The 72089-nt window shown below is 42.0% G+C and overlaps 2 protein-coding genes and 1 long non-coding RNA gene across 10 annotated transcripts; 2 read left to right on the forward strand and 1 right to left on the reverse strand.

Annotated features, from left to right (window-relative positions):
- Positions 1-11713: 11713 nt before the first annotated feature.
- On the reverse strand, positions 11714-28989 carry acvr2aa (activin A receptor type 2Aa). 5 transcript variants are annotated; one of them, XR_011687142.1, is made up of 13 exons: positions 27906-28984; positions 24229-24454; positions 21833-21948; positions 21180-21334; positions 20733-20756; positions 19859-20002; positions 17048-17191; positions 16449-16594; positions 16161-16275; positions 15909-16047; positions 15035-15165; positions 12510-14890; positions 11714-12454 (listed from the first exon to the last, which is right to left on the reverse strand). XR_011687142.1 is itself a non-coding variant. In XM_071472418.1 (13 exons), the coding sequence occupies exons 2-13, from the start codon at positions 27958-27960 to the stop codon at positions 14696-14698; spliced, it is 1590 nt and encodes a 529-aa protein (XP_071328519.1). In that variant the 5' UTR covers positions 27961-27995; positions 28878-28929; the 3' UTR covers positions 11714-14695. The 5 variants fall into 5 exon arrangements, 3 of the variants coding, with proteins under 3 accessions (XP_071328519.1, XP_071328518.1, XP_071328520.1); XM_071472418.1 differs by having other exon boundaries at positions 11714-14890; positions 27906-27995; positions 28878-28929; XR_011687143.1 differs by lacking the exon at positions 20733-20756 and having other exon boundaries at positions 27906-28989.
- LOC139614812 (uncharacterized) lies at positions 28989-36795 on the forward strand. 4 transcript variants are annotated; one of them, XR_011687146.1, is made up of 4 exons: positions 28989-29242; positions 31090-32925; positions 34779-34891; positions 35370-36795. It is a non-coding gene; the product is annotated as an uncharacterized lncRNA (long non-coding RNA). The 4 variants fall into 4 exon arrangements; XR_011687145.1 differs by lacking the exon at positions 35370-36795 and having other exon boundaries at positions 31090-32758; positions 32845-32925; positions 34779-35338; XR_011687144.1 differs by lacking the exon at positions 35370-36795 and having other exon boundaries at positions 34779-35338.
- Positions 36796-52278: 15483 nt separating this feature from the next.
- On the forward strand, positions 52279-53574 carry LOC139615003 (putative uncharacterized protein DDB_G0286901). Its single transcript, XM_071472752.1, has one exon. The coding sequence runs from the start codon at positions 52279-52281 to the stop codon at positions 53572-53574; it is 1296 nt and encodes a 431-aa protein (XP_071328853.1).
- Positions 53575-72089: the final 18515 nt, after the last annotated feature.

Genomic DNA, 72089 nt, shown 5'->3' on the forward strand with positions numbered 1-72089 from the left:
TACAGTCCTTTACACTCTTGGTTATGTAAGGCTTATTGTTGGGGTGTTTTGTTTGTAACCACACTATCTACACAAAATTGTATGTAGTCTGTTAATGTTTCAGTGGCCACATCAATGTCCAGATTATGAAATATGTCCCAGTTCGTGCAAAGGGAAGATCCTTTAAGAGTCTCTGTGGCTCACTCAATTGGGATTTGCTGGACAGTTTCATGGTCAGAGTTTGATAGAGAGGGCTTTGATTTTGCAAAGTATTCATTTTTGATATTACCATAGCACTTATCTAAAACCTTGTTGTCCCGTGTACTGCAAATTAGTTCCAGTTTACAGTGGTTGAAAACCCCTAAAATTAAAATAGGGGCTCCTGATGAACGTTGCAGCTGCTGGTGAACACAATCCACTATTTGAGTCACAGCTCTTGCCGCATTTCCACTAGGGGGAACATACACAGCACAGATAATAATACTCCTGAACTCCCTCGGAAGATAGTAGGGTCTCAGAGACAGGCACAGTAGTTCAACTTCAGCTGTTCATACAGTCTCCTTCACGGTGTAGTGCCTACACCAGCTGTCACCCACAAACACACAGACTCCGCCCACTCTGCTCTTTCCTGACAGTTCAGTTCTGTCTGCCCGTATGAGAGAAAAACCCTCAAGCTCGATGAGAAAGTCAAGAATATCTTGATGGAGCCAGGTCTCTGTAAACACCATCATGTTTGATTCCCTGTACTCGTAGCATACTTCAGTGATGGTGCTCCTCAGTGACCATATGTTGCTGAGTATCATACGTGGTAGCGGGTGTCTGTTGCCTCTTCGTCAGAGACGCTGCCATATTCCTCCTTTTCTACTTCTTCTCCTTAGTCTGCATCTCACTGGTTTTACTTTTTCATCATGGGGATATCGACAGGTGGGAGGATTCCCTTTTGACGGAGGGACAGCGATGTGTCCCTGGTGTAACACAGCAGCTTCATTTCCATGCAAGGAATTGTCTGGCATGTCAAAAAAAGTTCCCAAATAATCAGTGCCAGCAGTAGTCCAAAATTCGCCATGGTGTTCCACCCCACCACACACTTATTACAGTCACACTGCACAAACCAGTAAAAAAGAAAAGCACAAACCACTAAAAAGCATAAAAGCATAAAAGCAGCAGCACGAGTCGGGGTCACCAGCAGGTCAGCGCCACCATTGGCATTGTTTACCATTGTTTACACATGGCTGCACAGCCCCTCACAGCTCTAATGCTCTGCTCAAGTTCGCAGACAACACAACCATCGTGGGTCTGGTCTCTGGCAATAATGAGCATCAATGGTGAGGAGGTGGAGAGGGTTACCAGCTGCAAATTTCTGGGAGTTCACATCACTGAAGATCTCACCTGGAGCCTGAATTTCACACATCTCATAAAAAAGGCCCAACAAAGACTCTTTCTTCTAAAGACCCTATGGCGCAGTGGGCTGCCCAAACAGCTGCTGATTAACTTTTACCGCTGCACCATAGAGACTATCTTGACATACTGCTGTACAGTGTGGTATTCCAGCTGCACTGCTACAGACAGGAAGAACCTGCAGCGAGTAATTAAAACAGCACAGTGGATCATCAGATCTCTTCTCCCCAAGTTAGAGGATATCCACTCAGCCTACATACAGAGACGCAGAAAAACTAACCCAGGACAGTCACTCTTCTCCATTCTCCCCTCAGGCAGACTGAGAACCATCCAAGCACGCACAAACAGACTGAGAAACAGTCTTTTCCCTCAGTTTTTTCCCTTGGTGGACTGCCTTCTTAAGCCCCAAAGCTCTCAGCAATGCAACAATACACTTCGAATTTTTATTATGACTACTTTAGGCTTAATGATGATATTATTAGGGGTCCAAGCTGGGGGAATGGTATGCAAGGCAATGCATCTCCCAGTATCAGCAGTGCTGGGAACCCTATTGTGATTGTCCAGATTTTTATTCTTGTTATCTATTATTTTTATTTTTTCACCACTAAAAAAGTTTGGACAACCTTATCCACTCAAGGTAGGGCGGTGATTTTCACAGGGTAGTTACAGGGGCTGACATGTAACCCAGACACAAAAAATGACACACCAGCCAGTCGGGGGCGTTATAATCAAGGTGAACATCTTTTGGCCCATAACTCCTCAACTCATAACTGTATGTCACACAATCAAAAACCTCATATCCACATCTTCCCTTATTTAAACTGAATCTCATCAGCTAGGCCACACCCATTTCTGCCCATACATTTTTTCACAAAATCTCAAAATATTCAAAACCTCCTTTTTCAAACTCCTCCTACAATTTTTGACCAATCTGCTTGAAACTTGGCACGTATACTCTTGAGATCTACCTGATTTAAAGTTATCAAAAGAATTTTGTACATTTAAAATTTGTGCATGTTATTGATGTACAAATTTTTATAGCTAGCTATCAAAATACAAATTGTTACACATCTTGCCCAAACAAAGTCCTATTAGCACCAAATTTTAAATGTGTCATTGGCTGGTGACTATGAAGATATGGACATAATTTCACAAACCTTGGCCACTAGATGGTGGTACAAATGTGGAAAGTTTATATTTCATAAATGGCTGCATTGATTTCTATGAAATTTCGTCGGTAGGTTCTAAGACCATTCCTGAGCCCATGCAACAAAGGTGGTTATGATTGGTTAAAGTGGGCGGGGCTTGTTACAGGATAAACAACTAACTATTTAATTCACCTGAAATATTAATCTGAGGGCCATGAAATTCATAGGGTACCTGTAGAGTGGTACAGACGTTGCATAACAAAAATTATGTATGTGTCCCACCAGTGGGTGCCATAATCAATTTAAACACATTTTGCCTTATAACTTACAGATTTTTGGTGGTATGTTAAAAAAATTAATATCGTTGCATCTCCTGAATGGGGCTGAATCATATGACATAGGCCACAACCACTTCCTCCACTATTAGTATGCAAAAGTTATGCAAAAGTTACTTTTTCCAGCTCCTCCTACAGTTTAAGACTGATCTGCATGAAAATTTACACATAACATCTCCACATGTGCCTGATTAAAAGTTATCAAAATAATTTTTACACTCTAAAAAACCTTTGAAAAAAGTTATGAGCAAACAAATCTTTTTATGTACCTAAAAAACACATATTGTTGCAAATTGTTGTCAAAGAATTGCTATCAACATGACACTTTATATGCTCCTTTGGAAGGTCATTCATAGTCTCTCTTCCAAATTTGGCACAAATCTGACAGTAGGGGGCTCCAAAAATCACAAAAGTTTATATGTCATAACAGTTGCTTGGATTGGTACAAAGTTTGGTATGCGTGACGTAGGGTGATTCCTGAGTGCAGGCATAAAGTTTGCTGATGATTGGTCAAAGTAGGGGGGGGGGGGGTTATTAGAGGATGCTGCTATATGGAGTGCTGCTGAACTAAGTTTCATTGTATTGTTTTATCAGTGCAATGACAATTAAGTATCTATCTATCTATCTATCTATAAAGATAAGTTAATCAGACTTAATATAGAGGTGTTGATTAAAGGGAAAACTTCTTTGAACACCCTTGTTGGAACGGGGTCTAGAAGACAAGTCGATGGTTTAGATGAAGAAACTGTTGAAGCCAGCTCAGAGAGATCTACAGGAGAGAAACAGTCTAAATATAAACCAGTTACAGTGGACTCTGAGGCTGCTGCCTGTTTTCAACACATTTTCAACTGTGTTAGTCTGGATGGAGATTATTTTTGTTTTAAAACAGCATATTGAAATAGATTAATATCTCCTGTTAAATTTATTTCATCTTTTCAGAGTCCAGATTTTAAAAGGGAATTGTTGGTGTCACAGCTGCTCATGGAAATACGGCTGAAATCATGATGATGTATTAAGTTATCAAGGATCCAGGAGCCCGTTACACTGGGTGAACACAAATTAACAGGCAACTGCTCAACTCAAAACCAAGTGATTTTATTCCCCCCCACTGAGTTAAGTTGTACTGAACTGAATGTAGTAATGGTTCTGAACCACAACACTGTCACAGTCAATGATGCTTTATGCAATGTTTGTGTAAAGAGGAAGAAGGCAATTACAAGACAAAATAATGTAATGAGTAAATCATTAAGCAGGGTACTGCTATTATCTACTGATATCACAGTCACAACCTTTCTGCAATCTGATGTTTTTTTTCTAATATTGTAGATGCCTGTACCACTCGGTAGATTTACAGTGTCTAGGGTTTTGTTTTCAGGACAACTTCTCTGCAGTGCCCTCCATGTGAGGATTTTATGACTGATACCAGATCAGCTGATTAGGAGCGTTAAAACAATGAGCAGTTTTCTGTATTGACAGGTATTCCTCAGGTGTGCATCCTCACCCACATCGATGATGCCTGTGATGAAACTGAAAGAGACCTGACGAACGTCTACAAGAGCAAATTCCTGAAGGAAAAGGTGAGTTTCTGTTTCTGCAGTTGTTAAAGCTTGTGTTTGAGCAGATGAGTAACTTCAGCTGGAACATGTTGTAGAGTCTCATCCACAGCTTCTATATCAATACTACTACCACACAGGTTCCTAATGACTCTTCTACTGCTTGTATGTACTGGTTAACAGTTACAGGTTGTCATTTGATTGGTTGCTTGTAATTAATAACCCTACTGTGTGTAAACCAGTCATAGAGCAGCGATATGAACTCATAAGACCAGCATGCTGCTGATAATATCAGTCTTTTAGTTGAAGTCAAATCAAAAGTTGCTCTGTGTTTTATCTGCAGCAGGTTGTTCTCAGTCATCTGGACTGTGTTGTCTCCATCTCTCTGGTGTCTGCCTTCTGACACTCATAACAACCAATCAATGAACCAACAGTGTCATATGACAATCTGTGACCATGACATTACACTGTAATATATAATATTGTTTGAATTTTACAGTGAAAACATGGATGGAGTCATTTTTCAACTGACATATTGTTTCTTTAAATCTTAGATGTCAGAGTTGAGCTCCATTGTGGGTTTTCCAATGAACTGCATCTTTCCTGTGAAGAACTACAGTGAAGAAATCGAACCAAATGATGACATTGATATACTGATCCTAAGTGCACTTAAACTCATAATTAATTTTGTAGATGACTACATTAACAAAACACACTATTGAGACACACTGCATACACAGCCTAATCATGCAGGATATGAAACATCCTTATTTCTAATAAATTAATCTTTATGTTGCTGTTTTTTTCTGGTTATTAGTTTTTCTTATTTTCTGTGTTTCATGGATTCAGTTTGAGAGATTTCACAACATGGTGCTGTATCACCAGACAATGATGGACCATTAACTTCAGTAGGTGTGGACATATTTGTGCTGACCTCTTATTAAAACCACCCATCCATCCACCATTCAGTTTCAGGAGATATCAATCAGATGTAATAAAACTCTGTTTGGCCTGAAGGTCTCGCTTTAGTTTAGCTTCAACAGTAAATTATTTGTTTACTTCCTGAAACGACTGACAGCAGACTCTCCTGAATCCTGACACCTCCCACATACTGGATCATTCCATCAGCTGTGGGTGTTTAATGTTTATAATAAAATTGATCTCAAATTAACATGTGTAAGAGGCATCACTAACATTTGATTTCTTTAATCTGGCTTCAGTCTAATACCTCACTGCAAAATGTTCATACATGGTCAGAGTTTCTGTACAGCTTGTGCACACTCTCTGATTATCACTCAAAGTTGATTTGAAGTTTTCCGTTGATTCATTTCTCAGTGATTCACTTCTGTAGTGATTAACTCACCTTTGGTTAATTAATTGGATTAATTAATTGATTGGTTGTTGCTGATTGATAGTTTTGGTCCACTCCACTGACTGTTCAGATCACAGGTGATGCATTATACAGTAATTTAAATCTTGTATTTACATTTGAATGGACATAAATCCTGTATTGGTGTTTTAATTGCATGTATTCTTACATTTTTGATATCAAGTAAAATCTTTGCTATTTGCCTAAGCTACTTTTTTTTGCCTGGTTCATTGTCTGTTTGTTAATTTCTTCATCCAAAACAGTCACAGTGGAAACTTATCTGATTAAATTATACACAATCCAGTTTTTCTATGACATGGACTTATTATTGTTTAATTCAGAATTACTTTAACTATAAATATATTGCATAGCTGCTTGAAAAGTTGTATTTTAACTTATATAATAATAATTTATGGTAACTGAAAATAACCAAATTTAAACATAATCTAATAACCTAATTTATTATGAATAACCAACTGGTAAATTAAACATAAGCGATCTTAGTTTTCACATCAACATCAAAATAAGGTATAACTTTCAGTTATGTTCAGTGTTAACTAGCTTACAGCTATGTCAACTAGCTTAGCATACTGTTTGTTGAGGATACACAATGTGAGGTTGAGTATTGGGAATAATTGTACAGTGAGTCTACAAACAGTTATTTACAGGTTAATAAAATTAATGATTTCTCTGCTGATGGCTGAAATAAGTGTCCAAACAATGTTGGAAATAAATGAAACACATTTCCTGAAAAAAAAAACCTACAGCTGAAAAATATGAAACAGGACTTGGCAGCTTCAGGGCATTAACTGAAGAAAATGAGCTGAAAGGAGCAGTGATAAGTTTTCATTTGTTTCCTGAAGTGAATGCATTACCTTCTGTAGTAGAATAATGGGATCTTTAAAAATGAATGTCTTTAATCAAACTGTTGCAGCACTATACTGTCCATCTCAATCTGGCAGACAGTGAATTTATGTGGTGTTGTACGAATGGAAAAAAAGATTGTTTCTGACTGGGAAGAAATCTGGTCAGAGAAAAACTGATGAGAGTTTTTGGCTCCTTAATCTTTAAGGTAAAAGAAAAGAGAGGTGAAGAAAGAAGTTCACAATTGGCAGCTGATTTGTTCTGCTGGTCAAACTTGTTGGTTAAGTTCATGTTACAGAACATTTTAAAGATAAAACACAGTCACATGTTTGAAAGCATTTCTATAACATAATTTTTTTTATCAACGCATAAAAACAAAACTTTAAAAAAATTTAATGACAGCACAAGAAATTTAAATCGATCTAATATTAATTTACAGTGTGATTGAATGTGCCTTGGAATATTGATCAAATTATAGACAGGAAAAAATATTATCATGACATGTCCTGTGATTGAAATACAATATTTCAACATCACTTTACTTTGTGGAACATCTCATATTAACGAGGTTACCTAATATGATTTCATTGAAATTATACAGTATACTTCTGGACAAAATTACATCTTAAATTCAATCCTGTTCAAACCAAAGACTTCAAGTGCCTCCTGAGTGCAGCCAGGTTGTGGGGGACCATAATATATGGTACTGGCCTGATGGGGGTTCTGGCGTTCCGATGAAAACACATATGAATTGTAATTTTAATAAATAAAATTATTTTCCATTGCATGTTAGGCAACTCTTCACAACACAATACTGAGAAACATTTATTTTTACTTAAAATTAATTGAACTTTCTATTATTATTCAAGTCATGTGCAAGTTATACAGGAGGCTTCCATCAGTTTAAAAGGTGACCACACAGGGCAGCCCAGTAGTCGAATGGTTAGGGCGCATACCATGCGGGCCCAAGACGGCAGTCACCGGTTTGACTCCTGACCGGTCCAACTCTTTCCTGCATGTCATTCACCTCTCTCAATATATAGAAATAAACTAAAATTCAATCACAGGCCCCTTTCAGATAATAAGCAGATTTAGTGTGAGTCATGATTGAAAATCTGATGTTTATTTCGAAACATAATGAGCACTTTTCAGTTAGGTTTCAGTGTCAGTCATCAGTGTAGATTAAATACTTCTTGCACCACTGAACTGTTGTTTCAATCTGATTTTGCCATCACCCAGGACAGCAACAGTCTATTTCTGCTTTCCTGCTGCAGACACAGGGAGATGGTATCATCGAATATAACCTTTCAACCTGTAATGACAAATCACGAAAAAAAAGAACACAGCAACTATGTTTGCACATGAAAAGAAAAATCTAAACTTAAGACCAATGTGCAGAACTAACTCTAAAAGTATCACCATCAAACCACTTTGAAACTTGAAACTCCACTGTATTAGTGAGTAGAACAGACTCTCTCACTTTCCACAGGACCATCAAGATGATTAACAGTAAGTGTTTTAATCATGTGTTTAAAAGATACAGCAACATCAGTGGGTTGTGGGTGACAGGAGAATGGTGGCGAAGCTATCATCCCTGTTGGAGAACACCTCCCACCCCATGCAGGACACTCTGACAGCACTGAGCAACTCCTTCAGTGACAGGCTGCTGCACCCACAGTGCGTGAAGGAGAGATAGCGCAAGTCTTTCCTTCCAGCTGCTGTCAGACTTTACAACAAACACTGTGCTCAGTAACCACACACACCAGGAGCTGACAGACTCACCATGTGCAATAAATAACACACACCATCTGTGCAATATCATACACTGTTATTCTGTAAATCTTTGTGCATATTGAATTGTACATATTCTATTATTATCTATTAATTATCTTTTTGTTACTGACATTTTGGTGTTTTGTGTTCTGTGACACTGTAAATTTCCTAGTGTGGGACTAATAAAGGATCTTATCTTGAAATGAGCCATGTGTCTGTATGGACTGGGGCAGGAAAACTGCTCCTCTACTGGCCAGATGGATGAGTGCCTGGTCTTCATCTTCTCTGGGTGAAATCAAATGTGCTAATCTAAGTTTCAGCATCAGAAATCTGCAGTCAGTTTTCAGCTTTTCCACCTTTTGTTTTCAGCAAACAAAAGGTTTGAATGTTTCTTTTTGCATATGTGCGATACATTTCCAAAACCTGATATCCTGTGTTGTGTCATTGAATGGTGTTTTATTATTTAACTTGTTGAGTCAACAGAACTTACAGGTCAGAGTTATTCCCGCCAGTCTCTAAATAAGTATGATACAGTGAGTGAGAATCATGCATTACCCTACACAGTTATTATTTTTGAGATGTGTCTTCACCATGTGACATATAGAGTTAGGGTTAAAGCTTCATCTCCTGCACAGGCTCCACCTATCAAATAGCAAGCTTGCCAAAATGTTTCCAGGAACCAGTGAAAACTGTCCTAGGTGTAAATGTGACCCTGGCACCCTTAGCCATATGTTTTGGGGCTGTCCAAGGCTGAAAGACCTTTGGGAGGGGATTTTTGACACAATCACTGCAGTGTGGGAAATAACAATTCAACCAAACCCTGTCACAGCCTTATTTGGCGTGGTGCCACTGGACTGTAGGATTTCAGCCGCCCATGCCACAGCAGTAGCCTTTGCCACACTTCTGGCACGACGGACTATTCTGCTTAAATGGAAAAAGTCGGTACCCCCTTCTCATAGGCAGTGGGTGATGGACATAGTGGCTCATCTCAAAGTGGAACAACTAAGATATATATAACTCGAGGCTCGGAAAGAAAATTCAAAAAGCTGTGGCAACCATTCTTACTATATGTGGAGAAGCTCCCTGTTGAATAACTGATGTCAATGGCCCTGTGAATTTTTTTTTTTTTTTGTGTAATGGATTTGCATTATTTGTGAAGCTATCGTTGCTTTCCTTTGTCAGAATGTCTGTTTATTTTTCTTATTGTCGTTAACGCTAATATTTTGGGTAATCTAATCGTGTTTATTTTCATTATTATGTTTTTTTAAATGGATTTTATGGTGTGTGTGCAAAGCATTTTAGTTTTTAGATGTTCTCGTGCTGTGTGTGCAGCTGTATATGTTATAAAATCCAATAAAAATATTCACAATAATAATAAAGCTTCATCTGACAGTTTAAGGTGGGTTTCCTACACGAGCCGATGGTGAAAGGGTTACACATTTTTACATATTTGTTAGGTGGAGAAAATAGATTTTTACTTTTTTATTGCTTTAAACAATAGGAGGGGATTTAGTCAAAATATATTTATGTCTATTGTATTTCGTTATGATGATGTTGTTTCTATAAATCTGGACAGATTAAAGAGAATACATCTATATTCATGGATATGAAGCTCAGACCAGGATTTACATCAGTTCTGGGTCCTGTCACAAACATAAAACAGCTGCTCTGATGTTTCTATATTTATTTGGGTCTGCCAGAGTTATGGCACATCCAAAACATCCACAGGTACGTCGCTTTAAATGTTGCAGCAGCAAGGGATTGTGGGCCCTATTCCTTTGCAGTATTTCCCTCCAATTTCTTCCTGCTCACCTTTAGTGTTTGTTTTAGTTCTCTTTGTACCTGTACAATAGTTTGATTGTAGAACATACAATATCATTGAGGTTATCTCATGTGATTGAAATTGACCTCTGACCTTTGGGTTATGTCATCACTTCATCATTTTATCCTGTTTGACAATTGTCATGATTACCTTATAAATTGTTGATTCTTCTCCCTACCTGATCTTTTGACTGACTGAGTCTGAGACATCCCAAAACCTACTAACAACAAGTCTAAAGGCAGCAGTCATGAAAGGTAAGATCTGAAAGTCATTGTCTTTATGTTGTATTCACATTCACGCTTACATGTAACATGTGAACAGGTCCAATAATGCACATAAATAGTCCAGTGATATTATCAGTTTGATTCTCCATCAGTTTGTCCAGGCTGATCTTTACACTGTGAAACCCTGACATCTCAGAGCTGGGTCACTGTTTTATACAGTATGTCGACATCTGCTGGTCAACATCTGCTACTGCATTTCAACAAAAGCTTAGATCTGACAGTTTAAGACAGACGAGTGCTCACTGTCGTTTTTTATATTTGAGCAATGAAGATTAAAATATTAAAACAGTTCAATCTAATAGGTTTAATTGTCAGGTGATTTTTGGTTTGTTGAGACAAAGTTGAGACCGAGACACTCTGAAAGGTTGATGGGTGATACTAAGACACACACACATATACATTCCCAGTCCTTGCAAGCCTCCAGTGAGGGTCTCCACTCTTAGACCCTCGCACTGCACAAACCTACCTTGAACATGAGTGAGACAAAGTTCAGCTCAGACCTCGTCCAGATTAACAAGGTCTGTGTCAGATGTTGAGAGACCAGGTCTAAACAGAGAGGCTGCTTCCAGGGTATGTGGGAGCCACCCACCTCCTGTATGAACAGCTGTACACCAGGAGTGAGTGACACATCAACCCACTGATCCACCACCAGGATCTACAGCCAGGATTTCAGAATGTCATTCAGACTGGGTGAGTGTGGAGAGAAGGGGGGGGGGTCAGGACTAAAGGGTGGAGTTATCTGAAGCCAGGACAAGTGTTATCACCTGGGTGATAAGGTCACAAACAAATAATTCAGGGGCTAAGAAGGGTGTTCAGATCAATGGTAGAAGGATAGATAGATACGTTATTGATCCCAAAAGAAAGTCAGGAGTGGAGGAATAAGACCCAAGTCCTGAACATAAGGTCCCAGGAGTCAGCTGATACCCAGATGGAACATTAAAGCGTCTGTTGTTAGGGCTCCACCCAAAGTCCAGCGCCCCGCAACTCTACTTGCATCAAAGGGCGGTGAGGATCAGGGAGGGTCAGAGCCACAATCCAGAAACGAGCTGTAAGAAGAGAGATCACTTTGCTTCAGTTTCAGTCGTTTTTAGCTTTAACAGGTCAAACACTGCTGATCCTGACACTGGATGCAGATGTGTTTGTGATGAGATAAAATGTGAAGCAGAGGAAACACATGAAGACAACAGAAACAGAAACTGTCACTTTATTTCTTCTGTACAATATTCAACAGTCACCTCTGACAGCAGCCTGTTTGGGGGGTGGGGGTGTCACTGAAATAAATAAAATATTTTCACATAGAATATAATCAGCAGGTGATGAAGAACACAGAGTCTTCCTCAGCACATGCTGCAGTTTCACCATCAGACTGGTCTGATTGATCACTGCTGTCATCACCATTAATAAAGACATTTCACTCATTACCAGCTCGTTTACTCAATAATCAATCAGTGATGGAACAACTGTTCTGTGTTCTCCACTGAGGAACCTCAGGTGATGTGATGCTGAGGCGTTCACCTGGAGCAGTTACAGGTGATGATGAGAAACAGCTGTCACCACACAACTGATCATTATGATCAGATGCATTGTTTTGTCTTTAGTTTCCCACGGCGACGGAGGATTTGATTTGACGATGTCACAAAACCTAAAAAACTTTAACACAAGGACCTGGAACCAATTAATCAAGAACCAATCAATTATGATCAATCCATTGATCGACTACAGCTGTTAATAACCCATGATCAATAGCTGTCTGTATAAAAACTATAGCTGCAACAATCAATTAATCGATTAGTCAACTATCAGAGAATTCGTCTGAAATTATCCTGATAACCAATCATCAAATATTAACTGCTTCGACTCAAGTGACTGGAGGAGAGACACAAAGACGTCTCCTCGTCCCCTTGTCTCATTAGATGTCTCCTGTCTCCTCTGACGTCTCCTCAGATGTATCTTGTCTCCTCTAACGTCTCCTGTCTCCTCTCACATCTCCTCTCCTGTCTCATCAGATGTCTCCTCTGACTGTGGAAAATTAGAGACATGCTCTGTCTTTTATAGGAGACGATCAATTGACCGATAATAATAAAATAATAAACGTGTCATCCAACTGAGATCTAGTCTCGTTTTTCTTCTTCTTTGGTGGATGTGATGAACCTCTCAACATTCAGTTCAATCTGATGATGTCATTTGTCTTTCACAATAAAAGCAGCAGTTTCACATTGAGTAGTTTTTGTTTCCAATAATTAACAAAACAAAAATAAAAAACCAAACAAAGGAGAAGCTACTCTGAGGAGGATGATGTCATGATGATGTCATGGTGAGAGTGGTGAGCGCAAGTGTGTGCACACACACACCTTCCTCCACAGGGAGTAAGTGTTCGGAGTTTGAACATAAATTAATAAAGCAGACTGTTTTTCATTTGTACATCATCATCACTGTCATAATTCATAATCATCACCATCATCGTCATATAAAACATGGATCAGTTTCTCATCAACATTATAAAGAAGTTTTTTTCTGTTTTATGATTTGTGTCCATAAAAAAACAAACTCATGCTGAACAACATTCATATTTACAAACTGTTACAAAGTGAGCAGATTTATTTCCATCTGATGGGGGGGGGGTGTGACAACACAGTCACACTACACTGAACAGCTGAGAGCTCAGAGTTCCTACAGGTCTCTGAACGTCTCCCTGGTGGTGGATTGTCTCAGCCGGCCTCTGGTCTCAGTCTCAGTCACTTCACTGCTCCGTCAACAGTGATGTCACCACTCTGTCTGAATGTGTAGTGAGAATTATTATACCCTATATAGTGGACTCATCGTATCCCACAGTGCACCACGCCTCACGTGTGCTGCACCTCAGCACCTGAAGCTTAATGTGTCCATCATGAGATAAACGGGATAAAAAGTTGGTGCAGGTTTGTTTGTTTGAGTCTGTTGGTGGAGTAAACACTGCTACAGGGACAGTGAAGAAGAAACCTGTGATGTCACAGAATCTGGATCAGACGTGAAGATGACGTGGATTTAAAAGGAGGATGATGATGATGATGGAGCCGCGTTCATTATCTCAGCAGAAACGAACGTGAGGAAATTGTCAAAATCGCTGAAAAGAAGAATTTACTGAAAACAGAAAAATCTTCTGAGACACCAAACACCTGGAGCCTCGAACCCAACAAAGAACGTCGTCAATAAATGACAGTTTTTTTTTCTATTGTTAGTTTTGTTGTTTTTCATCTCAGTGACACAGCTTCATTCTGACACTGAGCTCCTGTTTATTTCCTGATTAATGATGTCATAAGTCCAGGTCTCAGTACAGACCCTCCCACTCTGACATCAGGTTTCAAAGAATCTGAATGAACCACAACAGGAAGAGGAGACGACCCAGAGATGTAAAAAAAAAAGTGAAACACAGACAAATAAAGGCATGCTGTCGATATTCACTACAAACTGAACAGGAAGTGATGTTCATATTGTCAGGAGTCTTCTTCTCTCTTTAAATCTGAGGGCTCATAAAACGTGTCATTGATCAGCTAATCAGTTATCAGTGTGATTAATCAGCAGCTCGACAGGTTCTGATGAGGAGGAACTGACGACGCCACACTGAGACTGAAGCAACTTTAAATTCAAATCACGTTTGGATTGTCTTCGACACTCACAACAGATTATTGATTAGACGATTGATTAGTGTGAACAGATGATCAACAGACTGAAGGTGATCAGTTCAGTGACAGTTTTAATCAAACCAAACGTCAACGCTCTCCTCTGATGTTACAGAACCAGACTTCCTGTTATGTTTGATGTGACTTCCTGTGTGATCAATAACCTGATCAGACTATTCTCTGAAAATATAAGTATAGATAATAATCAGTGATACAGACATTCAGCTTCTTATTGACATCAGAGAAACAAACAGCATGAGAAGAAAAACTGAAGTTGCCCTTTTATTCTGAAATCATCCTCACATTATGGTAGAAAAAGTCTTTTATTTTGTAGTAAAAAACAGGAGCTGGCTAGAGAGAGACAGACTCTCCGCCATGTTGTCCTCCAGTTTCAAGAGCCGCTCATCAGTCCGAGACTCACCTGCAGCCGCAGGTCACCTGACCAGCTCGACCTGCGATCAGAGACAGTGAGAGAGTCCTCCTGCTCCATCCTGATTGGTCCTGAGCCTCGTCATAGACTTGACTCTTTAGGTGGGTAGTCCACGTTGGTTACCATGGTGACAACTGTGACAATCTCCTCGGGTGCTGTGACGCTCGCCTGTCGCTGCATCTGCACGACTCGCTCCTCCACGCAGCCAGCCGACAGCCGAGCCTCGGCCTCGTGGTCCCAGCACTCCTCAATGGTCTCACAGAGCAACACCAGACCCTGAAGGGGGACCAGCAAATCCAGAACACTCATCAGTAACACACAGACACACAAGTATTATGGTGATGTAGTTCACGTGATGTCAGTGTAAACAGTGTATTAACGAGCAGACTGGTGCATCATGGGTAGTGTAGTCAGACTCACAGTGTGTTTCTGCCAGCACTCTCTGAGCAGCGGTCTCTGCTTCTTGTGGACCACCACCTCCTGCATGTCCTCCAGAGACGGATGCTGACCCACCTCCTCCTCAAACGGCAGCATGTACTCGTCCACTGGACCTGGAGCAGAGACAAGACGGACCATCAGAGTCCAGAGCAGACACTGAGATACACAAAGAGCACCAGTCCTGGATCAGAGACCAGAAGGGACTGAGACGGTTCTACAACGACACCTACAGTCAGTCCTGTTACAGCAGCAATAACACAACTAAAGACCTGAAGTAATGAGTTACAGTTGTTCAGTCACCACAGACTGATTCACACTAATCATGACCTGTTCAACAAACACCAACCAGGAAGTTACAGCATGAGTCTACAGTGAACCTGAAAGGGACACTTCAGGTGAACTGATTTGTTGTTGTGTCACCTGATGTGTGAGGTATTCATGTAGAGTCAGGTGTGCTCAGGTGACTGGAGAACGGTTCTTCAGTTGACCTGAATCCAGACCTGAATCTACTTCAGGTACCACACTGACAACAGACACGCACCTCAGAGATAAAGTAACCTGAACTTTATCTACACAGATACACAGATTTAATCACAACCCACCTGGACTATCACACATCAGACCATTGACATGAGGGAGCTGCTGTGGTGAAGGCTGCAGTACGTCTCTCCACCACCAGGTGTCACTGTTCTCTGTCAGGTGGTCTAAATGTTTTCATACTGTGATTCACCTCCCTCTGCTGTTCTGACAATCACTTCTTTCATAACCATGGAAACAGATGAGGTCTGAAGTCCCTCCTCAGATATCACACACACACACACACACACACACACACACACACGTTGATGCTTGTTACCGTCAGCAGCTTTGCAGCGCGAGGCAAGCTCCCACAACACCAGACCCAGAGCGTACATGTCGATCCTCAGGAAGGCGTCTCTCTGGAAGTTGATGGCCCCCTCCAGGACCTCGGGGGCCATGTACCTCCTGGTGCCCACCTGACACAGACAAGGACACACCTGGTTAAACAGTCTGCAGTGGGGGAGTGAGACAAAGATGTCCTCCATCACTACAGGAACAGGATGACAGTGTTCCTCTCAGATGGACTCACCTGTCCGTGGGTGTCTCCTGGAGATTTTCCCGCCTCAAACCTGAGAGCGAGGCCGAAGTCGGCGATGCAGGCGGTGAGGTTGGACTTCAGCAGGACGTTCTTACTCTTAAAATCCCTGGAAAATTACACAGAGTGACACATCCTCTCTGACAGCGCTCTGGACACCTATATACCTGTATGTTTAATCACCTGTGTATGTGTGTGTGTGTTTGTGTGTATGTGTATGTATGTTTGTGTGTGTGTGTATATGTGTGTGAGTGTGTGTATGTTGTGTGAGTGGGTGTGTACCTGTGAGCGATGGCGGGCTTGTGTCCGTCCTTGTGTCCAGGTATGTCTTCATGCAGGTAGGCGAGACCTCGGGACATGGACTGAGCGATGAGACACAGTTCAGACCAGGACAGAACGTTGGCCTTCAGGTAGTCTGTCAGAGAACCCTGCAGAGAACACAGAACGTCTCAGGTGAGTTCAGGTGCTGGATGAACCTCAGACATCAGATCACCTGAGTCTTTATTAATGTCTCTTTATCTTATTAGATGATTTTTGTTAATTTCCTAACATACCTGGACTTTTATAACTACAACAGGTTATTACTCTGTTATTAAATGTATTAATTTGTGGCTTTAAACATAAATTAATAATTTATAAAAGTGTTTTTAAAATAATTGATTCCTAAAAAATATTTATCATGTTTTTGTTTCTTTATTATTTAAATTATCATTATGTAATACATTAATTACATCAGTTATTACATGAATTTCATAAAATAATCAAACAAATGAAGCACTAAATGAAATGAATAAATATAAAAAATAGCCTCTGTTGCGTTTCAGTGTGTGTGTGTGTGTGTGTGTGTGTGTGGGTTACCCCCCCCCGGGGGTCAGTGTTACCTTGTCGTGGAAGGCGGTGATGAGCCACAGTTCCATGTCCAGGTTACTTCCTCTCTTCTCAGCTCCAATGAACTGCAGCAGGTTCTCGTGTCTCATCCCGTTCAGGTTGTAGATCTCAAACTCATTCTGCCAGGACTGTTTGTCCTGAACACACAGAGGTCAGAGGTCATGTGTCCTGCAGAACACGCCCTGAATGATCTGGGTCAAACACATGGATGTATTATAAGACCTGGACACGGCGCCGCCACTCAGCCTTGCAGCCAATTTTTTCCAGTGGCCACTCGAGGTATTGCAGCGAAAAATCCCCCTGCGGCCCAAAAAGCAGTTTCCCATAGACCGCAATAGTAAAAGAAAGGCCTGTAAAACTTTTAACAGGACACCTGCTAGGTTACTGCTAGCGTCGTCAGGACGAGAACAAGTTAGTGTGAAAAGTGAATAAATGGCACAAAGGCGAGTTTTCTTCTACACACATCAAGGTTCATTGATTTTGTGATTTTTTTTTTTTGTCGCATTTATTCGTCACTTCTTTCACTTTTTTCAGGAATGTAATTGTTTTTAATCGATATATTCGCCGCATTACTGGATTCACTAAGACCCGATATGATTTTTCATAACTTCCTCCGTAACAGTTTTCTTCAGGTATTTTAATTTAAGTCATTGAGCTTCTTTGTGATAGTTTCTGTGATGTGTGAGCAGCAGTGTCTCATCCTGACTGCAGTTCACCAGCCTGTCATCCGCTCACAACCACCGCCTTATTATTTTATAGATTAATGACCTTCACTGTGTCAGCGGGTTCAATGATAACTGACTCCGGCCTGGATGCAGCATCCTCTGGGTCAGCAGTGGTGGCCTGAGGAGCTGCAGCCTGCTCCCCCTCTCTGTCCCTGAGGGGAAGAACCATCCTGGACGTCCTCATCATCGTCTCTCTAACTCCCCACGTCCTCAGTGTGTGCTCAGTAGCTAAATGTTCAGTGGCATTCATCATTTAAATTAAATCTTTATAAAAAATAATTTTGATATATTTTTCATTTTCAAATCAAATATCTGTGAAACAGAACAGTGAAAATAGAAAGAGCAATGACGGGACATAAAGCATAACTACAGCCCTGCACAGTTTTGGTTGTTTTGTTTTTTTTTTTTAAAGAAGACATGCCGTATAAATCTGCTTCTCAATGACAGAAAGTAAACGTGATAACTATCTGATGAGTTGTAGTTATCTGTCACATGCAGCATCCATAAAAATACCTAAAAGACAATTTAAACGTAATATTTTTGCCTGGTTATAATTTTTTAAAATGTTGATTCCAATGTGACTTTAGGCTCTAAAGCTTCAAACTGAATGTTGTTCCCATTTTAAATCTGTGGTTTAAAGCCCCGGGCCGGTCCTGTATTAGTCTGTTAAACATCAAAAAGTCCGCTAGCAGAGCACTCGTGAACACGCAGATCGAGAACGTTTTTTGCTCGTTCTCATCGCCCAAAGGCATGATGGGAGAGACACTACTGCGCAGTCTCTATGGGCCACATAACGCGGAAGTAACCCGGAAGCCAGAAACTTTTTCGGCATACGCGCCAGGCGAGCAACTTGTATTGAACTGAATGGGCGCCATTTTTAGATCCGGCATCCAGGTCTTATAATACATCCATGGTCAAACATCAGATGTCAGGTGAAACCCTCAGACTCCAGCTGCAGTTACATCTGCTTCCAGATTCACACTTCAACTACCCACAGTGATACTCAACTCACAGCTATACACTGTGTCGTTGTGTTGTAGTATTACGTTGTTGTGTTACGTTGTGTTATGTGTGTTTGCTCCTGTGTTCCACTTTAGTCTCCTCTGAAAGTTTTATGGTTGACTTCCTGTTCTCTCATCTCAACTCAAACTCATCAGTCGCTGCAGCTGAGACTCGCAACTAATGAACACAACTGGAGACACAAACCTCATCTGACTGATGTCACACAGTGTGAGTGAGTGTGAGTGTGAGTGTGTGTGTACTTGTACTTGCTACATAATAAGGACCAAAAAAAGTATTTTACTAACAGAGTGAGGACATTTTGGGAAAGTGAGGACATTTTGGCCGGTCCTCACTTTTTGAGACACCTTCAAATCACATGTTGAGGGTTAAGACTTGGTTTTAGAGTTATGGTTAGAATTAGGTTTAGGTTAAGGTTAGGGTCAGGGTTAGGGTTAGGCACTCAGTTGTGATGGTTAAGGTTAGGGTAAGGGGCTAGGGAATGCATTATGTCAATGAGAGTCCTCACAAAGATAGAAGTACAAGTATGTGCGTGTGCGTGTGTGTGTGTGTGTGTGTGTGTGTGTGTGTGTGTGTGTGTGTGTGTGTGTGTGTGTGTGTGTGTGACTGTATGCTCAATTGAGGTCATGTGGGGTTTACTGGATGCTGATTGGCTGAGGCTGAGTCAGCCTTCGGGGAGATTAAAACTGTGAGCTTTAAGTTTAAACACACACACACACACACACACACACACACACACACACACACACACACACACACACGCACACACACACGCACACAGAGCAGTGTGGGGGGTTCAGTATCTCAAACAGGTTCTGAACTGAACCTTCTGGAGCTGAATTAGTTTGTCTGATTCTGGTGATTCCGTCATTGGTTGGTGGTTTCTGACCTGAGTCTGGATCAGAACCAGACCACAGGTACGGCAATGGTCAGGAGGCAGAGCGGGTCGTCCATCAGAAACCAGCCAGTAACCAGCCAGTAACAGAACCAGTCAGTAACAGTCAGTAACAACAGTAATAGAACCAGTCAGTAACAGTCAGTCACCAGTCAGTAACAGACCTGTATGGGGAAGATCTTGACGGCCACATATTCACTGAGCAGTTGAGCCTTCCATACGCAGCCGAAGCGCCCCCTGGCTTTGAGCTCCAGCAGCTGGAGCGGCTTCTGGCCCAGGATGGGGGAAGGGGGGAGGGGACCAGGGTCCTGGAGGAAACACATGGAGACAAACTGAATGACAGCGTAGTCCAGGTCTTGCAGACCTGATCCTGAACAGATGGATCCAGTCTGTGTTCTCACTGGACTGACTGAGGGTTAGAGCTTCACTTCTTCAGACACGTGTTTGTGTGTGCGCAGGAACAGGTACACACACCTGCAGCTCTCTGTCACTGAGTCCAGAACTACATGAAGCAGGTTTCACTGTCTCATGGCCTGGTTATCCAATCAGCATGGCTCTGTCCTCCTCCATCTTTATTGATGACTTAAGTTTACTGATCAACAGGGAGGCAGCAGGTTAAACTGACAGTGAGTTTTTAGAGCGCCCTCTGCTGGAGCACAAGGTGGACTACCTCAACCCCGTGGAGAGACCACAGAACTCAGACATCACAGTTCAGATAAGAGGGCAGCCCAAAACCAGCTGAGCTGGTCTCTGATGGGACAGGTCCAGTCTGAACTGTGCTGAGACTGGTGGGAGGAATGATGGGATATGGAGTCTGTTACTGACTGCATGCTTTCTGACATGCAGATAATGTCCATCTGTGGACAAGACATCCACAACACCACAGAAATAAAAACACAAATACACAACAGTGGCAGAGACACAGAGGCGAGTGTGTTTTCAAAATAAAGGCTGAGGAGTAAAATCAAGATGCAAAATAAAACGACACCAGTGATGAAGCATTCTCCTGTGAAGCTGAAAGGACGTTTCTCCTCTTACCTCAATCATTATGTGAAAGGCGTGCTGAGAGAGAGACACGGTTCACACAGTCAGACACACAACTGAGTTCATGGGACAACACAACACTGAGAGCTGCTGTCACACTGACACACACCAGTCAAAAGGTTAAGTGTTCATGTAACGGCAAGTTTACATTCAGAGGAACTGAGAGAGTTCAAAGGTCAACAGAGGAGGAGTGTCACAGGTACTGAGTGGACAACTACTAATGAACAACTGCTGCCCTCCATGAGTTAAAATATTCACCTGTACCTGAACCTCCTCTAAAGATCTTCAGTTTATCTTCAGCTTCTTGTGTCCAATCAGAAAGATTTTCATGCTCATTCAGTGACTGCAGGTTTTTTACTTATCAGTGGGAGGTCTGCTATGTGACTGCAGCTGTTCAAAAACACCACAGAAGAAGAAGCTCCACACAGAAGCATGTCTCACCTGTGTGGGGACCAGCACAGGTGGGTAGGCCAGTTTGTGGTGTCGGTACATCCAGAAGGAGAAGAGGACGATGGCGGTGACGGCCATGATGGGAACCAGGGAGTACATCAGAGTGGTCAGCACCGGAGGAGGAGACGTCACTGGTTTGTTCGTCGCTATGGAAACACATAGCGACATAAACATTAGTTTTAAGTTACAGCATCACAAACTGTTTAACAGCAGGTTCATCCACAGACCATCATCAGAGCGCACAACTGTTAACACAACACAAACACACACTCAGCTGTACAACACAGTAATACACAGAGAGAGTTTCTGGCAGGTGGACAGATGCACAAGTGAACAGAAGGATAGGTGGACAGTTGGACAGATGGACAGGTGGACAGATGGACAGATGCACAGGTGGACAGATGCACAGGTGGACAGGTGGACAGATGCACAGGTGGACAGATGCACAGGTGAACAGATGCACAGGTGGACAGGTGGACAGGTGGACAGATGCACAGGTGGACAGATGCACAGGTGGACAGGTGGACAGATGCACAGGTGGACAGATGCACAGGTGAACAGATGCACAGGTGGACAGGTGGACAGGTGGACAGATGCACAGGTGGACAGATGCACAGGTGGACAGATGCACAGGTGGGTCTTACTGGTTATCGGTGGCGGGCTGCTGTCGGGGCTGTAGAAGAACTTGTCGTTACACAAACTGCCTTCACAGCAGCAGAAGAAGACCTCTGGAGCATCTTTCTTCTCCACACACTCTCTCCTGTCAACAGAACAAAACTCAGGTAAGACAGGTGTGTGTATGTTCAAACAGGAACACGTCTCGTTCTTCTTCACCTGAAGAACGCCTGTTCTCTGTGGTTCTTCAGAGTTCTAGTCTCAGTCCAGACTAAGACCTTTCTAATAACAGAATATTTTCTACGTCACCCTAACATCATTCATCCATTCCCATCACCTGAACATGAAGGGATTACTGAAACCAGGGGCCCCATTGGTCAGGGGCCCCCAGACCACAGCCTCTGTATGAAATACCTGTCAAGATTTCTTGTTTGAAAGTCACAGAGCTCAGTTAGAAAACACCACAGACACACAAAACTACCACAAACAGATGCAAAATTACCACGCAGAGACACAAATCTACCCCAAAGACACACAAACCTGCCACAAAGACACACAAAACTACCCAAAAGAGACACGATCCTGCATTTCAATTCATTTCAACTAATAACCAGAGCGTGTGAATTTGTTCAAACTTGACTTACCGTATTTTCCGGACTATAAGGCGCACTTAAAAGCCTTTAATTTTCTCAAAAAACGACAGTGCGCCTTATAATCCGGAGCGCCTTATATATGGATTAATTCTGGTTGTGCTTACTGACCTCGAAGCGATTGTGTGTGGTACACGGCGCTCACGGCGCTCTGTCAAAATGTTTTAGTACGACTTTGGTAAACTACAAAGCCGCACCGCTTGCAGGATTACGGCTATCGTAGTCAGGAGCGTCGCGGAGTAATACATGCTGTGCTTCACCATAATATTACAGTGTGCGTGTATAAGGACCTATAAGGAGTTATTGTGAATACGCTAACGTTTGATTTAGCGGTATCAGACTGTGTTTTTTTTTTACGTGTTACAACTGAACAAGGTTGGGAGTTATTGTGAATACGCTCATTAACGTTTGAACAATGTTGAGAGTTATTGTGAACGCGTTTAATAAAGTTTGACTGACTTATCTTACTGTTTTGTTTCGCTTAATGCGTCTTATAGTCCGGTGCGCTTTATATATGAAAAAAGTTAGAAAATAGACCATTCATTGACAGTGCGCCTTATAATCCAGTGCGCCCTATAGTGCGGAAAATACGGTAGTAAAAAAGTGACCATCAAAGGAGGAGTACTGTACTGTAGGAGGACTGTAACACATCAGCAGAGCTGCAGGTAAACGAGTTTAACAGCAGGTAGAGACATGAGCCAACAGGATACACAATGGTGGGGAGGGGGGGCACACTGACACTACAGAGGACACCTCACAGGTAGGTCCTCAGTCAGGTGACCTGCAGCTAGACTGTGAGGTTCAGGGAGGTTTTAGAGTCAGAGTGAAAATAAAACATGTCAGGACATCTGTCTGCTGCTTCAACACCTCCACCCTTAGACATAAATCCACTTCCCTTAGGGGACAAACAGAATCCACCTTTCACCTGAATCACAGTGAGCAGCTGCAGACACCAGCATTGGTCTCTATGTAGCTGAGGTTTGTTACCAGCTGCTGGAGGACAGCTGTGAGCTCGTCCTCTGGAGCTCAGGCCAGATCGTCCTCTGGAGTTCAGACAGACCAGAGACACCAGTTCACACCAGGACCTGGAGCCTCCACTACAGGAGGGTTGGCCTCAGTTCACTCATTAGTCATGTATCATTCACTCCCTAATGCCAAACCAGTCATGATGTTCAGACTAGAGGCTAACAGTGGGAGTCCTTCATCATGTGACTGTGACGGGACAGGTCGACAGCAGGACAGGAATCGTAATCATCATAGGTCAGTTTTTAGATATACAGTTTTAGTATGAAGGAACACCATGTTCTTTATTTGTAACATAATAATATGCTCTCTCTACTCTTTATTGTTTTATCCTGTCCTGCTGTGTGTGGACTGAGGACAGTGTTGTGCTGATGGACGATGATCTTGGTGATGACGATCATCAGAGCGATCGGTGATGGCTCATCTTTACAAACATCAAGATGATATTTGGCTCCTTTTTCACATTAACGTATTAATGATTTTATTATTATCATCATCATCATTATCATCGCCCTACCAATGATGCTGAACACCGACAGACACACACACTGACAGGTGTCAATGCATCACTGTGATACTGAAGGAAACTTAAAAACAGGAGGATTCTGAATGAAGTTCTGCAGCCTCAGTTTGATGACATCATCAGGAAGTGAAGTCACACTGGATCAGATCAACATGTGGTCCAGATGTGACTCAGGTGGTTAGAGAGAACTGACAGGAGAACCAGTTCCCATCAGTCCTGCACCAGTTACCTGTCGTAACAGCTGACGTCGTCCAGCCAGCAGCCCTGTTTGACTACCTGGACAGCTCCTGACACGTTCTTCCAGGTGGCGAAGCAGTGCACCCTCTTATCTTTCTCCCCGGAGCAGGTCACTACCCCACTGATGTTCCCCCGACCCTCCAATGATGAAGAGGAAGATGAAGGGCTGTAGTTGTAATGGACACACTCCTGAGTCTCTGATCGACCCAGGATGGCACCTGAGAAGAGACACAGTCCGTCAGAGTCTGGACTCACCTGGTCCTCCATGTGAAGGAGGTCAGGTACTGACAGAACACTGATGCACACTGACGCACACTGACGCACACAGACACACACACATACACAGACTTCATATATTCATGTCAAAGATGTTCTCAGTGATCTGATAGATAATGTGATTTATTAGACATTTAAAGTGAGAGTGAACAAGAAGCCTTCTCCTCATAGCAACATGATAACACAAGAAAACTGTTCTAATGTGATCAATTGATCAATCAGCTGCTAAAGACATCTCTCCTCATCAACAGATACAACAGAACACTGTGTTGTCATTCTGAGGCTGAAGATACAGATATGTAATAACACACATGAATCAGACAGCTCACTCGTTATGTTTGAGTGTTTGAGTAGAAGTGAGACCTCCTCTCTGATAAACCATCACCTGATCTCACACCAGCTTCAGGAGCTTATTGATCAGATCAGATCAATAACTAGTTAGAACCAGGGCCTTCAGTGTTTGGATTACATCCAGGGACGGGGAAGATTTTAACTGTACTGCTGCTTTTACCAATACTGCTTACTGATCCAGTACTTTGACTTATTTATCTAGTACTTTGACAGTTCTCTTATTGATCCTGTACTTTAACTGATTGATCCAGTACTTTGAGAGTACTCTTATGGATCAGATTTTGTGATGATGATGTGTGTGTGTGTTGTACACCAGGAGACCTCTGTTGTTTCTGCTGCTGCTCATTAATCACACCTGATAAACTGAGCTGTTTGTGGTGAAAACATGAGCGTGCTAAGAACAGGTCATCTGACAGATGAGAGGAAACTGTACAAGCAGAGACACCGTGACACTCTCTTCACTTCTGCTGACAGACAGATGAATGGATGATGGATGAATGGATGATGGATAGACGATGGTCAGACCAACCAATGAAGACATAACTAATTAATTAAATTTGAGCTAAAACCACAGACTGAACCGTTCCTGCAGTCTGAATGTTGATGTTTAGCAGCACAGACTCAGCTGTTACACCTGGATCAGCATCATCTCCATGGTCACACCCACACTGGCTCCATGACCAGTGACTGTTTCTACTGTCTCTTCTGTCTCCACTGTTTCCACTTTGCCCACTGTCTCCACTGTCTTCACTGTCTCCACTGTTTCTCTACTGTTCTCTACTGTCTTCATCTGAAGGATGTCTTGTGGAATCACAGGTATGACACCACCTGTCAGTGTATGACACACCTCCACCTGTCTGTGAGGAAGGTCAAACTAACACTCAGGTGTGTGAATACAGGTGAAGCTACATCACTACACCTGAGATAAAGTGAAACCCTGAGGACGAGCTCTGTGTGAAGACAGTGGAACGGTCCTTAAAATATTCAGTCTGATCAAATGTGTAGGAACTCCACACTGCACGCAACACACACACACACACACACACAGCATTAATCATTCAACCATATGTATTGTACAACACACACACACACACACACACACACACACACACACACACACACATCATTAATCATTCAACCATATGTATTGTACAACACACACACACACAGACAGCAGAAGGTCTGATGGACATGAAGCTGCTGGTTCCAGATGTTTATATTGCAGCAGCAGCAGCATCTGTCCAGATGTTCTGCTGTCACTGTGCAGCTGATTTATCACTACCTGGACCCGGGGTGTGGACCTGGTGTTTCCTAACATCACCCTTCATTAGAACAAATCGTTCTCAGTCAGCTGACAGGCCTTTTAAATGAAAATAGAATTTCAGATCAATTCTGATCAGGCTTTAAGGAGACAGCCCTCCTTCATATAGACTCAGATTCTGGACTCTGCTGGACTTCAGCGCTGCTTTGGACACAATAGATCATGACCTTCTTTTCAATCATGGAGCAACTGCGTTGGTATCTCAGCCTCTGCTTTTAACTGTTTTAATTTTGTCTAATAGAACAGAGGTCACTAATAGGTGAACCACAGTCCAGGTCCAGGTCCAGGTCCAGGCCTATAGATTATTAGAAATTATTACATTTTGACCTAGCGCAGCTTTTCTTGCTGTTACAGCTCTAGTCACATGATGCTACTCAGCCAATAACTGCGCCTGGAGTCTTGAGTCACACAGAGAGAGATGGTGGAGAAATAAGGAAGGAGAAAGGAAGAGGCAATGTTCACCTGTTCACCTGGTGACAGTTTATTTTCTACACTTTGTGTTTAATTTCTCTAAAATCACTCACTTTATTTTAATTAATTTTAAATTGAACACCTGTAATAGAACAGTCTCGGTATTCTTGGTAGCTCCTCCTCTTCTTCTGCACCTCATTACTTGTGAGGTAACACCTGGACACCACAGCAGGTATCTGTAGACTGTAGCAGCTTTTTTCTCCCACTGCATCAGTTCCAAATATTGGTTATCAGTCTCCTTGATTACTAATAATCAGAATCAGTCTGTGGCACCAGGAGCCATCTGAGTGAAGAGAAGTCATTATCAATCTGATCAGATATTTGATGTCAACCTTAGGTAAGTGACATGATCAATACTCTGTACTACAGACACATTTTGGTTGATACCAAAACACTGTTGGTGCCACAATGTATCAAGGTTTGATACCAACAATACAATTAGTATCCACTAAGTCCAGACCCCTGGAATCAGCTCGTCAAGTAACCAAGAGAACCTTCACAGATGTCTGACACCAGAGAATTTATGGTATTTTTTCGCTTAAATAATTTCTAAAATTATAATTATAGGTTAACTGTCTGTTGACCAGTTAATGAACAAATGATATGTTTGGGTTCTGTACTGTTGGTCAGATAAGACTCGGGGAACATGTTAGGGCCGGGATCCGTTCAATGGCTTTAACAGCTAGAACTTCAAAAATATCAAAAATAAATTTAAAAATGAGGAAAGAAGTAAATATCATTCTCTAGTTCCAGCCACTCAAATGGACCAACTTGTTATTTCAATATGTAATAAAAGGTAAATTATTATTAGTTGCAGCCCTAATCCACTTTCAGAGGATGTTTCAGCAGGTGGATGTTTCACAGCTTCACTGACAGTTAACTGATGACCTCTGGTCTTTCATTAAACAGCCCTGGGGACTTCCAGACAGTATACACGTCAAACGATCGATCTATTAATCGTCAGATTATTCGATCATAAAGATAATCATTGATTACAGAACCGTGGACCTTGGATCTTGTCTCAGGTGTTTCTCATGTTTTCTCTCAGTATAATAATAATAATGATGAGACGTTGGAGAACAGACTCAGCAGATGAGACCATCATGATAAGATCAGTTCTGAATCAGCAGACTCTGACTCTAACAAATACTTGTACAACAACTGTAGTTCAGCCCCCCAGGCAGTAAACACCTCCCACTGTATGTACAGTGTGTACAGCCAGGTACAAGCTGTGATGACAGCAGACTCACCTGAGGAGCAGGAGATGAGGAAAACACTGAAGGCCAGTTTGGTCGCTGATCCCATTGTGGCTCCAAAGACAGAAACCTCCGTTACTGTGGCTTTAATCCAAACAGAAGACGGCCAGGATTAACGTCGCTTTAAACGGGCTTTGACTGGTGGTTGACACCGAGAACCTGCAACATGTCCCGGTCCAGAAACCTAATACAGTCCTGGCCCTCACGTTTAACGTGATAAAAAATGACACATTTAACCGCGGTGAATGAGGTAAATCTGGAGCTACAGAAATAACCCGTTTATCTAAGGACAGGCCTGATTAAAGAGGAGGCTCTAGGTCTCCTCATCGGGATCAAACGCAGCTGGTCGGCCGGTTCACTGAGTGACTAAAGGTAATGTCATTGACAGTTATACACTTCACAGTCTACCGTGGGACTGGGTGTACAGTGGAGCAGAAAAACAGCCTTTTTCTCAGGCAGCAGACAGGACATTTTCATCGATCTGCACGGATTTACTGTATTTCCAGAGCGGGATTAAACGGAGCTCCGGCTGTGACCAGTCGGTGGTGGAGTCGCTCCAAATTCCCCCTTTTATTTACAAAACCCTGCTCTCCAGGCTGACCGTCACATCGAGGAAAAGTTGAACCCGAACTGTTCTTATCATGTTTTATGTCAAATAAACATATGACGCTCCAGACGACGTCTTGGTGGTGTGATCCGGGATCAGAGTCCGCATCTAGAAAACAGCTCTCCACCACCAGCCACAATGTTACCGAGCGGAGCTGCAGCCCTCAATCCGCTGCTCACGACCACAGCTCGGTCACCGAACAGCTAGCTGGCCTGGCTAGCCGTTAGCTTAGCTCCGCAGCTAGCTGGTTTGACGGGAGCGGGTTTCCTCACCGGATCCAGAGGAGGAAAACCACAAACCGCAGATACTACTACGCAGATGTTCCGCGGAGGTGGACCGGTGGTGTGGATTATCCCAACCTGAATAAAAATAAACATATGCGGTTAGTTTCCTCCCGCTGCGGTTGTCCTGCGTCTTCACGTCCACTCTCTCCCTGCCTTAGCGAGCATAAGCAAGATGGCTGCCCCGCTCAGATTATTTTTGTTTTTTTCCCACCTTCTTCCATGGTCATCTGTCACAGTGCCGAGGATCTTCTGAATGACATCAGCAGGAGCCAATAGGCTGCGTGCAGGAGGCTCAGCCCGCAAACCTCCACCAATCCCGAGCGGCGTCCTGACGGAGAACGGCTGGAGTGACGGAGGATGACGGCCTCCTGTCAGAGAGAGTGCCGGGCCGCTGGATCCCAGCTCCGGACGATTCACACCGAAACAGAGTACAGAAACAAGTAAGGAGAAAAAGTCAATAGAAACACACACACACACACACACACACACATATATATTTAGATATATACAAATACAGTAATGACGTCTGTACTGGGTCAGTTCTCCCTGAAGGGAACAGGTGGGGATGGGGAAGGTTACAGCTCAGTAGACAGGTGGAGGTAGGTATAACCATGTATGACCAGGTACAACCAGGTATAACTAGGTATGACCAGGTATAAGCATGTATAACCAGGTTAGGCCAGGAGGTCGTAGAGCCCCTCCACACTGTCCTTATGGAAGATGCTGAGGCTGATTATAACTTGTCAACTGTTATGAGCAGGATTCTTGATGCTCAGACCGATCTCTGGAGACTCTGGAGAACGTATGTGAATAAATGGACTGCTCCTTCCTGCTGATGTGAAGCTTTAAACCCTGGAGAGAGGGGCATGACTGACCTCGATCCGATCACTGATATCTGCCCCAGTTACAGATCAATTTTGACCCATCAGACAGTATATAATCCTGCTGTATAATCCATACTAATCTGAAGTAACGTGTTCACTGCTGCTCACTGACTCGTCTGGCTTGTCTGGCCAACAACACACATCAGCTCTGATCTTTACACTGAGGCAGCAGGACGTCGTCTCGTGATCTACAGATTCGGGATCTCACCTATTTTCACAGGTGATGCATCTCACAGCAAAAACAGAGAAAAGACCTGGTGATGTCATAGTGACATCATACCAGCAACATTACAGAAACTGACATCTTACACTGTGTCTGTGTCCAGGCTGAATCTCAACATGTCACAGACACGAAAAAATATAAATATGTTCTTCAACCATTGTAGCAGCTGGGTGTGGAGACAGTGGAGAGACATTTACTATCAAACAAAATCAGAGATTCCTTAAAAATGAAGAAAAATCCAACATTCAAGTCTCCTGTAAACTGTGTGTAGACAGAGCTGCAGTAGCAGACACACATCCAGAGTGTCCCCGGTTTAACACTGAGTGAATTACATGAGTGTTCAGTTTGTATGTTACAGCTCAGTGTGAACGATACGACAACTTAAACACAAAGTGAAGACCACACAGAGAACTGTGTACAGTACCGGCAGCTGGTGGAAGAAGTATTCAGGTTTTTTGAACAGTTGTACGGAGGCCCCCAGGGGTCAGATGTAGAACAGAAATATTAATGTGAATCTATTTGAAGGATTAATAAACTGTGAGCACAGATTCTGCTTCAACACTTTAGGGTGGGGGCTTTTCTCTAGTAGACGATGTTCAGTGAAACACTGGATCATCTTAACTCACCTGGCCTAAGCAGTCACACACAGGTGAAAGGACACAGGTTTGATCTGTGCACTGGATACTTCCTGGTGAGAAGCTGCCAAGACGTCTCACTGTGGACCAGAGCTCAGGATGAACTGGACATGAGGACAAACATCAGCTGTGGTCAGAGATCAGTCAGCTCCAGTCTGACGCATTGACCTCCTGCACTCTCATCATTTGTCTCCAGTCAAACATTCAGGCTGGAAATACCCAGGCTGCTTGGCGCTCCTCAGCTCATTAACTTTAATCAAATGTGTGAGCGTGACTTTGAGGTGGAGATTATCCTGCTGCTGTTCACTCTGCACCTGTCACAGCCTGTCACCGCCCACAGGAAGCTTTGCTGCCCACAGGAGCTGCTAAAAATCCTGCTGCAGCCCCACACTCTGATGTTCTGTAACACACTCACCAATCACTTTATTAGGAACACCTCACTGACACTATAGCTGTTCACTTCTTCAGGTCCTGGATCCAGATGTTAAACTTTCCTCTGAGATGCTGCTCCATGTTGACATGACTGCTTCATATTCATGCTGCAGGTCTCCTGTTCTACCACATCACAAAGGGGGTCCACTGGATCCAGGTCAGAGACTGAACTGGACTCAGTGTGATGTTGATGAAACCAGTTTGTGTCATGGAGTATTATCCTGCAGGAAGTATCTGTTAGAAGATGTTGAACTGTGGCCATGAAGGATGAACATGGTCAGCAACAATACATACATAAAGTGAGTCCAGAAAACATCCCCACACCATCACACCACCACCACCACCTGGACTGTTGACACAGGGCGGGTGGTGACACAGTCATTACATCCTGAGATAATTACTCATTAAGGTAACATGTATTAGCTGTTTGTCTGAGAGTATTGTCTCTGAACAGATGGACTGAGAGGAGTTTGTGTAGACCATGTCCTCACTGTGATGGTGAAGCCTCCTTCCTGTCCTGTGATGTTATGTAAGGAGCTATGGGAACATATGAAGAAACCTGAGGGATTGCTCCTCCTGCAGCAGCTTCAGGGCTGATTAAAGCAGCAGCTCTCAGATCAGGGCTGTCAGGAACCACAGTGCTGCTGACAGAAAGACTTACTCCATGTAACTGACTCTCAGTCTCACTGCTTCACCAGAACTTAAAGCTGCTCTCACCAACACTTTCACACTAACAGATGATCTGGGTGTCTCTGATTGTGATGACCTTTTTCACCTCTGTCCCAGTTTATGTGTGAGACCCCACTTACCAGCTGCAGCAGCAACAATACACCAGTCAAAAAGGTCTGGTCCCAGAAACTGAGCCCAGGTTTCCTTCCCATCCATCCTCTCCTTACACCCCGAGTCTTTACTGACCCAGAATCTTTACTGACCCTGAGTCTTTACTGATGAGTCTTCAGGTATTTAGAAGATCTCTGAGTCCGTCTAGACTTTGTTCAGGTCAGGTCCTTGGTGGTTCTTAACTTGATGGTTTTATTGATTTGGGGAGATTGTATTTTCTACAGTTAGATGTTAAATGGTTTTATGGTCGGATGGTACACTGTAAAGAGAAGAAGGAATCTGTCAGCAACATGTGCTCATGAACCACAGAGAGATGCTTACCCTGGATATTTACTGTGAGTATTTACTGTGAAGAGGAAAACCATATCCAGGACCACCAGAACCACCTTAGTTACAACAAGCCTCCTGATTGGACCCAAGAATCTCTCTAAGAACTATGGTTACCAGAATTTGCTAAAGGACGACTACAGGGTCTAGGGTCACTAGAAGCTAGAAACTAGAAACCATATAAAGGACAACTAGAACCTTCTCCAGAGGGACCAGTGGAACCACCTCAGTGAACACCAGAACCTCCTAAGAGACCACCAGAACCCCCTCAGATTTAAGGTTAGAAAAGAGATCACAGGCTAGCTCCAGGTTAACATTAGTGGTGTAATCCCAGTATGACCAGTATGAGAGTGGTTTCCTGTTAATGTCTTACAGAGTAGCGTTCTACTCCACCTCCTACATCACTGATGGTTTAGTGGAAATACCACCAGAGCTGCTGACCAGCTGGACTGCCAACTCACTGAGTGTCAACACACAAACACTGTAACACACACACACATCAGTGTTTCATAGAGCCACAATATCATCAGTAATCACCACATATCAATTTTATATGTTTTACTGCTTCAGATGGATAAACTTTTACATCATCGTATAGCTGTGAAAAAACCTTTGGTATGAATCTTTTCATACAAAATATTTTCACACATTCAGATATGGTGATACAGAGCAACAATACTGACCCTATTTTGTTTCCGTAGATCCCCACTAGTACTGACCCTCTAAACCAGTACTGATCTTCTGAACCAGTACTGAGCCCCCTGATCACGGTTCTGCTTCAGGTAATAAAGTTTCTCTGTCACTGCAGACCATAAGCTCTTTCACCGTTAACATTACAGTTTCCTGTTACCAAAATAAAATGTCTGTGTGTGACAGCAGAATTGTGCTCACTGAGATCTGTTGTTTCTCTCCTGATACATTAAACCCACTGCTTGTCTGCAGGCCAGTTGGGGGGGGGGGGGTTCCTCCAGCTGATTGGATGAGTAAGCACTCACCGCCTCCCCCTCCATCCAGCCTGCACCAGCAGGTCACGCTACTCCAATGATACTAACCTTCATCCCTCCCCCACATACTGCTGTTACTACTGTTACCACACACACAGACACACACACACATGCTTTCATCACTTCAGAGGACACAACATTGTCTTATGTTGATTTCCTGGAGACCTCCATGTTGCTTTATTTCAGCCTGTTGTGTTAGTGTGTCGGACACATCAGAGGGATCTGTGAGAATCTGAACCTTTTCCTATGAATCTCTGACAAACAAAACAGTCATCATGCTAACTGCAGTGTGCTGGATTGCATGTTTGATGTTCACATGCATGTGAGAGAGAGGCGTGTGGACTGTGTGTGTGTGTGTGTGTGTGTGTGTGTGTGTGTGTACAGGATCAGCAGCTGCGTATGTCCTCTGTCAGGTTGGCATTCTTTGTCACTGCAGACATAACATGAGTCCACACATGAGCTCAGATTCAGAGCAGTTTAATCCACTGGCCTGAGATCAGCAGCAGGAGAACACATGATGACATACAGAGGCCCCACTGAGCCAGAACATAAAAATAAATTAAAGTTTCAAGGTCACATTTATTGTGTCCATCAGGTTTTGGCTCCATACAGAACATCCTGTTTGTGACTGTGTGAACTGTAGCTGGGACGTCACAAAACAGGAGTTCAGTTGCTGTGTTGTTCCGTTGTTGTGTTGTTTTTTTTTTTGTTGTTGTGTTGTTTTTTTCTGTTGTGTTGTTCTGTTGTTGTTTTTTTCTGTTGTTGTGTTGTGTTGTTTTTTTTTCTGTTGTGTTTTTTTTCTGTTGTTCTGTTGTTTTTTTCTGTTGCTGTATTATTTTGTTCTGTTGTTCTGTTTTGTTGTTTTTTTCTGTTGTTTTTTTCTGTTGTGTTGTTGTGTTGTTTTTTCTGTTGTTGTGTTGTTGTTTTCTGTTGCTGTACTGTTTATGTTCTGTTGTTGTGTTTTGTTGTTGTGTTGTTCTGTTATGTTGTTCTGTTGTTGTGTTCTGCAGGGTTCATCAAAACACACTCCTGAGAACAGAGATTGTTGGAACAGGTTGTCTGTCCGTCCGTCCTGTTCTTGTGAATGTGGCATCTGAGGAACACTAAGAGAACTGTTCATAACGTTCTGCAGAAACTCTCCTGGTCATTATTGAGCTGTTAGAACAGAACGAGACTCTGAGACCATGTTTCCTGCAACTTGTCTGGTTAGTGGAAGAAACAACCATGAGGAGGTAGATCTAGTTAGAACAGGGTTCTGCAATAACAGTGTTCGAGGTAGATCTAGTTAGAACAAGGTTCTACAGAAGCAGTGTTGTGCCACAGCTGCTGCTCAGTCTGACTGACTCACTCTCTCTGCTGGAGGATCAGTGAACTACAGGAGTCACAGTGAGCACGGATCTGGTCCTGATGTAGCCTGACAGGTACAGACAGAGAGGGTTGTGTGAGTGAATGAATGGATAAATGCCATCTCTATGATTAATCTCTGACTCTGACACATTAATGAAACAACAGTGTGGAACATGAGCTCTGCCTCAAGGATAATTTTCACTTTAACAACAAACTGAACCAACAACATGTTAAATACTGAATACGTTTCTGTTGTTTGAAACATTCATGTTTTTGTTTTGCAGATAGTTTTAACCAATCAGATGCGTCAGATTCAGCAGCTTCAGTGTCTTGTGAACCCAGCAGACTGAACCTGGACTCGAAGTGGTCCAGGTTTTCATCTACTCATGTGACTCAGGTCTTTTATCATCATAGAGCTGATTCTTCACGTTTTCCTCAGCTTCTCTAACTGTGGGATCCAGTGGATCACTGACACATCATTATGTATAATACAGAGTTCATCAACAAAGCAGCAACAGGAATAAAATAAGTGACTCAGTACATTTACTCAAGTACTGTACTCAGGTACACATCTGAGGTACTTGTACTTTGAGTATTTTAATCTGATGCTGCTTCACTGCATGTCTGTTAATTTATCTGTAGCTGAATATTTTATGAGTTAATAATAAACCAGTGAATGAAGAAACACAAGCTCTGCTGTGTTAGTATTACACACACGCACACACACACACACTAGAGTCTACAATAATAATCCGGTATAAAAACATATAAAATAACTGACCTAGTTTCAGCTGCCCTGAAAATACTTTAACTTCTTTATTTTGAAGGTCATTTTACTGATGATAATGTAATTATGTTTCTGTCAATTAAAACAGAACCTCAAAACCTGAAGATCATCACAGTCTGAGACGGAGAGAAAATATTTACAGCTGCTGCAGAACGATGGTGATGATGACAATGTTGAGGTTCAGCTGAAGATACAGTGATGTTGTAACTCCACCAGGGGGCGCCACAACATCACACCTGCTCCAGCTGACTGAGGATGGGACGGAGCTCCATGGTATCAACTGACAGACAAACGTCACCTTTATAATTGATCATTATTCAGATGTAGAGTGGTTTCCATGGCGATGGGCAGAAGAACGAGACACAGGAGAATAAAGAAAAGTTTCACATAACAATCAGTTACATCACTTGAAGATTAACCTCAGATGATGGATCATACAACACCACTTACTGGACCACCTGGCCCGCCACAACAACCACAACAAATGCACAAGTCCACCTAAACCACAACAACCACAACAAACACAACAAACACACAGGTCCACCTAAACCACAACAAACACAACAAACACACAATTCCACCAAAACCACAACAAACACAACAAACACACAGGTCCACCTAAACCACAACAACCACAACAAACACAATAAACACACAGGTCCACCGAAACCACAATAACCACAACAAACACACAAGTCCACTGAAACCACAATAACCACAACAAACACACAAGTCCACCGAAACCACAACAAACACAACAAACACACAGGTCCACCAAAACCACAATAACCACAACAAACACACAAGTCCACCGCAACCACAACAAACACACAGGTCCACCGAAACCACAATAACCACAACAAACACACAAGTCCACCGAAACCACAACAAACACACAAGTCCACCGCAACCACAACAAACACACAAGTCCACCGAAACCACAATAACCACAACAAACACACAAGTCCACCGAAACCACAACAAACACACAAGTCCACCTAAACCACAATAACCACAACAAACACACATGTCCACCTAAACCACAATAACCACAACAAACACACATGTCCACCTAAACCACAATAACCACAACAAACACACAAGTCCACCGAAACCACAACAAACACAACAAACACACAAGTCCACTGAAACCACAACAAACACAACAAACACACAAGTCCACCTAAACCACCTACATATCAAACCTCTGAATGATTGAATAGATGGATGGATGAATAGATTAATAGATGAATGAATAGATGGATGGATGAATAGATTAATAGATGAATGAATAGATGGATGGATGAATGAATGGATAGATTAATAGATGAATGGGTGAATAGATGAATGGATGAATAGATGGAACTAAACGTCCTTTCCTGCCTGCTCTGCCTCAGCTGTTGAAACCTCATATCTCCCTGGTGATATGAGGTTTGGATCTGTCTTGACTGGTGACAGACGACAGGTTGATGTTGTCACACTGTACAAACTGAATAAATAACAAAATAAAAGCCTCCAAATGGAGGAAAACAGCCTCATGTTGCCTCCCATGATGCACTGCGTCATGATGTTGACCTCCTGTTTCATTCATCTGACCTCAGATCAGTGTGACAGTCACACCAGGACACACTCAACAACACACACTTCCTGTTCAAACATCAATCACATCCTCTGTCTGGACTTCACAGAGTCAGGCTTTTATTTTGACACAGCAGACATATATGGGCTTTTATTTTTGTTTTGGTGCTGAGTGTTTAAGTTCAAAATCGCACCCTCAATGCCCACACATCTGGTTGTTTATAGCTTTTAGAAATAAATGAAATAAAATTTCAGGTAATGAACCTTTAATCAGTCAAACTGAACACATTCAGACTTCAACTGTCTGTGACCCCTGCAGGTCAGAGTGTCTTTCCTCTGTGGTCTCCACACATTCAGACAAATACTGGAGAAACAGGATAAAACAATAAACACAGTTAAACTGAATCAAGTCAAACTTCCTTCAGAAACCAACACGTGGAGGTGAAATCAGTTTGAAATCATTTACAGACCTGACTGAACCATTCAGAGCAGAGCAGGTGATGCTGAGGTCACCTCCCCACAGACTGAAATCCAGATGAACCGAGGTTCAGTTCTGTAGTCATTTTATCTTGAATTTCATAAACCAGGCCACAAAGTTCTTCACAGAACTACGTCCAGAACAAGTGAGTGAGGACAGGTCCGCAGCTTGGAGTGCAGCCTGACCCAGGACACTTAGATTTAATCAATCATTTGATCAATAATATCATCAATACCATCTCTTCAGTGAAGAGTTAATAATCTGTCCTGACATTAGTCTTCCTGCTGGATCAGTTTTGTCTCTGATGGGGTCCGGTCCGTCCTGTTGTTGGGGGACTTCCTGAGCTTTCATCCAGCTAAAAGGTGCTGTTGCTAAGTGACGCTGGTGCAGCTCTGGAAGTGTCTCCTCCCCGCCGGCCGCCCCACTCTGAAGCCAACATTAAAACCAAACGCACCCGAGGGCTCTCCAAACATGCCGATTCTTCACTTTGAGCAGCGTTTCCTGCTCCTGCGTCCAGACACCGAGGGGGACCTTTAGTCAGCTTTCAGCTGAAAACAGTGTCCTCCTCGTGTAGACCTGCTCTGACAGAGTCGCTCCTCAATCACAGCTTTGTTTGTGAGTCAGGAGGAAGAAAACTGACCTGGTGTCTGTTTAACAGAGCTGGCAGTGAGCAGACATCATGTGGGGTTTTTATCCCCAGAGGACGACTGGCTCCGAGTCAGAGACTGAGACTGAGACTCACACTGAGAAACACAAACAGCCTCTTTAGACGTCCATCTGCCTCCACCTCTTTGTCTCCACATGACAAACTCTGCTTTTATACTGTTAGATTCCTGTCTGAGCCACGCTGCTGTTTCCTCTCTGTTGGTTTTATATTTGTTGGGACATAAAGACGGTGTCAGGACTGTTAACCAGCAGCCTGCAGAGGGTTCAGGAAACCAACTGGACTCCCTCTGAACCACTGACAGGGATCCCAAGTCCCTGTGTCTGAGTCTGGACCAGGCCTAGCAGTCAGTAACATTATCAGTCTCTGGGGTCAGCTACAGTTACCTGACAGTTTCAGGTTCAGGTGTTTATCGGTTCATGTTCTGTGACCACAACTCATTTAATATTTTCAATAACGGAACCTTTTATTTCAAAAGATGAAGATGAGGGGAACATGTTTATAATCTGAACAAGACAAATAAATACATGAATTAACCCTGTACGTTTAAACAGCTGCACTTTGTAACATATATAAATATATGAACATATATATAAACACATAACAATAAAGACATATAAACATATATAAACATATATATATAATATAAAAATACATAATGATCAGATTTTCCTCCTCAGTAAATCTTTATCTCTGATTGATTGAAGAAGCTTCAATCAGACTTTCATCCATCAACAGCTCTGCTGATTCATCATCTTCATCATCATCATCACCTGTCTGCTGCAATTTAAAATGAAGCGGTGCAGGTGGTTGTGATGGGGCTGGATTGGAGTAGAGGACAGAGGACTGAGTCTCCAAGGTTGAGCTTTCTCTCAGAGACACGCCAATGATTTCCTGTAATCACAGACAGCGTCTGGACATGAAGACGTTATCGATGACCTCCTGACCTCTGTTGCCGCCGTCACAAACTCTCTTCCTTCTCAGATTAACACTCTTTTATTCTCAGATGCTCATTACTGCTGAATGAGCTGCTCATTGTGCTCTCAGCCAATCAGAGGCTGATCTGCTCTCTGAGTGTTTATAATGCAGGAGACAGGAAGAGTGAGAGATTACAGAAGAAGAAGAAGGTGACCTGAGAACATTTCTTTACACCATCTGGAACATGTTAAACGTTTTCCAGCTTTCAGCTTTTTCACCTGAGCAACATGAAGACAGGTCAGACACAAAACTGCATCACAGCAACATCTGGAGAGGAGATGGACACACTGCTGCTAACATCTGTATTTAATCATTAAAACGTCACAAACACACACACACACACACACACACACACACACACACACACCTGAACACTGATACATTCTGACACATTTGATAAAGTTTTGATGACAGAAACATTTGGGTTTACAGATGTGACAGGCCTCGTCTGTACATGGAGCTATGACTGCAGTCTGTCCTCACAGAGCTACAGAGCTACAGAACTACTAAGCTTCAGAGCTGCAGAGCTACAGAGCTACACAGCTTCATAGCTACAGAGCTACACAGCTTCCGAGCTACAGAGCTGCAGAGCTACAGAACTACTAAGCTTCAGAGCTACACAGCTTCAGAGCTACAGAGCTGCAGAGCTACAGAACTACTAAGCTTCAGAGCTACAGAGCTGCAGAGCTACAGAGCTGTAGAACTGTTAGGACTCTGACAGCTCAGTGATAGAGGTCAGAAAATCATCTCCCTGTGGCCTCACTTAGATCCAAGAGGAGATGGAATCATATTAAACGCCGTCCACAGCCTCACAGAAACTCACTAACACTCAGAAACGCCTTTTGTTTGACATTGAAGTTGCATGACTGGTGAAAGTCCAGCAGTGACAGAATAAAACTTGTCAGAGAGCGAGCGACGAGCAGAGACGGATAACGGCTGCAAACGGCTCTGATGTGACTCTGCAGACAACAAATTCAACAACGATGAACAGCAGAGCTGAGAGTCTACAAAGACTCTGACTGAGCTGAGTCCCTGTGGACGACTTGTTGGCAGAGCTGATAAATTTCCCATGATGCACTATTATTTGTGACCACCATGCTGACTTCACAGGACAAGATTCTAAAAAACATGCTTGTTAAATCTGCTGAGGGATTAACAAACTCAAACCATTACAACACCATGTAGACAAGTCTACAGGATGCAACAAAGGACAAAAAGGCCAAGATCTCTGCTCTGAAAACAGTGAAGACAGTAAGACTGTGAAATGTCCTAATTACAGAGAGAACAGTCCAGAGACTCAACCGAAAACACAGCCTGATGTTAGGGAAAGTTTCTTTTCTAAAGCAACGAAGGAGGTGAAAGTGTAAACCACAGAGTGAAGGTAGTTCTGTTCGAAACCGTTGTTCATTCATCAAACACATGTTTACAGGGATTTGTGTTGGTGCAGGAAGTAAAGAAATAAGACAGATAAAACAGAAATAAGTGATGTACAGGATAAGTGAGGTTTTTAACTTCACACATAATAATGATGTATAATAACTGCAGAGGGTGAATTTACCTCCTTTGGAAATGAATAAATAATGTCTCTGGATTTTAAAAATATAATTTATTAAAGTATTTTTCTACAGTTAAGAGCAGCATAAAAACATGCACTTAAATAAGACTAAAATAAATAGATATAAATACAGAGAATAAACACAAAAAGAGAAATACAAAATAAATCAAATATATTTAATTTAATAAAAGACAAACAGAGTTGGTTTGTTTTAATGTTTTAAACTCTGATTTAAAAAAATTGAGTCTGAGTCCAGAGGATAAGAAATGATTGACAGGTAAAACATTCATTTTATTTTATTAACTGTAAACAGTAAACATACTGTATCATTGCAGGTCATGAAGGTCTATATTTACTGTGTATTTAATGTGTATTTCCTGTGTATTTAATATGTATTTAGTGTGTTTTTACTGTGTATATTTAATATGCATTTACTGTGAATTTAATATATATTTAATCTGTGTGGTTCAGTGTTGGTTAAATGTTTATATTCTCAGCCCCTTTTTCTTTGAGATTTGAGTTTTTATTCCTTCATTAGTTTTGTCCTCAGGAAGCCACCGTACAGGACAGACAACCTGTTTACAGCCTTCCTGACAATTTGATGGTGGGTGGAGGAGTTGGGTGGTGTCAGTGATGTCACTGATGAAGTGTGACATCATCAGTGACAGAGTGAGGTCACACTCAGTGAGTCACTTTTAGAGGAATTACCCTTTAACAAATGATCAGTGACTTGAGTCCAATGATTTGAAGGTGTACACATTCACAGGATGATGTTACTATGGTAACAGAGTCTGGGTAAATAAGGATTACATAAAGACGAGTTTGTCTGGTCTCTACTTTAGGAAACTGAACCTCTGATTGTTATATTGATTTATCCATTAATGATTCTGTTATTAAGGTATTTAATGATGGTTTAAGTATTTTTGGACTAATATCAAACTCATCTGTGGTTCCTTTTAGATTTAAGTTCAGACATGACTTGATTATTAAAATTCAGAAGATTGTAAGGTACAAGTTGTTTGTTAATAATAATAATAATAATAATAATAATAATAATAATAATAATAATACTATCAGCACCAGTGTGTCTGGGTGTGTTGTTTGTGTTTTCTCAGATTAGTTTTTACTCAGACACAGAAACGAAGGAGACGTTCAGGTTAAAACAAACTGTGAATAACATGAATCAAGTATAACAGGTCATCAGGCCGATGCTGGTCCCCTGAGTGATGAGCCAAGGGTTGTTCTCCTGTCAGACCTTACTGAGGGTAAAGTCCCCCAGTCAACAGGAGGTTTGTTGTCTTTAACTGACAGGATGAAGGCCCTCCCACAGCTCAGCTGTCATCATCAATAAACATGATCAGTTTGTACATCACTATCACAGTCTGGGGCTGAGGGTCTGAGCTCAGACAACAGCTCTGAGGTGGGGTTGGATCTGTGGGTGTGGTTCTGGATCATGACTCAGGCTGGATGAGGTTTTGGGTGGAGCAGCAGACGTCATCCTGCAGTCACATCCTGTTCCAGCCTGACAGCAGCTGCTCAGTGAAGCTCATTACTCAGTGGGTAAGACAGGTGGAGGGGGACACCTGAGTGCTCCAGTCTAAATCTGGACTTTGAGCTGGGACTGTACCGGGGCCATGAACTGGGATTTGATGTAATCAGATGAAATCTAATCAGGTTCAGCTTTAAAATAAAAATCTGTGATCAGCTGCAGTCTCAGAGACAGAGTGGAGCATCTGTAAAATAGATGATCTTTGGTCAGTTCAGAGACACTTCATCTGTTACAGTAAAGCTGGAGCTGGTCTGACACTGAAGAGCTGGAGGACTGGTCTACATGTGGACCAGTGTGATGTGAGTCTGCTCCTCATCATCACATTAAACTCACACATCCATGATTATTAGTGTGAGTTTGTTTCTTTTCATTTCAGTGTAATCACATCATATATTCTTACATGAAGGCAGATCAGGTCCTGAGGCTCAGCTCAGGGAAATTAAAGACGAGCAGATGCTGTGTGAACCCCCCCACCCCGACCCCCCCAGGACTCCATGATTAGAAGAAGAGGAGCTTCTTTCTTCCATTTGCTCCCATCAAATGAGTCTTATTACTCTCCTCCTTACAGATCATTAACTTCAGAGGTGAGGGCATCTCTGTGGACGCTGAGAGCTCAACATCAGATGTGAGGACGTTTCACTGCAGCACAGACAGACTCCTGCAGTGCAGCAGGACTGATCCTGGTCCTGGATCTGTACCTGGACCCTGAGAGTTTATTAAAGGTTAGTTTGAACTTTAATGTTGGGGGTACACAAAAAATTGAACATTTACAACAGAAGCTTCATTTACATGAAAATGAATCATCAGGATACCAGCAGCTGTGATTTCATATCCCGACCTGATCAGACAGGAACAAGGTTTTAGTCAGAGGTGTCTTTTTCCAGATGTTTTCTATGGTGATGAGTGTTGTGCCTCATGTCTTGTGACACTCGGAGTGCCCCCACCATTGTTTCCTGTCTGTCACATTGTCCAGTCTGATGAGTTGAGAGATGGGAACAACAGTCATGGAGGAGAAACTAGTGTCATGGAGGAGAAACACCTGGAGCTGTAGATACTTGGAAAACAGCAGCGCTGCGTGTTAGTGAAATCTGTGTGTTTAATGAGTTTGATGACCCCTCACAGTGTAAATACAGGCGTCATTAAAACTGGACTCTCATTAATTCTATTTACATCTGTTTTCTTTCCTCTCAGGTCGAACTCTTTTCAGATTCACTGAAAACATGAGCCAATAATTTATCTAACACATGAGAATCAGACATGTATGAAATGAAGTTGATTTAAAAAAGTGAAATGCTGATGTTGATGATGATGAGCCATTTCCAGGGTGACAACCCCTGTTTTGGCTACATTTGCATGTGTCCAAAACAGTCTTAAAATATGTAAAATGATGTGTAGTTATCTTCTGATAACTGTATGTGATGCATCTGTAGTTGGTGTAAGGTCATTTTCATGTCTACAGTATATCACAGTATATGAATAAAATATTACAGAATAATGATATGTTGTAATTAAGAGGAAAGTATCATAAAACTAATAATTATTTAATCCAAAGTTTTAGTTAAGTTATAAATATAATTATTGTGGAATATTGTAATAGGTCTGGGGTTAGGGTTATGAGATCTGTAATCTGCTGATGTTTTAAATCTGCAGCGCAGTGTTTATGTCAGGGTCGTGTGACATATACCTGTAGTTTATCACACACATGAACAATGCCCAAAAAACACTGGGTTAGATTCCAGCTTTTTGATCAGTTATTATCCATTTTCTTATTTCAAAAATACAGTTTTTGGGAAGAAATCTGTAAAATCGTGACAGGAGGTTTTGTTTTAGTTGGAGGATAGAAACATGGTTTGCCACAGAGGAGAAAGCTGCTCGTTATCCTCTCTGTGTGAAGGAGTTAATTGAAGCACTTCAGCTGCACATGAATACAAACAGAGTCAGAGCTGATTAACAACACACACTGAAACACTGAAGCGTGTCACAGGAAATCATCACCATCGGCGGCTCGGCTGGTCCAGGCGATGGATGAATTACAGGTTGCCAGTGTGAGTGTGATGTGGCAGCACATGAGTGATTTTACCCAGCGGGACGCCTGGAGGATGCTGACAACGTGTCATTACACCTTCAGGCCAATGAAAGAGTCCGTGGCTGTAATGGACTCAGAGCTTCTTTTACCTTCTGACACTCGTCACTCTTTTCTCTGTTTACTCACAGACTAAAACACTTTGCTGTCAGGACTGCAGACGAGTACTGATCTGTCTTTGGTTTGTCAGCCTTCTGCAATGCCTCAAAGGTCCAGCCAGCTCCTTGAAAACCTAGATCACTCAGGACCCTCCTCCGACTGAGTTAAACTTCTGTTCACCTTCCATAGGTCTGTTGGGGTCCAGCACAGTGTGGATCAGGTCCAGTAATCCTGGGGTCTGCTCTGATTGTTCTCAGGTCCATTTTTTGGATCAGGATTTAGGTTTTGACTCATATCGCGTCAAACGCCTCAACTTCTACCAATAACCAACAAAACCTGTATGAGTGGTTTATTTGTTGTCACATGAATAACTCCAGCTGTTCTGCAAACCAGGAACCAACTTAAAGACAGAACACACTATCAAAGTCAAGTCCTGTGAGTGTCATGATGATCAGTAGCCTTAATCTGAAATTATTTCCTGTGCACTTCCTGTCATACATTCATACATTCATACATTCATACATTCATACATGACTTGTCTTATCTCATCATGAAACAGCAGCTGTGTGGTCTGAAGTTTGGAAACTGAATTTGGTTTAAACACTGCCCGATCACAACAATGGAAGTGAAGACGACATGATGAGGGTGGCAGAAGTTTAGAGCTGAGGCTGACGTCGAGCCGTGTTCATTATCTCCAGCCTGACAGGACATCACCAGACACAGGAGAGCAGGTTTTAACTCTGGCTGCCATTTAAAGATTATCCTCCCCGTGTCCGCAGCAGCTGGAGGAAACTCAGCGTGATGCTGAAGTCGACAATGAGGATCAGACTGAGTCCACTGCTCTCCAGAGTGAATGGCAGGAAAATCACTAACCAGTGAGACTTGAGAAACCTCCTCTGGCCTTGCTGCTAAACATTTATCTGGAACAGCCAAACGCTCTCTGATCCTCTGTCTTTGTGCTGCTGAGACACTGAAGCCTTTAAATGTCAGCAGCTTTATTTCACTGTTTTAACCTTCGAACATGAACCAATGTGGCAAATTAAAGTTTCTTCCCGTCTGTTAATGTGGGACATCTGGCTCAGATTTTATAAACAACTCAGCCATTAAGTTGAGTAACTTGCCAAGCCCTCCGGACATTTCTACTGAAGTTCACCTGCTTCAATCAGACTAGATAGATAGATGACTTTATTCATCCCCGAAGGGAAATTAGGTTGTTACAGCAGTCCGGTGTATTAGAATACAAAAATACAATAGAATGGAATACTGAGGTAGACAGAATAGAAATAAAAATACAGAATGTCAAGATATAAATACCATAAATAATAATATACTGTGAATATGCATATGTAAATAGAAATTGCAAAAAGAAGGATACAAATATTGTATGATATGATATATAATATCAATACGGTTAGTATTTGGAGTGGAGTGTTGTGATGATTCAGAGTGCAAAGTGTGACAAGTCATCTGTGTCATCTTGGCTCTGACAGAGGTGGATGAGTTGTACAGTCTGATTACAAGACTAGTAACTTACATTACAATTCCTGATAATCAAGTGAACCCTGAAGTAGTGACTTTAGGTTAATTAACATCATGAGCAGACAGGCGTCGTTTATTGTCCTGGTCTGCTGCTTGTTCACTGAATATATGTACAGTAATTTTAAAATGTGCTCATATAGGTGTGTTTGTATTTAAATCTGTTGTTCCCTGAAACTAAAATTCAGATGAAAATTCAATTCAATTCAATTCAATTCAATTTTATTTGTATAGCGCCAAATCATAATATACATTATCTCAAGGCACTTTACAGGGTCAGGTCAAGACCTTACTTTGTTAAAGAGAAAAACCCAACAGTTCCCACAAAGAGCAGCACTTGGCGACAGGGGGGAGGAAAAACTCCCTTTTAACAGGAAGAAACCTCCAACAGAACCGGGCTCAGGGTGGGCGGCCGTCTGCCTCGACCGGTTGGGTTTAGGAGAAGATAAAAAGAGGGGGTGGGGGGAGGAGAGAGGAGAGAAGAGAGAGAGAGAGAGACCAGGGACAGCTGTGTAGGTAATGGTAATCAGTGTCATGTCAGAGCATCAGGCACAGAGAAAATCCTCCAACCTCAACAACCATGTCAGTCATTGGTTAAATTAACTCCTCCTGATAACTGCTCCGGTCTTTCTGAAAATAACTTAATTCGATATTAGGAGGTATGTTTGGGGGCGTGACTGTTTGATTGACAGGCTTGTGCTGGTAGAAATAACATAAGGAAATGGGTTTTAACTTGCTCTCATGATATGTAGCAGCCTCATATGTGTTTTTTAATCCATCAACCAGGGACTGAACATGAAAATTAGCCTATATGGATAAATCAACACCACACAACCCTAACCCTATTTACAGGGTGGAGCCAGGTGCGCATGTTAATTACTGTATGTTATCTCTTTTTACAGCAGAGTGGTGCAGTGGTCTGAACTCTCGCCTCATGGGTTCTTGGTTCCCTGCTTCTGTCGTAAAGGTTGATGTTCTTGTGCCTGTGTGTCTTTCCTCCTCCTCCTCCTACAGTCCAAAGACCTGCAGGTGACTCTAAATTACACAAAGGTATGAATGTGGGTGTCAATGGTTCAGGTGTGCCCTGCCTCTAAACCAGTGTCAACTGGGATTGGATCCAGCCACAGGATAATGGGTATGATGGATGATTGATGATGGATGATAGATGATGGATGGATGATGGATGATGGATGAAGGATGGATGGATGGATGGATGGATGGATGGATGGATGGATGGATGATGGATGGATGATTGATGATGGATGATGGATGATGGATGGATGATAAATTGATGGATGACAGATGGATGATGGATGGACGTTGGATAATGGATGGGTGATGGATGATGTCTCGTATTAAATAAATAAACCATTCTTCTTTTCTCTCACTGTGCAGTCTGTTTGTTTAGTAAATCACAGGTTTGAAACCTGTGTTTGTCTATGTTTGTCTGACCACTGGTGCTTCTGCTCTGTGGGACCAAACTGGAGAAATAAGACCCAGATTATGAACCTGAAACATTTTCTTTGAGAACAGAACAAGAGAAATGGGAGAAAATGTGACTGCACTTTGTTTAATGACTCAAACAGTTTCTTTGTCTTAGTTCAGACCTAACAGCTCCTCCACTCTTTACCTTCACTTCAGTCACGTCTGACGTCTTCTCCTCTTGGATCACAGAGGCTCCAGATGATGTGGTAGGAAGTGGTGAAACTCCAATAAATAAATTTCCACTTTTAAAACTTTGGCAGAGGAAGGAGTGTTGAGATCAGAGAGGACTTTTAGAGGCAGGTAGCAATTAAAGCAGGGATGGGCTGTGTGAAGTCAAGTTTAATGAACTCCTGTTTTAAAGGCTTCAGACCTGGAACAAACCTGGAAGTGTTTGTGAGCAGCTGCCACATGAGGAGGAGTCACAGCAGGCTCTGATTAGGTGGTTAATGTGCTGAGCCACCCTCAGTGTGGAAACAGATGCTGCTCATATCTGACACACATTTATTCATGTGAAATCTATAATCTCACTGTTTTCAATCAGTCATATTCGTCATGTCTCTGACTGTACAGTCTCAGGATCTCAGGTGACTGCCAGTCATCATGGAATAAAAGACAGAGTGTGACCTCCTGTCAAGAGAGAAGCTCTGCAGCGTTAAGTTCAACAGGACTCCTTTCACAATAAAAGTGTCTGTATGCCTGGGTTAGTCCGGTGGTCTGTGTCTGACTGTCCTTTAATGAGCTTCAGTTTTATTACAGGGGCACTGAGGTCATTAACCCCAGGGCAAAAATCTGATCACTATACTTGACAGTTTCATTATTTCACCAGGCCCGCAGAAACCCTCCAGTACTCCACAGCTGATCAAGTCCATTAATCAATGACAGAACTATGATTGGTTCAGGTTGGAGGACTGTATTTACTCATTTATTGACAATATATTTGTTATGACAGCTGTATATTTAATCCCCCCACCCAAACCCCGCCCAGCCCCCTCTGCCCCACTCCCCCCCAGGACTAATAATGTCCTGATCCACTCTGACTTCTGAAGTTATCACTTGCATATATTTTTATCCCACCTAATCTGACCCTTTTATCAGATTAACACAGATTCAATTTTGGCACAACACTGATTCTTAGCGACCACTTCAACACTTTTTGTTGTCCCAGTCCCCACCCGAAACACACACACACACACACACACACACACACACACACACACACACACACACACACACACATCTCCCAGGTTAATGGCATCACTCAAATATAAACAGCTCAGTCCTCTTGTCTGATGGATTTCAGGATTGTGTGTAATCTGAGGATGTGATGATGGCAGATGACACTAAATCCCTGCAATATGCAGGTAAAGGATGAGTCCAGCACATCAGAGCACAAATATGCATATTCACAGTATATTATTACTTATGGTATTTATATTTTGCCATTCTGTATTTTTATTTCTATTCTGTCTCCCTCAGTATTCTATTCTATTGTATTTTTGTATTCTAATACACTGGACTGCTGTAACAACCTAATTTCCCTTCAGGGATGAATAAAGTCATCTATCTATCTATCTATCTATCTATCTATCTATCTATCTATCTATCTATCTATCTATCTATCTATCTATCTATCTAAGCTGCAGCTCCTCAGACCAGGATCTGACCTCAGTCTGCAGCAGGGGAGCAGAGATAGGAATAACAACAATCAAAGTCAGAGTTAACACCAAAAAACAGATCTGATATTCACATGTTCAAACACGTCATGTGACAGAATCACATGAAAATGTTTGTGATGTCACGTGTTGGCAGCAATATGGATCACATATAGATCAAATGATCTATATGTGATCAACTAATTAACATGATTTATTTGTAGATGGTTTAAGTTATGAGTTAGTAACAAGTCACAACTGTTATAATTAATGTGCTTTCATTAAAAACCAATTTAGACTAAATGAAATCTGTGATTTTATTAACATTTGTTTTGAGTTTTTATGTTTCACAGTTTTGATTAAAAAGTAAAATTATTAGAATTATTTTCTCACGTTCTATGTTATTTGTCATTTTCATGCATTCCCATTTTAAATGTGCAACATTATTTAGATTTGACAGGAATGTTTTCTGCTGTTTGTGCTGAAATAAAAAATGTCTCCAGAATAATCAGGGGAGCCCATTAGTTCCAGTTGTGGCGGGTGGGGGTTGGGATCAAGCCTGATCTTCCGGATCCAGGACTGATGGTCTGAATATTCTATGTAAACAGACCAGTACCAGACCAGGACCAGTCTGGGTTCATGTTTAACTGTGGATGTTGTGATTAAAGATGGCTGCCAGAAAAAGTGTTGTTTGGTTTCATGAATATTCAGCTTCTGTGCAAAAGAGACAAGACGTACACATCAGATGGAGAGAGAGAGAGAGAGAGAGAGAACACTTGGAAACTACAGTCTCATCGTGATCTGATCTCAACTGACTCTATCTGTATCTGACCGTAGTTCAGTTTGACAGACTGGACCAGGACCAAGACCAGGACCAGGACCAGGACCAGGACCAGGACCACGACAGTGAGTGTATCAAACAGAGTAAATATTATTGTCTCTGTGGTGGAGACTCTGCACTGGGGTCGACTGTCTGGATCCTCTGATCTGTTGTTACAGTTGGAGTCAGAGACGAGGAGGATCAGGACTCATTAAACCTGAACCTGGATCAGACCAAGGAGGATTTTTCACATGCTGAGACTCAGAGACTGAAGAGAGATCATTTACAGGCGTCCACCAGGAGTCTGACACTGAATCAACATGTCAGCTGCTGCAAACCTCCATCAGATTTTTCTGTCGTGATGGGAACTCTTTGTTTTCTCTGTGACTTTTAACAAACTTGATAAAATGTTTTCTATCTTCATCACAGACAGAAAAATCCTCTTCATCTTCACTGACTCCTCTGAAGATCTGTTGATGTTCAGTCTGTCCTGTAGGTGGAGCTGTCCTCCTCCTCTCTGTTTGTCTCCACAGTAACCGACCATCCGTCCGTCACCTCCTCTGTCCGTCGGTCTGCGGAGTCGACACTTCTTCCTCTCCTTCTCTTCCTCCTCCTCACTGCGTCTCTAACAGCTCTTTGTTTCTCAGCTCTTTACACATGACATTTCTATGGAAACTCATTAATGCCAGAAAAACAGTCACTCTCAGATGTATTATTAGATTATGAGCTATTTTATTTAACAACAGATATTTCAGAATATAACAAGAAACTCAACAAGAACTAAAAGATAACTGAGGGTAATTAGAGAGTCTTTCTCCACCAAGGTCTAATGTCAAACAACATTCACCAGACTTCAGAGAATAGATTCAAGTTCATAGTAAATGATCTAACTTGTTCTAATGGTTCTGATGGGTCTAATGGATTCTTCCCTAGCTCATGCCCCCATCCCTCCACCAAGTCTAATCCTGCTGACAGATAAATAAACAGGTGAAAACATAACCTCAGTGTGGAGGTGATATTAGATATGAAATACAACTACAACATAATAATAAATTTAAAAAATCTACCACTTTAAATATATATAATCTGAACAATACAATATATATATATAACCTCAACAATACATTAAGTATAATCTGAACAGTACAATATATATGATCTGAACACTCTCCAACATGATTGTGTTCTTCCCTTTAAAAACAACTGATTGGTCAATAACATTAATTGAAACAAAATTTATTATCACAAGAACATGGTCATAAATCAACATGTTTTACTTGTCATAAATACATATGGTGTTGACAAACATTTTGATTTAATAATTAGAACGTTATATTTTAGTCAAAAGTTTTACTTCAAAATTTTAAACTGTGAACATTATGTGACACAAACTCAAAGACAGTTTGACACATTTTTGATGAAACATAATTACACGTGACTCAGGTCTAATTAATGATTAAATAAAAATCAAAATTAAGATATGGGAAAAGTTTTACTTGTTATCTAATGATTGGACTTGAAGCTAAAATTGGTCAATTCAGGATCTGGTCAAAACTATGTCATAGAAAATAAAGGTTTTGACTTTCTAAGTCAGCACTATGAGAAAGGAGTACAAACCATTTTCGCTTTAGTTTATAGTCTTTCATAATTTCTAGGGAAGTTTCCAGAAAAATATTATTATTTATTCATTTATGTAAAACGGAATGGTAATCCAGGCATATATTAATTTTATTTAATAAGTGCAGTTTTACTTAAAATATACTTTTCCTTTTTACAAAAGAATTTAATTTATGAATTAAAAACAACTAAAACCAGTTTTTGGAAAACTTCCCTTGTTTTTGGAAAAACGTCTGTAAAATGAAAAAAGGTTTATAATTTGGAGCTACTTACAAGAAGAAAATACTAATAAGAACAGCTACATTAAACCAAATAAAGTTAATTAACTATTTATATATAAATTTATTAATTATGCATTTATTGGAGATTTAATCTTTCAGATATATATAATGTGTTTCCCACTTTTAAATTAGCTTACCTCCTGTGTTTGATGATATTTTTATTATTATTCTCAAGACTAAGGCTATGACTCTTCATAATTCCTTTTTCTCTTTCTTGCACATTTGGTCTTCCATACTCTGTCATGCTGCTGGTATGTAAAGCTGGTTACAGTCTGTGGTTGGCTGCTGTCTCTCTGCATACCAACATGGGCGAGAGACAGAGAGGCATAAAGAGAAAGAGAGAAAGAGAGAGAGACAGAAAGAGAGATAGAGAGAGAGAAAGAGACAGAGAAAGAGAGGGAGAGAGAGAGAGAGACTACGGGGGTGGAGGGATTTTTGTTTTTGGGGCACTCTCTCTCTCTTCATTCCCAGCATCCTCTGGGGGACGGAGCGAGCCAACAAACCCTCCTCCCTCCCTGGAACAGTTAATCCTTGAACCAGGTCCAACCACCACAGTCTCTGAGCGCCCGCCGGGGACAAGTCCGGCTGTCAGAGTCAGAGGCTCAGCATCGCAACCAGCCACATGTTACAGAGTGACAGCAACGCAACCAGGAACACATTACAGAGTGACAGCAGCACAACCAGCAACACATTACAGAGTAACAGCAACGCAACCAGGAACACGTTACAGAGTAACAGCAACGCAACCAGGAACACATTACAGAGTGACGACAACGCAACCAGCCACATGTTACAGAGTAACAACAACGCAACCAGCCACATGTTACAGAGTAACAACAACGCAACCAGCAACATGTTACAGAGTGACAGCAACACAACCAGGAACACGTTACAAAGTAACAGCAACGCAACCAGCCACATGTTACAGAGTAACAACAACGCAACCAGCCACACATTACAGAGTGACAGCAACGCAACCAGGAACACATTACAGAGTAACAGCAACGCAACCAGCCACACATTACAGAGTGACAGCGGCACAACTAGCAACACATTACAGAGTCACAGCAACGCAACCAGCTACACGTTACAGAGTCACAGCAACACAACCAGCAACATGTTACAGAGTCACAGCAACACGTTACAGAGTCACAGCAACACAACCAGGAACACATTACAGAGTAAGAGCAACACAACCAGCAACACGTTACAGAGTCACAGCAACACAACTAGCAACACGTTACAGAGTCACAGCAACACAACCAGGAACACATTACAGAGTAACAGCAACACAACCAGCAACACGTTACAGAGTCACAGCAACACAACCAGCCACACATTACAGAGTAACAGAAACGCAACCAGCAACACATTACAGAGTAACAGCAACGCAACCAGCCACACGTTACAGAGTCACAGCAACACAACCAGGAACACATTACAGAGTGACGGCAACACAACCAGCAACATGTTACAGAATCACAGCAACACAACCAGCCACACATTACAGAGTCACAGCAACACAACCAGCAACACGTTACAGAGTAACAGCAACACAACCAGCAACATGTTACAGAGTCACAGCAACACAACCAACAACACATTACAGAGTGACAGCAACACGTTACAGAGTGACAGCAACACAACTAGCAACACGTTACAGAGTCACAGCAACACAACCAGGAACACATTACAGAGTAACAGCAACACAACCAGCAACACGTTACAGAGTCACAGCAACACAACCAGCCACACATTACAGAGTAACAGCGACGCAACCAGCAACACATTACAGAGTGACAGCAACACAACCAGCAGCATGTTACAGAGTCACAGCAACACAACCAGGAACACATTACAGAGTGACAGCAACACAACCAGCAGCATGTTACAGAGTCACAGCAACACTGTGCACTGACTTTCAGTCTTTGGCTCCACAAACAATTATTTCAATTTCATATTAGTTGAGGGAGGTTTTGTGATCAGCTGATTGTCTGGATATTTATCACCTGGTGACATCCTTCTATAAACCTGTGTCTGTTTGGGAGAGTGTTGATGTTGAACTGAAGAAGGCCCCTGTTTTTACTGTGGTTTACCCTCTCTGCTTGTGATGTCACAGACATCTTTGTTCCTAACTTATTTTCTTCATCAAACACATTTTTCTTGATTTAAGGTTTTTCTATAGACATGTTTTTAAAATCCTCTGCTATGAATCATATTTAGATGTTCAACTAAATATGAATCATAGCAGATGATTTTAAAAATACGTTTTCATAAAAACTGGTCGGACGCTCATCTATTTAGACTTCCTGATTGAGAAACCTGGATTAGGCCTTGGCCCTGCCCCCTGCTGGCTCCAGGTGTCCAGGTTAAAGAGCAGAGAGTATGAAGATGTTTTTGGTTTTTGTTTTTTTGATTATGTTTTCAGGCTTTTTATGCCTTTATTATAGTCGCAGTAAGAGAGACAGGAAAGTTGGGGAGAGACTGGGGGGAAGACATGCAGCAAAGGGCCACGGGTCGGACTTGAACCTCAGGCTGCTGCGGTTAGGACTAAGCGTGAATGGTACGTGCTCTACCAGGTGTATAAAAATGTTAGAGGAGGAAATATCAGAGAGACTCAGCCTCATGTTTGAGCCTCAGTCAGACCCAGACTCAGATGAGGAGTCTGTTGAGACCATAATCAGAGACTAGCTGACGGATCAGAACAGTTAGCGTAGCTAGCATCTTTTATCTGTTTTTGTTGTTTGTTAGCTTGTAACTGGCAGTGGCTGACACAGTGTTAGTGGTTGTGTTAATGCTAACTCTGGCTCTCTCCCACATCCCCTCAAGTTGAAAGGATTGGTTCCGTAGGTTCTATGAAGTATGAATCCCGACTGTCTGAATCTGTTTTTATGAGACTGTCATTGGTTCACTGCAGTTCAAGGTGGAAACACTCAGTCATGGTGGTGACTGATTATTTCACTTAAATTATGTCTTTATTATATAAAAACATAATGTGGACATTAACCAGGTGAAACATCTGATCTTCACCAGAGGCTCTTTAACAAACTGCAGAATCTTTAGGAGAAATCTGACATTTTCAGCCTAATCAAAGCTCTAGGTTTGGACTACATGTGAGCTGCAGGTGTGTTGTCCAGTGGTCCCTGATCTTGACACCTCCACTGAGTTTAAATCCTGTAAACTGAGGATGTGGCTCAGTGGGACTTTGTGGCTGAGTTTACAGGACAGAGGTCAGAAATAAATCTGTCATGTGCTGGAGTAAGGTTCACACCAGTGTTGAAAGTAAGGGAAATAATGAAGAAATTTGTTGATAGATATTTCAATAAGAGATCCATGTTTGATGAAGAAATTCTGTTCAAACCTCAGAAACAGAGTGATGATGTGGAGGGATCAATCTTCAAATCCACAGTTTATGCTCAGATTTACACTGACATTCTTTTTTTTTTTTTAAACAAATGTTTAACAGGACATTTATATTTTTATTTTGATAGGGACAGTGAGAGAGGGACAGAATAATAAAATAATAATAAATTATTAGGATACTGTCATGGTGAATGGGCTTTAAACAAAAAACACTTTGCAACATGCTCAACCAGCCTTTCCGTGTTGTGTGTTGTGGAAACAGTGTTCAGGAGGAAACAGCTGGAACTGGCCAACCAGTTCGTCCAGGAGCAAAATGAAGCTCTTACTAGATGATACTGCTGTTCCCTCTTTAGACTTATGAATAAGCCTTAACAAGCTTCAGTGTGAACTGAAGAGTTTGAAGCAGTTCTCTGTCATGTACATTAGTTTTATTCATGGTTCAGTTATTGTCATTGAAAAATGTTAAATAAGTAAACCTGTTGTGACATGATAAGTTTATCATGGAGAGGTCAACTCACAGAGACCATGGCCATAGTGTGACCTGCAAGACCAGGCACAGTGACACACAATGAGACACAGAAATACACAATAACACACAATAAGACACAGTAACACACAATAAGACACAATAAGACACAGTAACACACAGTAATACACAATAAGACACAATAAGACAATAACACACAGTAAGACACAGTAATACACAATAACACACAATAACGCACAATAAGACACAGTAATACACAGTAAGACACAATAAGAAACAATAACACACAGTAAAACATAGTAAGACATAGTAATACACAATAACACACAATAACACACAGTAACTCACACACAGACACACAGTCAGTATAATGTGTGGATAAACTGTGTGATCCATCATGTGTGTTTTGGTTCTGTAGATTAATAATCATCAGTTACATGGTTATTACATGTTGTTATGACACAGGTGTGATGTCCTCTGACATCCCAGGACAGAAAATCAATTATCAATCAACAGGAGACATGAAGATGATTTTATTTAGTCATTAATTTCCTTCACTAAATGACGAATCTTCACCTGGAGAATTGATTTGGTTACTATTTAAACTTTTCATTTTCTGTGGTTCCACTTATTCAACAATTTTTATATGTTTAGTGTAATTTATTCTTCATTTCATCTACGTCAACTGATGGAGCAGAGCATGTCTTTGAGGAGGCAGGAGGGTTGAATCAGGCGTCTCAGATGGATTTATCTCCTCCAGGTTTCCCACAGTTCACCTCTGCTCCAGGGTGGATCAACATGACACAAACAACATGGCTGCCAGAGTTCATTAAAGACAAGCGAGGTAACCTGTGGCAGCACTGCAACTGCTCCACCCAACCTGTGAATCACACACTCGTACACCAAGTGAGGTGTCGGGTGGCGTTGGCTCAGCCTGGTCCCTTGGGGCCGGGTGGTGGACGGTGATCTGCCTCAGACCTGATGCTCACAGCTGCTGTGTTTGACAGATGTTTCCCATCCAGCTGCTGCTGCTGTTCTGCAGCTGGAACTCAGGGCAAACACAACACCAGGCAGTGAGGGTGGAGGTGATGGAGGCTAATTAGAAACAGGAAATGTTTGGCTAATGAGTGAGACTGTCTGCATGTACTATGTATGATACTTTGTCTTTTGGATTTGTTGATCACCCGCGGACCTTGAATATGGGTAATTGTTCAAGGTTTTGTATTTGTCTTTTTGTTTTACCTTCCTGTACTAAAAGATGAAAATGATCTATAAATAAAGAGTTTAAAAAAAGAAACAGGAAATGTCATGCATGGTAACAGCAGAATCATGCTGATTTCACTTCATTAAGGTCATTAATCAGAGTGTGAGACTAAACTCTGATGTTGTATCTTCCAGGACTCAGAGTCTGAGCAGTGCCGGAGCTGAGGAGATAAAGTTTGTTCTGAGGAAGATAAAGGACTAAAATCTAAAAGAGGCTTCAGGATAAGAAGATGAAATAGTAGATGAGCAGCAGATGAAGTGATGATCTGAACCTGTTGAATGAATCTTTACATTTACATGATTTTAATGCACATTTTATGCTGATGTTTGACTTCTGTGTTGTAAACAATAGTAACTGAGAACTCCTCGTGGCCTCATTATGATCCCTGCAGGTGAAATGGACGTGTGTAATTGCTAGAACATGAGCCTGGATGGGAATATGTAAAGTGTGTGATTGTTAGCAGACTGTTTGCAGAGCTAATCTGAGGACTGATCCTCCAGCTCATTACAGAGTCACAGAAAAGGTTTGCAGGCGGCGAGGTGACCTGTGTGATCCTCCGATAGGAACCAGATGAAACACTAAGTTTTCTCTCAGCTGTGGTGAAGCTGCTGCTGCAGGGCCCCACTCACTCTGTGAGGGGCTGTGCCAACAACAGAGGCTCAAACAACACTGATGAAAACATGACAACAATTAGTTATTTTTACTTTTCCCTGAACCAGGACAGATATATAGGATATATACTGTTTATTTCTACTGCTCTATGTTTAATTAACATCTGCAGTTACTGATAACTTTCACATGTAAACATATGATTAACTTATGATGCATTTTTATTGTATAAATACAAACAATGTGTGAATTGTTCAAATATAATTTGATTAAAATTATGTTTATATACTTATATTAAACATACAGTCAGGCTTTACACAGAGTCAGGTTTAACAGAGTCAGGTTAACATTCAGTTAGGTTTAACATACCTTCGATAAGTCATAAAAGACAGTTAGAGAGGTGACTCATATGTTTACTGATCCGTCACCTTTGACCAGTGACTGACTGTCTTTGTCACCAGGGAGTCACTGGTCACAGTTTGGGTGGAGAATCACTGTAAAGAATGAACCAGTTTCCCAACAGACAGTGGAGGCGTCATATGCTCAGGTCACTGCAGGTCACTGAAGGTAAAGTTAGAGCTGTTCCTCTTTGTGCTGCAGTGAAACTGATCTGAGGGGAAGTGTTGGAGCGGCAGGTCGCTTTGTGTTGCCACATCGCTGACGGTTACCTGCCAACAGACTGACGGATGACGAAACCTGCTGAGTCTGCACACCACAAACCCTCTGAGTCAGACGGCTGTTACCCAACTACCAGCCTCTTCACCCAGTTCTCCTTTCACAGCAACAAGGTGAGAGGTGGAGTGAGTGGCTGGACGCCACACAGGCAGAACAGAACACAGCAGGAACTCAAGCACAAGTCAGACCACTTGTTATAAAGTGCAAGATACAGGAGAACCGTTCTACCACCAGAACCTGACCACTCAGACCAGGTCACAGTAAAGTCCCAGGGTTCTACATAAGAACCAGGTGATAGTCAGTTGTTGATGAGGTGGAGGTTACACCTGTTAACAGGAAATCAGGTGCAGCTGTGATGGTTTTAAGTCCTGCTCTGCTACAGCTTCTTTGATTCTACTGCACATAATCAACGACTGAGCTGTTCTCTCAGTTTAAGGTTTAAGGTCTGAGTCGTTTTAGTCATGTGATTTAAAACATCTCATCAATCAAAGGTGTGTGTCTGAATGTGTCTGTGTGTGAATGTGTCTGAACGTGTGTAAATTTGTGTTAATGTGTGTGTGTGTGTGTGAATGTGTGTGAATGTGTGGGAATGTGTGTGTATAGGGTGTGGATGTGTGTGAATGTGTGTGAATGTGTGTGTTTGAATGTGTCTGTGTGTGTGTGTGTGTGTGTGTGAATGTGTGTGTGAATGTGTGTATACCTGTGTGCTGGTCTGTCTCCAGTCTGGGGACACAGTCTACAGCATGACTTGTGAGGACATGGTCTCTGTTTCTTCATTGTGCTGTTGCAGAGGAAATCTGGGGCAGCCTCAGTGTAAAGTGAACTTATTCAGTTTCATCCCTGAAATGTTAAAAACCAACGTGTATAATCAAATTTTAAGTGGAATCTAATATGCACATATTGAATGGATCAGTCCATCTGCCTGACACTCGTCTCCATGACGTTCGCTGCACTTCCTGTGGAGACAACTTCAAATACAGACTTCAAATATATTTTCAGATTCAAATTTTAATGTGTGCAGAGATGCTGTGTTTGAGTGACAGGTGGAAACATGGTGATGATCACAGGACATTCAGTCAGAGGCGGGAAAGTCAGGAGACAAGATTAATCCTGATCCAGTGTTTCTGTTGAAGGATCTGATTATAACTCCTGTGCTGGTTTTGGTTTTGTTTAGACTCTAACACCTGCAGCAGATCTGATGTCAGAGTGACAACAGTACAGGTGTTTCTGGATACACTGCATCTCCTCAGACAGGGGGCGGAGCTTTTATTTATCTCACCTGCAGAAGTAAGCATGAATTTATTTTTAATTCCCTCAGTTTGATGTGTAGACTTGGTCATATTTTATTTTATATTGCATCACACTGTTAATACAAGCACTTCCTGTAGTGTAAGCAGAGATGGACAGAGTACTCGACCCCAGTACTTGAGTAAGAGTACAAATACTACCGGTCAAAATTTACTCCGTTACAAGTAAAAGTAGCTCAGTCTAAATGTTACTCGAGTAAGAGTAAAAAAGCACTTGCTTTTAAAGGTACTTAAGTATCCAAAAGTACATGCTTTTAAATTTACTTTAAGTAAAAGTAAGAGTAAGAGTAAGAGTAAGAGTAAACTTCTTATTTTTCACATCAATGAATTACTATAATTTTTTCTAAATGAATTTAAGGACCTTTTAACTCTTGTTTCTGAGAATTAACTCTTTGAAACCACCTGCACTGATGTGCTTGCTTTTAGAACCACAAAGTTATATAAAGCCTGCAGAAACACCTATAAAAACAAATAAAATGAATGGGATCATAAGAGGACAGCAGATGTTGCAGATGCAGTGTTTATTAACAATCATTAAAACTGTAATCAAATGAACCTGCACCATCCAACTAACTCTATCATTTAGCTAAGTTGGGAACTGGAACCCCCTCAAAGACCAATGTTGTCCCCAGACCACTGGTTGAGAACCACTGCTTTACAAAAAACTACATCTCTGCTTTCAATAACTCAATGTTGAAGTCACTTGACTTTACAGGAAGGACATGTACCAGTACAATATAGGAGCACAACAAACTGTCACGTCTGTCTCCGTGCCTGTCTCCCAATGTCTGTCTCCCCATGTCTGTCTTGTCTCCCCATGTCCCGATATTATTATCCGCTTTTACGTAGATCCCAGTGGAGAGCGTGCACTGTGATAGGTTTCATTCTTTGACAAACACAGCATGTGTCCAATAGTATTTTAGAATAAAAAAAAAAAAGGAAAAAAAAGAGCAGACCTGAAAGTAACAAGTACTTTTCAGCCTTCCTAGAAATTTACTCGAGTAAAAGTTAAAATATTTGTCTTGGAAATGTATTCAAGTAAGAGTAATAAGTACCAAAGAAATCTAATACTCAAGTAAAGTACAAATCCTCTGGATATGTACTTAAGTACAGTACTCAAGTAAATTTACTCCGTTACTGTCCACCACTGAGTGTAAGTAAGTAAGATATTTTTGGGGTATTTTTGCTCTTATTTTGATAGGACAGTAGAGAGTGACAGGAAAGAGGCAGAGAGAGGGGGAATGACACGCAGGAAGGAGTCGGGCCAGTCGGAAGTCGGGCCAGTCGGGAGTCGAACCAGCGACTCGCCTGCTAAGAGCATCTGTGCGCATGTGGTACACACCCTAACCACTTGGTTGTCGGGTCAGTATTTAAAAGTGTTACAACAGACAAGTTGTGTATCTCTACAGATGGTTGTGTGTCTGCAGATGGTTGTGTGTGGGTTTGATTTGTGAGGTCTCCACATTGTTGAATCTTTCTGGATAAAAAGCAGCAGAAGACACATTGGGATCTTGAGAATTATGCAGGTTTATTGTGATACTGCTGTTTGTTGTTGTTGGTCTCATCCTTTTTTTGTCTGTGTCACCTCCTGCCTTCCTCCTCCTCATCATCATCAGGCCCATATCTCCTCCTCAGGCATAAACACACTGAAACAAAGAGCTCTGCTGGTTTATTGTGTGTCTGCAGCCACATCACAATGTTCACTTCACACACAGACACACAGGGTTAATCCAGCAGAAATAATCTGTACACAAAAACATCAGCACAATCTGACACACACACACACACACGCAGCAGCAGCTCTGGGTTCGAACCTAGGGGATAACCAAAGTTTAGCTGCTGCTTTTATATATTTATAGATATTTTTTCAATTATAGATTATTTATTGTTACTGTTAATAATAATAATATTAATAATAATAAAACACTAACAAAAAAACAGCAAAAATGTTAAAAAGAAAACTTAATAAATTAAAATCAACATAATTAAGTCTGAAATCAATAAACATCTAACTAATTGAATGAATACAGAGAAAAATCACGTTATGTGTTTTACAATGTAAAAGACTGAATTAATTAATGAACTTATGATCCATTATTTTCTTAGGTTTCATTCATGTTCTTTATTTTATTACTTTGACATTTATTTTATTTCATTCTGGTTAAAAACATTGGATTAGAAATCTTGTGCATAAAGTATCAAGTTAATAAAAATTCCTCCTCTTCTTCTTGTATTAATCAAATATTGATGAGTTCTGTGTTTTACCATCAATATTTCTCAGCAGCAGCTTCAGTCCAATCTCAGATCAGCGTTGTCTTTGATTCACAGATTGAAGATGATAACGTTTCTTCATCTAAAGCTCAGCTGACGTACAACCTGAACACACCTGAACACACATGGACTCACCTGGTGCTGTGTTCACTGGCCTCAGTCGTCTCAGTCCGCCTGACTGAGGATGTGAGGAAGGTATTCTGAATAAATTTGACATTAATGATGATGTCACACACCTGTCTCTCTCTGTCCAGGTGTGGACAGAGTGTCTTCATCTATATGGACAATTGTCTCTGAAGACAGGCCTCCTCAGTCCTCACCCTCCTCCCTCTCCTCCCCCCACTGACCACCACAAACATGGCATTGTGGGACAGCAGAAAGATGGACAGTGTTGGTCCCAGCTGTGTGAACGACATGAAGAAGAAGACCACTGTGAATGCTCGAAATGTCCTTAAGAGACAATCAATCAGAGATGAGCTGAGGACACACACTGAGGACACAGGACACACACTGAGGACACACACTCTATGTGATAGTGAATAACATCACACAGAAGTCTGGAACCAGGACTCTTGTAGAATTGGAGTCCAGACAAACTGCGGGACCAGGTAAGATGGACCTAGGTCAGGGAGGAGCCTCAGAGTCCTCAGAGAAGCTGCTGAAGGACCAGGATCTCTGAGAGACAGATAATAATACCTGCAAATAATAATAATAATAATAATGATAATATTTTCCTATAGACTGTGAGGATACATGAGGAGCAGAGGTCAGATCAGTGTCTCATTGTCAATCAGGATCAAATTCTCACATCCATGAACAAGAAAAAAATTAAAACTAAGCAGAAAGTTTCAGTAAATGACCATCAGACCCCCCTGGGGGCCCCTCACCCCTTATGGCCCCTGTCAGCAGTGTTGTAGATGAACATTGGCCCTCAGAGGGTGATCCCACAGGCTCAGACTGTGAACTGGTCCAAGATCAGATCAGTGAGCAGCTTCTCCTGCAGCTTCCATGTTTCCACATCACAGAGTCTCAGTGAACCCTCAGCCCCCTCCCCCCAAACCCTGACAACTACATTAAAACTTTATTTACTGGATGAGATGAACTCAGTTGGAGCAGTTTGACCTTTGACCTCAGTGTTTTTAATCCTGTTGTTTATTGATGTATAATTTATGTACAGGTGGGTCTCATTACACAGATCACATGATCTGTCACAGCTGATCACTGTCAGCTGATCAGAGACACACGTCTGTGTCTTTTTGTCATTTATTTTCATGTTCTGATCAAACCTGAGGATCAAACCGACACTGGTCTCATTTAGTCTCTGATCAGGTATCAGGTCTTCAGTCTGATCCTGCAGACACCTCCTCTGACGCCTGTGTGGATCTTCAGTGTGTTTTCCCTCCACTGTGTGAGTCCTCAGTGTGTTAATCCTGCCTCAGTGAACTGTACTCTCCCTGCAGCTCCTGTTCCTCAAACAGCCTCCTCGTTGTCGTCCACTCTCACTCTCCACCAGGGAAAAAAACACCAGAGGAGACAAACAAATGTGTTTTTCAGCAGTGAACAGATAAAGACTTGATCCTCGTCGCCCCCCGAGGAGGCGATTTGGATGTGAAAGGAGACTCAGGGACAGAGGAGAAGCCGGCAGTTATGAATGTGCGTTTGATTTCATAAAGCGACAGAGGATCTGATCACACTGAGCTGCTTGTTGAGTGTCGTCCAGATGTGCTGCCGTTCAGACCCGGGCCATCAATGCCGCCCTGTTCGCCTTGTTCCTGACACACTGAGGGGCCCTGATTGCCACCTCACCCCCTTGGGGGGGGGGGGGGGGGGGGGGGGGTTCAGACCCCCAGGGTGGTGTCCATGGGTGTACAGAGATAGATCATCCAACAGGATCACTGTCAAAACACGTCTGAAAATAAATCCTCCAAACACAGTTCTCACTGTGTTTGGAGGTGAGGTACTGGTACTTCACTGCAGTATTTTCATACTTCATTCATCTTAGAGCTCGTGTTACAGGTTCAGAACAAACAAGCTGTTTTTAAAATATGAACATTGTTCACTTGTTCTTATCCACTCATTTCAGCTGTGATGACCCCTAGTCCTCCTGGGTCCTCCTGGGTCCTCCTGGGACCTCCTTGGTCGTCCTGGGTTGTCCTCACCACAGTGAAAATTAATGAGAATATTTTAATCAAACCAAGTTAAATCAGTGAAGTCAAAGTGTGTGGTTCAACATAAAGATTAGAGACATGGTGTCTCTGCAGAGGTTAGTCATCAGCAAAGATGGTGGCAGATGAACCAATCAGCTGCAGACAAAGAGACAGAATGAACAGATCTGAGAAGAAACAACATGAAGCATAAGAAGAAGGTGGATGTGTTGTCTAACTGTGAGAGATGAAGAGGAGTTGTCCCTGTTCTCTTCAGGTGACGTTAACATGTCCAGTAAGAAGCTGGATGAAGGTTCAGTCTTTCAGTGGTCCCAGTAAAACAGAACAACCTCCTCACTCTTCTCTGAGCTGCTGCTGAGTCTGTGCTGAAATATAAAAATGTCAAGGTGTTCCTCCTCCTGTGACAGGTGAGGGTTCTGATGATACCTGTCATTTCATCCTGTGTCAAGGTTAAGGAGGCCACACACACATTTTAAAAAGCGATAGGTGTGTGAGGTTGTGTTACTGTGGTGATAACTGAAGGACAGTGTGTGTTGTTCACACCAGAGAGTGGATACCGGACCTGAACCCGACAGGACCTGACGGGTCAGTGTGTTGTTAGGATGTTGTGTGTTGTGTATATGTGTGTGTAACTCCAGTGTTTGATAGTGAAGGTCTTTCTCATGATAGTAGAAAACAGTGAGTCAAACACAGCTGTAGAAATACTGGTACTATTTCTCTTTGTGGCACACACACACACACACACACACACATACACACACACAGACACACAGACACACAGCTCCTGTCTCTAATGAAGATGACTGCAGTCTGATAATCTTCATCCTGATGCAGACACCTGTCACAGCAGCAGAGTGCATCCCATAATGTCCCTGTAAGCAGATTAGGTCTCTAATGCAGGTATTTGAGGAATATTCATGCAGCTAAGAGCTTATATAACAACGCCCCCCCCCCCCCCCCCACCCTCCCACCCCACCCCCCACCCCCTCCCCCTACTCCTCCACTGACTGAGGAGCCCCGAGGCTCAACCACATCAAAGCCTCCCAATCAGACTGGAAACATCTCTCTGTACACACACACACACACACACACACACACACAGATCTGTTCGTCAACAGAACAGTGTCAGAAATGATCTGCTACTGCAGATACACAAAAAATCATTTACATCAGACACACATCTACAATAACACATCTACAATCGCACATCTACACATCTACAATCACACATCTACAATCACACATCTATAATCACACACACACATCTACAATCACACATCTACACATCTACAATCACACATCTACAATTGCACATCTACAATCACACATCTACAATCACACATCTACAGTCACACACACATCTACAATCACACACACACGTCTACAATCACACATCTATTCAATTCAATTCAATTTTATTTGTATAGCGCCAAATCATAATATACATTATCTCAAGGCACTTTACAGGGCAAGGTCAAGACCTTACTTTATTACATCTATCTACACATCTACAATCAGACACACATCTGCAATCACACATCGACAATCACACACCTACACATCTACAATCACACATCTACAGTCACACACACATCTACAATCACACATCTACAATCACACACACACATCTACAATCACACATCTACAATCACACACACATCTACAATCACACATCTACAATCAGACACACATCTGCAATCACACATCTACAATCACACATCTACAATCAGACACACATCTACAATCACGCACACATCTACAATCACACATCTACACATCTACAATCACACATCTACAATCAGACACATCTGCAATCACACATCTACAATCACACATCTACAATCACACACACATCTACAATAACACATCTACAATCAGACACACATCTGCAATCACACATCTACAATCACACATCTACAATCAGACACACATCTACAATCGCACACACATCTACAATCACACATCTACACATCTACAATCACACATCTACAATCAGACACACATCTGCAATCACACATCTACAATCAGACACACATCTACAATCACACATCTACAATCAGACACACACATCTACAATCACACATCTACAATCAGACACACATCTACACATCTAAAATCATACACACATCTGCAATCAAACATCTACAATCGCACACACATCTACAATCACACGTCTACAATCACACACACATCTACAATCAGATGTGAGATGTGTCACCTGGTGAGGTGTGTACCATGAAGGTGTAGTCCTGAATGAAGAGCCACAGGTTCGAGTCCAACACGTGTTATAATACTTGTTATAACACATGTATTATAGTAAAATTGATTTATAATACATGTGTAATACATGTGTTATAATACAGGTGTGATAAATGTGTTATAATACATCAGTTATGGTACATCCATGTTCACTTGTTGTTCAAAGCTTTTAATTTGAAAAGTCACAAATCACTGAACAACAACTGTGTCCCAGCTGGTCCGTCACTCTTTATTATCCCCTGGAAACACTACTGTTGTGTTGTGTGTATTTTCAGCTCATGTGCTGTCACAATGATGAAGATGTTTTCTGATAGTATTTGTGTTGCTGTGTGTTGAGCCTTCAGGGCTACCATACAGAACCTCTGTGCATACACATCATACATACCACAGCGTCACTTTTACACACATGTAGAAATCTGACTCACCTGTTGCTGAAAGGTGCTTCAGTTAAAACACTAACCTGTCTATAAACTGACAGAAATCACAGTTAAAGTTCAGAGACATTAACTTTTGGTTTCATGCCTCGCTCTGTGTCTCTGACCTGTCAACCTGTCGACCTGTTGGTCTTCTATCATTGATCATGTTTATATTAACATGCAGACGAGTTGGTGTGAGACAGGTACAGGAAGCTGTGGGGGGGTTAGTGTGTGTGTGTGTGGGGGGGGGGGCTCCATTAAGTGAAACAACTGGAACAGATTTGATGAAATGAGGCTCATTAGAGCGACAAGGAGGAGCTGCTCATTTACATCCAGCTGGAGTCTCTGTGCTCGGCTGCTCCACTTAATTAGAGGATGAGATTAACATCGTTCAGGAGCTCCACCTTCACCATGTGAGGCAGGTTAACACACACACACACACACACACACACACACACACACACACACACACACACACACACACACACACATGTTCCTACAACAACAGCTGGTGAGTCACTGCAGCAACAAAAACCTGCTGCAGCTGGAGGATCAAACTCATACTAATGGTAGAGAGTTTACTACATACACGTAAACACACACACACAAACACACACACACACACACACAAAGATCAGTATCACAAAGTCGATGATGACAGCAGAGGAGTCCCAGCTCTGAGATGCTGAAAATGAGAAGGAGTGAGACATCAGGTTCATGAGACGTCTCAGGGAGGACGGTGGGTTTACCTCCTTCAGTCTGATCTCGTGGTTTCACTAAAAGAAATAAGAACCAGGTCTCAGGTGGTCCTGGGTCTTGAGTGGTCCTGGGTCTTGGGTGGTCCTGGGTCAGTTTTATTACTGTCACTGATGTTAAGTGTTTGATTGTTTTGATGCCACTCCTTTCATATGTTTCCAGTATTTTTCTGTTCCCAGGTCTTTGGTGTGTTTCATGTAGTCCTGGTTTCTGTCCTCTGATGTTTTGGTTCCAGTGTCCAGCTGATTCCAGGTCTAACCTTTACTCACACCCAGTTTGGTTCTGGTTCTGTTTTGGGCCAATAAACCATTTAATCCTTTTAAAGTTCAAACTCCTGAAACTCAGAGTCAGTCAGAACGTGCAGCTGGGAGTTGTAGTTCATGAGGAGACAGATGGTTTTTGTGGTTTGGTCAGTTGTGCTGTTGCCGTGGTGACAGTGTTGAGATAAACTCTGAGCAGAGTCACTTCTCTGAGATAACGTTGTGTAAACGCAGCACAGACATGAGTCCCGTCCAGGGCCGGATATGCTGCTGTCAGAGGAGGAGGTCCACGTTCATTTATCTTTTCCTGCAGGTCACGAGGAGAAACGCAACAGCCCCAACCTGTCAGTCAATCAGCTGCTTCATGTGTCCTCCAGAGGAAAAAAGAGGAGTCTGTGTCAGTTGTTACTCAGGTGTGTTTTTCTCAGACGTTCTGATGGTTTCTGTGATGGACATGTTCTTTCATGTGTTCTATTGTGTGTAGTTCACAGTTTCCACTGAAATGAAATGTTTCAGCAAAATGTTTTAACCTGAAGAGGAGTGTGGAGAAAGTGTCGAGACGCAGGTTCAGAAAGGTGATGATGAAAACAGTGGTGTGGTCCTTTAAAATGAGCTCAGTGTTCAGTGAGAGGCTTTACTCTCACAGTCTGGGGGGTGGGGTGGGTGGCTGGCAGTAAATCCAAAATGTACAAAAATAAAAGCCTATTAGAGGAGTGAAACATTTTGATCTATCAGATACAAATATAAACAATGTCAACACCCAAACACATCTGTTGCAGCTTATCTGCCTCCACTGCTCTTAATATGCTCCTAATGTAGCCGCCTCGCTTCCCTGCAGTCCACTTCCACTGCCACCACTATTTATACCTTCACATGCGGCAGAGTGCTTCCACTCAGAGCGGATTTCAGGCTTTAAGCTGCTCGATGTGAGCTCACCTCTCGTCAGACCTGCTCTCTGATACATTTGATATATTTGTGGATAAAGAGGCTGAACCTCGGTTTATCTCGTCAACACGCAGGAATATCAAAATAAAAGCCTCAGCTCTCCCATCTACACTGAAATATTAATCTCTCCAAATAATTAGTGAGTGTGACAAGAACCTGTGTCCAAACAGGCGGAGTGGGGGGCGGGGGGGGTCATCATTGTCATTATCTTCATCATCATCACTGTGTTGGCCTGTGGGGCTGAGACTAAATTGATACCTGAACAGTGTGTTGGCTGCAGCTCAAACACTCAGAGGATTTTCATCTGTAAGAGGCTTTTATTTTTATACTAATGCCTGATTTAAAAGGTAAAAAATCTGCTGCCAGGGTTCACCTGATGATGTCATCACAGGCCAAAACAAACAGGGGCATGATGGGAAAACATGTTTATGTGGTGGAGAAAAAACATGTGTTTCCAGAGGGTAAGAAACAAGAGGAAGATCAAACCTTAATTAATTTTTTCATGCTGATCTGTTATTGGCCATAACACAAACAGAGACATCCTCACTGACCAATCAACAAGCAGAACACATGCTGACATCATGTTGGTTCATTGACAATGTAGCGTATTTATACACTTTATGGCCAAAAATATGTGGACATGCTTCACAGCCAATACTCTTTGTTGTGTATTGGCTTTAATCCTCTATTAAATAATTGCATATGAATCCACATATTTTTGACTGTACTGTGTACTGTACTGCATATATATAATTCAGCATCAGATCACTGTGCTTAGTGTAAATTGAATGTGACAAGTTTTTAGTTTTATCTTATTTTATAATCTTATCTAACTTTGTATTTTCATTGTATGCCATGTTAAAATGATCTTTTAATCTCTTCATTCTGTCTGTAAACACTTTGTAAAATGAGAATCTGTATTTCTATGTAACAGTTTTTTTCTCTCAGTGTTCATTTAGTTTTATTACTTCCTGGAACATCCACATTTTGGAGATACAAGGATTCTGTCATGAAACAAACAAAAGGATTCAAACAGATAATAAAAAACAAGATATGTAAATAAACATGAAATGTGTCTGTCAGGGTTTCCAGGTTTCCAGAATAAAAGCCTTTTATTTCCCACAGCAGCACAGAGTTAGTGTTTTTTGTTTGTTTTTTTCTTCTTGTCTTTCAGAGGTGATTTCAGTCTCAAACAGTGAAATTAAAAGCAAAGACATTCAGACTGAAGAGCTGCATCAAAATCAGATTAGGAAATTGGGGCAACGCTCCCCCCGGAGAGTCTGACGTTCAGCTGGAGAAGACGTCTGACATCACAGGAAGACAAATAAACACAAAGACACAGTGGTGGGAAGTAACTCACTACAGTTACTACATTAGTGAACTGAAGTACTTCACTTTATACTGTACACAGTGTTGGATCCACACTGTGTCTGTTACAACAAGATAAAACCTTTGGTCAAGTACTGCAACATTTAATTTCATCCAAATATGTAGCTGCTGTATTATACATTATACTTATATTTTCATTGTGCTTCAACAACATGTCAACATGGAGTCAGAAGACAGACAGACGGACTGAGGACAAAGTCCAGGTCTCACAGACCCAGCTGCACGTTTGTTGTTTTTAATGGTAGGACTTTGTCTGATAGAGGCCAAAGACAGATTTCTACTGATGTGGACAACAAAGTCAATCAATCAATCAATCAGTCAGTCATCAGTATTTATGCTGAGGAGGGAATGACAGAGTGTGACCAGGTACCAGGTGATGATGAAGAGTTGAATGAGGCTTTACAATTGTTGGGACTGGACCATCAGAGTGGAAAAGATTCAGACCTGAACCCAGAGAGGACTGGGACAGAGAGGACCAGGACTGAGAGGACCAGGACAGAGAGGACAGGGATAGAGAATATCATGACAGAGAGGACAGGGACAGAGAAGACCAGAACTGAGAGGACAGGGACAGAGAGGACAGGGACAGAGAAGACCAGGACTGAGAGGACAGGGACAGAGAAGATCATGACAGAGAGGACAGGGACAGAGAAGACCAGGACTGAGAAGACCAGAACAGAGTGGACCACGACATAGAGGACAAAGACAGAGAAGATCATGACAGAGAAGACAGGGACAGAGAAGACCAGGACTGAGAGGATGGGGACAGAGGAGATCATGACAGAGAGGACAGGGACAGAGAAGACCAGGACTGAGAGGACAGGGACAGAGAAGATCATGACAGAGAGGACAGGGACAGAGAAGACCAGGACTGAGAAGACCAGGACAGAGAGGACAGGGACAGAGACTGACTAAAAACTTAACAACTTTACAGGTGTTTTGATGGTGGAGAGACCAGGTCTTAAGACAACTGTGGAGTCTACTCTGTTAGTTAGCAAACTGGTAAAGGTGTCCACAGACGTTCACCAACATGATGCTGGTGTGATTTTTGCATTGTGAGTCTGTCTGCAGCAGGTGTAATGGTCTCTCTCCATGTTAGCTTAGCATCAGCAGCTGTAGCCACAGTTGCTGTCTCTGTGTTTGCTCTGTATCATGGTGTTTATCAGTGAAGAGTTTTAAAGCTACACCTGACTACACCTTTGACTAATATTACACCTTTAACTGAGACTACACATTTAGCTGAGACAGAGCTGAAGTGTGTGAATGTTTTTACTGTGTTTTTATGTGTATATGAATACATAACGACCCCCCACCCCCATCATGCAGCTCTGTCGTGTCCCTGCAGACTTTTCATTGGAGTCCCCTCTTTCCTCTAGACTCAGATGAATATGTATCCAGCTGAACATACTGAGACACATCAAACTTTAATCACCTCGCTGTATTTGCATTTGATTCCAGGAGAGCGGGGGGGGGGGGGGGGGGGTGACTCTGTCTTTGATGATTGGGACAATTAGGACGGATCAAAGTGGAGGTTTGACAAGGCCTACAGCTCATCTACATAATGAAATTAACTCCAGATGAGAAGAATCGCTAACAGGAACAACTGATGATTCATTATTCATACGCAGGAGAAAAAAAGCTGTTTATGCTGCTAATGTCACCATTACAAACCTTGTTTTCAATTAACACTCTGTTAATTAACTGCTGGTTTACATCTGACCACATTCATCTGTTAGTTTTCTCTCTTGTTGTCTCGTGGCTTAATGCTGTTGTTTTACTGCTGTTTGTTTTTGATTACATCACATCACATCCTAACGAAGCCGTTCTCAATCAGACGTGATGAAGAAAGTGTACAGTGATGAATTAATTAGAGCTGAGGCATGCTGGGAACTGGGTGACAGGAGAAACCTGACACACGTGAACACAACAACACAAAATCAAACACAAACCTGAAGGTGAAACAACACAACTCGCTTGAACATTGAGGTGAAAACAAACTGGACCTGACAACAACTCAGGTGAGACCTGGCAGGTATTATTAATGAAGCTGCTCGTTAAAGCAGCGTTCAGTGACTCACATGTGACAACTGTAAAACACCACTACAACAGTTTGTCTCAAAGGTCAGAGGTCACAACATGATGGACCCCCTTCCCCCTTCCCCCATCAACCCCCATCGACCCTCACCGACCCCCACCGACCCCCACCGACCCCCACCAGCGTAATCTAACTAATGAGCAGTGAGACCTGACCTCAGATCAGGGAACTG

Source organism: Trachinotus anak, unplaced genomic scaffold (genome assembly GCF_046630095.1).
Source record: "Trachinotus anak isolate AG129_WGS33_773 ecotype Australia unplaced genomic scaffold, CSIRO_AGI_Tana_v1 ptg000039l, whole genome shotgun sequence".
NCBI lineage: Eukaryota > Metazoa > Chordata > Actinopteri > Carangiformes > Carangidae > Trachinotus > Trachinotus anak.

What these genes read in the sequence shown, in the direction of transcription:
- LOC139615003 (XM_071472752.1), top strand. Translation starts at nt 52,279, where the DNA reads ATGTTACAGAGTGACAGCAACGCAACCAGGAACACATTACAGAGTGAC.
- acvr2aa (XM_071472417.1), bottom strand. Translation starts at nt 27,960, where the DNA reads ATGGGATCAGCGACCAAACTGGCCTTCAGTGTTTTCCTCATCTCCTGC. An exon ending in CCTTTCACATAATGATTGAG is followed by an intron (nt 20,003 to 20,732) that starts GTAAGAGGAGAA and finishes TGTTTCCTCCAG; the next exon opens with GACCCTGGTCCCCTCCCCCC. An exon ending in GCGCTGCAAAGCTGCTGACG is followed by an intron (nt 15,166 to 15,908) that starts GTAACAAGCATC and finishes TCTCTGCTCCAG; the next exon opens with GTCCAGTGGACGAGTACATG.